The sequence below is a fragment of the Apus apus genome, chromosome 10 (assembly GCF_020740795.1).
Source record: "Apus apus isolate bApuApu2 chromosome 10, bApuApu2.pri.cur, whole genome shotgun sequence".
Taxonomy (NCBI): Eukaryota; Metazoa; Chordata; class Aves; order Apodiformes; family Apodidae; genus Apus; species Apus apus.
In genome coordinates, this window is record NC_067291.1 from 20,844,804 (window position 1) to 20,915,095 (window position 70,292).

Here is a 70,292-nt window from a genome sequence, read left to right on the forward strand (position 1 = left end):
CCTGCGGCCGTCGAGAGCGGGTTTGGTATCAGTCCGTGTCGGAGCGCATCTGTCCGCTCCTCATCCCACGTGTTGCTGCCCTTTCCCCGGCCCCGCAAACCTCTTCCGGGTTTAACTTCCAACCTTTACATCTCTCTTCTATCTTCCCCTTTTATCTTACCTTCCCTGGGGAGGGTGGAGGGGGAGTTAACAGAGGGCAGTTCTGCCCTCTGCTCTGTGGCTGGCCCTGGCCACTAGACCCAGCCCCAGCCCTGGTGGGTCCCGTGCTTGTCCTTCAGCAGCCACAGGTGAGTGCTGGTGTCTCTGGCATCGCCCCTGGATGCCTCTTCAGCTGCTGCTTGTTGCTAAAGCAGAGAGCAGAGGGCCCGGGAGAGCTGCAAGCTTTTATTAAGGCAGCAGATAATTACATTTAATAAGGGCACTAGCTTTTCCCACACCAGGTAGCTGCACCATCCATCTTCCCTTTAATAATCAAACCCTCTCCAGCTCATTTACATTCATTCTTCCTCTTGCAACACAGCACAACACTGCACAGGGTTGGTTTATCGCCCCTCTGGATCTCACAGGTAGCAGGCAAAGCAGGGCTGGTGTCCCCAGCTGAGCGTGTCCCTGTGCCCCAAGGGGCTTGTGGCTGTTTGCTCAGGTAGCCACACACCCCCCAGCAGACACAGCTTGCAAAACATCACAAGAAACCAGTGGCTTCGTGGGCTCCAGAGCAATTACCTGGTGTGAACCCACTCCGCGAGGATCGCATCTGCACCTGTGGGTCGTTCCAGGGGTGCAGAGGAACACTCTGAGCATGTACTTGTAAGGCAGAATGCAGATGATTTTTTTAGGAGTGGAAGTAAACGCGTGCTGTGTGCGCGTGTTGGGAAGCACAGTGTCTCTCAGGAGACAGGAAAAATAATGTATAAATGAGTAAGAGTGCAGCAAACATTCATCTTCAAAGCTGAAATTGGAGAGTGAAGCCAAGGGTATTATAAATCCTGTTTTGCTGCTGCTTCGCTCTGATTTGGTTTTGCCAGCTCATACCAGGACACATCTTTCTGGGTGGTTTTTCCTTCCCCAACACTTCTCACTGCACCTGGTGGTGGGACACAGTGATGGCCGAGGGCACTGCTCTCCCTGGCCTTTAAATGTCTTCTGGCCTGCAGGGCTGGAAAAATCCCCATCTTCTGGGCATGGGCACACTGGGTGGATGTGGGGCAGGGGAGGCCGCTTCATCCCATCCTATGGAATGATGGAGAGGGGTTTGCATCCCACCAAGACCTTCAGGGCTTGCTGCAAGGCTTGGGGGAGGCTCCAGGTGGTCACTGCTGCCCCTGTGCAGGTCAAGTGCAGGAGGATGCAGCAGGATGCTCATTTGTAACAGAAAAGGGGAATATAAGAGACTTGTAAGTTGCACCTTCCCCCCCACCCTGTGATCCCATCTGGCCATCCCTGCATGGCCAGACTGTCCTCTCTGTCCCTGGGCCAGCAGCCATGGCCAAGTGGCTTGTGCCAAAGCATGGGAATGACATCATTCCCAAGGGAATGGCAGCAGCAGGCAGAGCCCAGGGGGCACAGAGAGGAGCCTGGGACACTTTGTGATGCTGCTGGGGACCCTCTGTGCTGGCCAGGCAGACCCCCTGGCCGTGCCCATCACCCCTGTGCCCTGGCACGTGCTGATGTGATGGACAGGATGGTCGGGATCCCGGCACCATCTCTGCTGGGAAAAGGGCCCCTCAGCCCCCTGCTGTGTTTAGTCTGGGCCCAGGGCTTGTTATCAGCTCGGCCCCATCCCTGGCAGCTTGGCACCCCACGCTGCTGCTCCTCTAATCTCCTGTAATTTGGCAGCCTGGGCTGCAGCAACCAGCCATCCCTCAGGGAGAGGGGGGCCCCAGGGTCAGTGAGGAGCAGCTCCTGCTGGTGGCACAGGAGCAGCATCCCGGTGCTATTAGCTGCTGAGCATTGGGATTTCAAACACCCCCTGTGCTGCAGGGATAGTGCCTGGCTCTGCTGGAGGGAAGAAATCATCCCCCACTGAAACAGCTCAGCTGCCTTTCAGCCCAGGCCACCCAGCCCTCACTCCCCCCGCCCACCCGGCAGCTCTCCCGCATCCCACGCCTCTCTCAGTGGGATCCATCCCAGCTGGGGCAGGACAGCCAAGGAGGGGGCTGCAGACCCCAAACTTGCCCCCGTGGCCGAGGTGCCAGAGCTCAAACAGGGCTGGTGTCCCTGGGCACATCAGGTGCCAGCTCGGCTGGCCCAGAGCCCCTTGGGCACGGCAGGCGCCAAGCAAAGCCTTTAGCACATTTATGTCTTCTTTCCAAAACACTTCTTCCCTAATTTAAACCATCATCTTTCATCTCAGAGTTGTGGGGGGTTTTTTTTGTTTGTTTTCCTTCTTTTTTTTTTTTTTTTCTTTTAGCAACGCCTGAGAAGTGTCTGGATTGAGAGAGTAATTCTTGGCACATCTGGAGAAAAAAGCAGGATCCCCCCAGTCCCATGCTGCAGCTCCTGCTCTGCCAGACAGGAAAAAAAAATGCCAGCAGCTCCGAGCACTGCTCAGAAACTAGCAGGACCCACTGTGAGCCAAAAAATAGAGCAAACCAAGACAACAAGATGCATTTCCAGCCAGTGCAGAGATTGCCACAGACTTGGCAGCCTGCAAGAGAGGGTCAGAGCTGGCACCTGGAGCCCCCTCCCAAGGTCCCTGCCTGGAACCACGCACCCACGGAGCTGCTTCTGCTGGCTGTGCTGCCACCTGCCCACCTCTATGCCAAACGCTTCCAGTTTGCAAACCACAGCCATGGATCTCTCCTGTTTTGTAGCAGCAGAGATGCCGCTTTCCTGCCCAGCAGGATCCTGAGGAGGACCAGCACCACAGTGACCTGTCACCAGAGCTCCCAAACCACTTGATGTGGCCACTCCTGAGCTGGCTTTAGCATGGAACACCAGCCCTGGGCACTGGATGAGTTGTAAGGCAGCTCAAGCTGCAAAGGAGGGGCCGTGGGGGTGACCATGTCACCAGAGGTGGTGAGGAGGCAGCTCCCAGCACGCCTGGCCAGGCTGCTGACAGGCAGTGCTGGCTGTTCCCACTGTCCCCACACAGCTCGTGTCACCACGGGCATGGCACATCCAGCAGGGAAGCTGCAGCAGGCAGCACCAGCCCTTCCTGGCCATGTTTCCCTATAGCCAGCCATGGCTCTTTTTTTTTTTTTTTTTTCCTCCCACTGAAGACACTTCCAAAGCCAGTGATTTGCACCATATGTTTCCAAGTCTCCTATGGAATACCTTTAGTGACAAGAAGGGCAAAGCGAGAGGAGCCCTCTGCCCGCTAGCCTGCAGGACAGGAAAAAAGCAGAAATCATCCAACAACGGCTGTAAAAAACCCCTCAGAGATCCCTCTGCAGGGGGGGTTATTTATTTATTTTTATCTGCCGTGAGGGATGATAAAATGGGACTTGGCAGGAGTCACCTCTGACATGTGTTATCTCTATAATGTCGGGATCCGATAATCCCCACCTAAGCTTTGTGCTTTACACCACAGGCTGTCACCTCCCCAGCCCCTTCCACTTCCACCCGCAGCACGTGGGCCTCAGGACTTCTCCTCTCTCCCGTAGCCCTTGCCCACCAGCCCATAAATACTTGTGTGAGAGCCTCCCCCCCAGCCCCGCTGGCCTTGCACTTTCCTCAGGGTAGCAGGCGACTTTCTTCAAACTTTTAAATTCCGTTCATTAATCATTTAGAGAAATGTGCAATTACTCGAGTCCAATTACAGAAAATGTGCAACTACTTGAGTCCCATTATGAGCCGGTACGAAATGCCAAGATCTTGATTAGAGCAAAACCACCGCCAGCCCCATGTACTTTAAAAGAAAATATGGTGTGTTGCCCTAGCGGGTGAAAAGAAATCACTATTTATTTACACACAAATGTGTCTAACCCTTGCTGACAACAGGGGAAATCTTTCCTATCAGCCGGAACGTGATTTCAGTGTTCCCCGAAGGAAGAGATGTCTCTCCCTTAATTAAAACAATGCCTGAACTCACTGTAACCCCCTGATTTCACAGCAGGGATCTGCTCTGGGTTTTCCAGAGGGTTTATAATTGCCCCACAAGCCGATGTCTGGCCTGGCGTGGGGCGGTTTGTTCTCCATCACCGCTTGGATCCCTCTCCAGGAGCAAGGACAACTCCTCCTTTCCGCTTCCCAGGCCAGGATCTACTGCTCCGCAGATGCAACCAGGTCTCCCAAATGCCGTGTGGGTTCTCGGATGGAGGAGGTGGCCTCTCTCATCTTTGCAGCCCGTTGGCTTTATTGGGTAATCCCTAATTACTCCAACTGTCTCCTATGCAAATCATTAGCGTCTGGAGCAAGCAGGGCGAGCGAGCCGCGGGGCTGCTGCCACATGTGGCCTCCAAACTCCTGTTATTCAGGTCAGCATCTTCTGGGGCGGTGGTGGGTGTTGCTGCTTAGCAGGGATTAAAGCAGGATTTATGGGGCTATCTCAGCTGTGGGGACGGGGACCTTCGTACCAGCCCCACTACCAGAGCCTGAGATTTTCAAGGAGAATCTTGAGCTAAGGGGCTTAGATGGGTGAATTAATTTACTGGGACTCCGCAGCTCATCCAGCATAAAAATCTCTCGTGAAAGTATAATTTTCTTCTTGTTATTCATGATTACAAAATAATAAGATTGTTTAAAAATCCAATAGCAGGGATGTCAATATTGGCAGGAGATTCGATCGCGAAGCACGAGCCAGCCCTCCGTGGCTCTGCTTCGTTTTAATTAGGAAAAAATGCACTAATCTGACAGGGTTTGCCCAGGTTGGTTTGCCAAGAGGCCATCAATTGATCCGGATGATATTGGCTTCCTTTTAAGAGCCCCTTGCTAACTGCTCTGGAAAGCCCAGGCTTTTTCTCCTTCCTCAGATCATCTCTGCAGTTTTTTGGCATGTCAAAAGGCCAGATGTTTTTTATTTGAGAGCAAATTGACACGTTAAATTACATTGTGCAAACAGCGAAGCCAGCCATGAGTAAACAGGCGACGAGGATTCATTGAATTTTATGGGTCGCAATAATGTTTATGTAATTTAACAAATTTATGCTTCATGTCAGCTTTACCACAAGAGTTATTCATTCCAAAAGGAAAAACAACTTACGTTACAGCCCCCATATTATCCTGCCTCGGAGCCAATCAAAAGCCAAACAAGCTTTAACATGACAATTGCACAGGGGCGTGTGCACGCCCGCACACCCTGACATGTATCTCACGAGCTGAACACAGGCTGTGGGTACTGCTGGCTTTCTGCTGCTTTCTTTTTTTTGCCTTTTTTTTTTTTTTTTTATAATTCTAATTTGATTGCTTTTCTATCATCCAGCCAGAATGCAAACAATGGGGGAGGCTTCTGCCGCGCCAAGGGCTGCTCCAGCCTGCGCAGTCCCCATCCAGGCTCCGTGTGCTGCTTTCAGAAGGTCATGTTGATTTTTACCATAATGCATTTTCCAGGTCCCTGGGAACCTCCAGCAGATTTAGCAGGAATCCTCTATGAATCAGCCTGTCTTCACTCTCCAGCAAAGTGTAGACCTAGCCCGGATTTCACTGGCAATGAACCGTGCATTAATATTACAAACTTTTCTGGCTATTTAAATGCAAAACCACCTCAGGCTGCAGGGCAGAGCAGGCTGGGTGCTGGCAGGGCTGATCACATCACTCTCATTAATGCACTTTAACACCTTGGGTGCTCCAGGACACGAGGAGCAAAAGGTCACACTGTGGCATTGCTCCCGTGGGAGGGCTGGTGTCAGAGCAGTGAGGCGTGCGGAGGCCCCTGTGCCGGCACCAGGAGCAAACAACTTCCCACCAACACAGCAATTATCAATGGCAGCCACTGCTGGAGGGGCTGGATCCAGAGGGGGGAGCACGTGGTGATACTCACTGACAGCTCCAAGACAAACCCTGGAGAGCAAAGGCAAAGCATCCTCCCATGCCTGGTGGGTCCAGCCGTGGCCTCGCTGGAGCCCTCCCAGTGGTGATGGCCACCAAGGATGGCACAGTGAGCCAGGGCTCAGCTTCAGTGGAGCTCCCCCAGGAGCAGGGAGCACTCAGGGGAGCTGGGACCAGCCAGGAGGTCCATGTCCATAAGCCAGGTCCCAGAGGCACTGACAGCAGCCCTGAGGCTGGAGAACTGGGTGCCACCAGTGTACCCCAGCACACCATGGAGCTCAGTGGAGCTGGCTGGGAGGAAACCAGGGTGATACTTGATGGTCACAGCATACTCATCCTTCACCCCCTGCCCTGCCAGACCTCCTGGGTCAGTCCTACCTGGGCAAAAGATGTAGGTCCTGGGGCTGCAGGGTGTTCACCTCCCAGCCCCAGGACCTCCAGCTGCTCCTCCACACTTTGCTTTCCCCCACAGCAAGGTGATGCCTTCTACTTGCCTCAAACCCCAGGAGGGGATGCTGGGGGAAGCTCATCTTTTTGTTGGTTTGAGAAAAAGAGTGATCAGTCTCCAAATCAGTGTTGTTCATGTTGCAGATTTTTGGGGATGGCACCAGGGGTGATCCCAGCAGCCGGTGGGACGGGCCCTTGTTGGCAGGAATGGGGCTGCAAGGAATTTCTCTGTCTAAGTGGCATTTAATAGTCTTGAAGGAGATCTGCACACAGGGTATGAAGAGGGAACAAAGGGTTATTGCTGTCAATATCATTAATTTCAAGCTAATTTGAACATCTGATTAAGTTTAGCATAACCATAAAACCTAAACTGCTATTTAAAACCAGAGAAGGGTTTATTAAATAAGTGCTGGAATGCAACAGAAAGCAAAATGAAGGTAATAAAGTCACTTGAAGTAATAAAATTAAGTGAATGCTAGAAGTATCCTGTGATGGATCTTTCCTTTACCCTTCCCAGGATAGAGATCTTCCTTCCTCAGCTGCATTTTCTGACCTCCAAATTTCTTATGGATCTAAATCTTCATAGAAACAAAATACATGGGAGAAAATGATCAATACAATATTTTTTCCTTGGAAAAGGAGGAGAAAATGCCAGGGAGCAGAGATCCTCCTGAGCTGAACACGTCACCCTGCTGGAGCTGTGCAGATGCACAAGGTCACAGGCAGCTCTGAGCATGTTTGGGAAAGGGAGAGCAGGATCCCCCCGGGGCACTGGTTGGGGGGTCCGTCCTTCGTCGCCTTTCTGCGTGTAATAAAACATGAGTCCAGTTAGACAACTGGTGGTGAAAACCCTACAGGGTTTCTCCTGCTGTGGCAGAGCCGGCCAAGACAACTTACCCTTCTCCTCTGGGTTCATGTGTCATCTGGAGGAAACACTTATTTACTCTGAAGGCCACAGAAGCCTTGAAATACAAAGCCCAAGATAACACTGATAGGATCACACAGACATCCAGATTAATTCATGCTGCTGTCCTAAGCAGAAGTGACTCACAGAGAGCAGGGGAGCCCTGTCCCCAGGGGAGCCCTGTCCCCCGGGTACACCGGGACCTCGGCCGGGGCGCTGGGTCACGCGCGGCACCAGCTGGTGCTCGCTGTCCCCACTCTGCCCCCTGCTCCCACAGCCCTGGGCAGTGCCTCGGGATAGGGGTGGTGAAGGGAAATGCAGGAGGGGCGTGCTGGGCCCTGCCCTGCCCGTGCTGGGCTCTGGATGAATCAAGGATGGAGATGCAGGTAGTCGTGGTCCTTGGTGCTGAGCCCCTTGTCCACACGCTCCCCTCGTTCAGCCAGCCCCCTGGTGTCTGCTACTTCTGGGTCACAACAGAGATGTGTGGGCACGAAGAGGGTTTGTTAGAACTCCACAGACTTCTCCAAGAGGAAGGTGGTCAGCTGAAATTTCCATTCCTCCTTTGCTTCTGGCAAAGGCAGACTCAAGGGCATAGGGGAGAAGTTGGGATTTTAGTGCATGTTCTTAGTCAGAGCTCAAGGAAGAGGGTACAAACAGCCCTAGAAATGCAGGAAAGAGCAACCTGGGTGGCCTTGCACCTCTCCAGAGCATGGCCTGCTGCCCGGAGAGCAGGGCAAGAGGACCCAGGGTTTCCTTCTTCACCTGGAGAGGCACCTGACCCTGTGACATTGCCCTGCATTGCAAATGGCATCTCAGCAGAGATGGCTGATGAACATCCTCCTTCAATCACATCAAGAACATCCTCCCTCAACCACAAGAACATAAGCACACAGGACAAAGAGTGAAATGGCGTGGATGAGGGGGGCTGTGAGCACCCAGGAGCAGCCCCATATGCAACACACCCCCTGTCTGCCACCAGACAGCTCATGTGAGACTCCATGCAGTGCCCACCAAGCCCACGAGGGCTCTTCCCATTGCCCCCTGCCCCTTGGGAGATGCCCACGCTCGAGCTGGTGACCAAACGTAGAGATGTGCACCAATACTCATCAGAGTTTTATGTAGTTTCAGAAATACTGAATTCCTGGGCCCCAACTTCCCTGCCTCAGATTTCCATTCGGCACCAGGGTTTGCTGGTAACTTCTGTTGCAAGGCTGAGCACAAGTTACATTATAAAATCTAACCGCGGGCTGTTTCCTTAATTGATTTCTTTTGTTTCATTCTATTCCTCAAAGATTTGTCAACATTAATTTTTATATGCTTAACACTTTGCAAATACTGGCCAACTTTTTAAAATTAATGACTTGAGATGGAGATTGAATACCTTCCCTCCCCTGCAACTGCAGCGGGGAACTAACACAGGGTGATAGTAAAACATGTTATCAGCATTTAATTTGTGAAAGAGGAGTTATTAAAAAGTGAATCTGCCAGCAGCCATTGGCAGCTGGATGGAGCTGCTGAACGTTACTCTTGCTGTTATTTCTATTTGCATTTCCCAAACAAAAAGTCCCACGTTTCCCACAGTAAGGGTTTCAGCCAAAGGTAGAAGATCTGTGGGTTTCCTGGGGTTCAGGTCAACCAATCAGCAACAACACTCGTAGTAAATTCCTGGGAAAAGTAATGTTTTGATATAGGGTGAGTTCCTGAGGGCTGTGCCCTCTAATGAGGCAGAGCGTGTCAGCCTGCGATAAAATCAGACAATCCCAGATTGGTTTGGGTGGGAAGGGTACTTAAATCTCATGCAGTCCCATACCGTGCCATGGGCAGGGACACCTCCCAACGGCCCAGGTTGTTCCAAGCCCCATCCAACCTGCCCTTCAACACTGCCAAGGATGGGGCAGCCACAGCTTCTCTGGGCAACCTGGGCCAGGGTCTCACCACCCTGACAGCAAATAATTTTTCCCTCAGATCTCATCTCCATCTCCCTTCTTGCAGCTTGAAACCCTTCCCCTCATCCCATCCCTCCCTGCCCTTGTCCCAAGCCCCTCCCCAGCTTTCCTGGAGCCCCTTCAGGCACTGGAAGGTGCTCTCAGCTCTCCCTGGAGCCTTCTCTTCTCCAGGCTGAACACCCCAACTCTCCCAGCATGTCTCCAGAGCAGAGCTGCCCCAGCCCTCCCATCATCTCCGTGGCCTCCTCTGGACTCGCTCCAACAGCTCTGTGTCCTTCTTGTCTTGGGGACCCAGCCCTGCAGGGGGGTCTCACCAGAGCAGAGCAGAGGGGGACAATCCCCCTGCCGGTCACACTGCTGGGGATGCAGTGATAAAGCATCAGCAACACGAGCCAACAGAACAGGTGCCAGGTCCTCCTCAGAGCCTTCTCACCCAGAGCGCAGGGGTGTGATGTAAGGAGCACAGAACGTGGCTGTCAGAACCACTCCAAAAAGAGTTTTTTGAGATAGCTGATATTAAAGTGCAATTACAGGTTAAATAACAAATTGGCTTCCTGCCTAACACAGAGGAACACACTGTGACAATCAGATAATGCTGGAATTAAACAAGATGGCAACAGCTACTGCGGAAGGAGTCGGAGCAAGGAGCCTGTGCTGTGAGTGATGCCTTTGTCCTGGGCAGGTGGATGGGGCTGGTGGGCCTCTGCCATCCCCCAGCCACTCCAACTCAAAACCACGAGGACCTTTGAAGCCCTACGCCAAATAGCACGGCACAACATCCAGAAAAAAAGGCTCCTCTCTGCCCATCAAGCCCAAGCTCTCGCGCAGCAGAGATCCCGGCTGTCACCAAGGAAACCAGAGATTGCTGGAGCCATCTCGAGCCTCTGCCTGCCAGCCCCTGTGCTGCAGCAGTCAGTGGGAACTCCATCAGCCTCTGATGGCTGCTCCTTGAGACAGGGCCACCATTCCATCCCCAGCACGTGCCACACAACACCTGACAGAGCAACCTCCTCTGCAGCAGCAGTTCTCCACTGTCTCACATGTGCCCGCAGTGACTCAGCCCAACACTTCACCCTCTGGGTCTGCACACCCCGTGATGGGTTTGAATGAGTTGTTACTGCTCAGGAAGGAGCTCCCAGGGCCATCATGGTGACTTCTGCCCAGCCATGCACATGTGATGCTGGAGAGGGGCAGATGAACATCTCGGTGCCATGGACTTGTGGTTACTCACCTTGAGCTCTGTGTCTGCTCCAGTTCCTCTGGCACTGAAGGGACTTGGAAAAGGTGCAGGGAAAGATGGCAGCTGTAAGTGGCAGATTCTCTGCCCAGCTTGCAGTGGGGTGCAAGCAGGGGTGGCAAGTCCATGGGGTGGGTGAGAGAGCCGATGGGATGGGACAGGACTTCCCAGCCTGGAAAAGAGACAAGGAATGGTTAGGAAGGAGGTCTCCAAAGCTCTGAATGTATGGAGATGGCAGAGATGAGCAATTAACCCATGATGGCAAACAGGGACATCTCTCCACTTCATCCTGAAAGGTTTAACTCTAGTTCTTCACCCTCAAGGTGGAAACTCCTAACGGCTGGTGCAGCACAGCCACCATTCTCCTCCACTGTCCTTCACCTCACCTGGAGAAATATCAGCAAGACCACCCGCCCCAAAGCACAGACTCTTGCAGGTCCTGCAGTGGCTTTAGCATTGCTGAAGAGCAGCAGGATCACCTATTGTCTAGAAATCTCACTGCAAGTGTCGGTTTGAGAAGCTGCCGAGGTGAGAGGCTGGTGGAGCCTCCTCAGGCCTGGCTCAGGAGATGGTTGAGGTGGTTTAGTCCCCACCTCCACCGAGCCCTTGGCCAGAGCACCCCTCAGAAGGTGGGCAGGGCTGGGGTGAGGAGCTCTTGCTGGGCTCCACACCAGCAATCTGGTGAAAAACGAGCTGCTCTCGCCCGCACCGTCACTGGGTTCATCGGCTCCCGTTTTGGGAGCACCAGGGAGGCAGCAGAAGCAGAATCCTTGGGCACAGCTAGTTCTCAGTGATATAATTCTCTTTAATCTTTTAAGCATTTGACAGTATTTGCTTGAAAGAAGGAGCAACAAGTACATAATTATTGCACTAATTAAGCTGCCAAAACACAAGCATGCTGCAAGAGCACCTTTGAAACAGTGAGCTCTCGATTCATTAGCATCTGCTGTAAGCTTATTAATCACCTAACAGGCAATTAGCAAGCTGTTACTGTTTGAGACTAGTATGTAAATAAATTCTTGGGTTAATTTCTTCCTCTGATAATAAAGAAAACATTATGAAAATTAGCTAAGCGACAATGTAAATGATCTCGACTGTTAATTATACGATGGCGTTACGCACGCGGCCGCCGCGCACCAGAGAAGGGACGTGCCGCTGCCTCCGCTGCTGCTCGGAAAACAACCTGTCGGCACAGGTACCGGGGGGGTCCCGCCGAGGGGGGCCGTGGGGCTGTCTCTGCGGCCGAGGCGGCACCATTGGCCGGTCGGTGCTTCCCCCGGCCCCTGCCGGCAGCTCCAGCCCTGCCCCTTCCCGCAGGGCACCCATCCCCCAGAGCCACCGATCCCCCAAAGCTACTGATGCCCCAGAGCCACTGATCCCCCAAAGCTACTGATGCCCCAGAGCCACCGATCCCCCAGAGCCATTGATCCCCCAAAGCCCTCAATCCATGGGGACTGCATCCACCAGATGTGCAGAGATGTGGGCAGAGGTGTGGGCAGGCAGAGGTGCTGCTGGAGGCATGAACAGGCAAAGGTGCAGGCAGAGGTGCAGGCAGAGGTGCAGGCAGAGGCATAGAGAGGCAAAGGTGCAGCCAGATGTGCAGGCAGAGGTGCAGGCAGGCACACCAGAGACACTCACAGTTAGGCTGGCCCTGGGGCTGCACATCCATGGAGATGAAAATTAATAAAATTAACTAAACCAGCACTGACCGTGTTGGGGGGAGTGGAAAGGACATTTCCATGTCACCTTCCATTGACAAAGCTCTGCTCTGAGCTTGGCTCTACAGCCTCCTGTGCCCAAAAACCCTCCCAGCTCCTCTCAACATGCTCCAGCGAAGCAGAAAACCAATTACAGTGCAGTGCAAGCCTGGTGGAGTGAGGAATTACCAGCAGCAGAGGTTACTTAATAATCTTATTAATTTAAACTATTTTATCACCATCTTTTGCCCCATAATGATGCGTACAAAATGCACAGAGAATATTTCACAATTAAACAAAAGATGAAGATTAAGGACAAGACGAAGTACTTCCATGCGGCTCTGGGAAGGAGTGCTGCAGCCCGGGGCAGCCCTGGAGCTCCTGGGAGCTCCAGGCACCAACACTGACAGAGGCTCCCTGCTCTGCAGAGAGGCTGCTGTGCTGGGCTGGGCAACATGAGTGTCCTGGCAGGGTCACCAAGCCTTGGTGGTGCCACCCAGAGGGATCTGGACAGGCTGGAGAGGTGGGTCCGAGGTCAAGTGCAAGGTCCTGCCCACGGGTGGAGGCAATGCCCAGCACAGACACAGGCTGGGCAGAGAGGGTTTGGAGCAGCCCTGAGGAGAGGGACTTGGGGTGTTGGGTGCTGAGAAGCTCACCATGAGCCAGCAACGTGCTGGAGCCCAGAAACTGACTCTGTCCTGGGCTGCATCCAGCAGCATGACCAGCAGGGCAAAAGAGGGGATTGTCCCCCTCTGCTCTACTCTGGCCACCCCTGCTGGCCTTTCTTCCACTGTTAGATCCTGGAGGAGAGAAGGGAAAGAAAAAAAAAAAAGCCCCCACCCCGAAAAAAAAAGCCCAATGCCTTGATTTCTGAGCTTGCTGGAACTTGAAATCAAAACCTGTAAGCACTGTTGTTCCAAAATATCATTTTCCATTTCCAGAAGCAAGTGCTGGAGCTTTAGAACAACTGCACAAAACCAAGAAGACAAGGAGGGAATGGCTTGTAAATGGCTTTTTAGTACAAACTGTCTTTCAGTTTTATGGGCGATGGCTGGAGATCCCTTTGGAGCGATGTGCTAAGAGGTTATTTTGGATCCAGCTTAGAGACTGCAGCAGTTTGGCCCATTAAAAAGTAAATTTTTCATGTCAAGAAACAATCTCTGGCAGATGGAGTGCTCATCTGTGAAAAAGGGAAAAAAAAAACCATAAGTAGGTCAGGAAAGCAGCGTGTGGCTCAGAGCACTGGGGGGCAGAGCTCCTCAGGAGGCTGCTCATCTTGCACCACAGAATCATGGAATCCCAGGCTGGTTTGGGTGGGACGGGACTTTCAAGACCACCCAGTCCCTAACCCCTGCCATGGGCAGGGACACCTCCCACCAGACCAAGCTGCTCCAAGCCCCATCCAACCTGCCCTTCAACACTGCCAGGGATGGGGCAGCCACAGCTTCCCTGGGCAACCTGGGCCAGGCTCTCACCACCCTCACAGCCCAGAATTTCTCCCTCACATCTCAGCTCCAGCTCCCTCTTCCATCTGGAAACCCTTCCCCCTGCTCCCATCCCTCCCTGCCCTTGTCCCAAGTCCCTCCCCAGCTTTCCTGGAGCCCCTTCAGGCACTGGAAGGTGCTCTAAGGTCTCCCTGGAGCCTTCTCTTCTCCAGGCTGAATGCCCTCTCTTCTCCAGGCTGAATGTCCCAAACTCTCCCAGCCCATGGGGTCCCTTCTCCAGGTCCCCACACTGAGGGCAGCCGGTCAGAGCCGCCTTTCCCGTGTTTCCGAGCAGCCGCCTCCACCCGACAGGGACTCGTGGCAGCTGCCAGACCCTGCTGGCAGCCACAGATCCCAGCCCACCACAAGACCAAAGCGTTTGTGGTTGCTCAGCCTGAATCCCATCAAGGTCTCAGCCTCCAACTAGCAATTTCGCTGGCTGCTGCTGCTGCCTGCTGCACCAGATGTTTCTGGAAGGGCCCAGGGACAGATGTGCCTTCAGTCTCAACTGAAAACAAGAAAAAGTTGCTGTTCCCCTCCATAAATCCCAGCTTTCCTTGGCTCAGTTTGATCCCAGACAGCTCCTCTCCAGCCGTTAGTTGGTTTTGCCTGTTTTTTCCCTCTGTTCAAACACAGATAACAGCACCAGGAGCTCTGGGTGGGGTTGAGCAGGATGCCGCCGGCATCCCCGCACATCACCTGCCTTACAGAGACACAGCTCGTGGCAGAGGGTGCTCTTTGCTTTGCATTCACCTCCACTGAAATAACACATTTAAATAAAAAAGCCCTGGTAAAGCTGGGGTTGTTTTTCACAGCTGTTGCTACAGAAATTCTAATTCTGGGCAACCCCAGGGAAGAGCCACGGCAGTTGCAATCAGAAGCAGTTGACAGTTGTAACCAAAAGCAAAACTCAAAACCTGCAACTGTTCACTTAAAGGGTGCTAAGTAGATATTTTTTTTAATGAAAATTCTAGATTTTTAAATTATTTTTTTTCCTTTTGGAAAACTCTCCCACGCAGCACTGGTATTTCAGGAGCCTCAGGGCTCAGCAATGACAAACCCTGCACTGAGGTGCAGCGCCGTGGCAGCCCCAGCCTGCTGACCCAGCCCCTCAGCATTTTACACAGGAGTGTTTTTGCTGCTCACTGTGGCCTTCAATTTCCATCAAGTTTCTGCAGGGTGGCCCCACCCTAGCCTGTCAGAGGCCTCACACAACCCCTCTGCTCCCCACGGGCTTGAGTGCCAGCAAGGATACCTTGGCCGTGGGTGCTGGGTGAGGGGACAGCCTGCATGAGGGTGGGCTCAGGGAGCTCAAGCTCCTGCACCCCTCCTGTTCCTTTGTGGCCTCCCCACCCCCAAAGGTGAAATAACACTGTGTAGATCTCTCCTATTTGCACAAACCCTTCCAGAAACAAACAAATTTTCCAACAGAGATATCATAAAAAGCTGAGGTTTAACCTTCCCAGGTGCTCTCATTACCTGTTGCTATGATTATCTCTTACAGCTGTAACTAAATGTGAAAACAAATTTGCAGTGAAATGTTTTCTTTGGCACAAATTGAATTTGAGGGCATTTTCCTTGGCAGGAAAGGGAAAGTTTTTGGTTCCTGACACCTTGAAGAGGGGTGGTCCCTTTGCCTTCCACCCTGCCCTGCCAAAGCTGGCTGATCGATGCACAGCTCCTTCAAGGGGTTTCCTACACCCAGTTTTGCCTTGGAAATCTCCTTTAAAAAATGTGATTTTATACCCTCCGAAGTCTCTAAACATGCTGTCAGCAAGCAGGGTGTCAGAGTGAGAAGGCTCAGCCCACACGAGGTGCCTGCTGGCCCTGCTCACACACACAGCCTGGGTGGCAGCGCTGCCAGGGGTTCAGCCCCGGGGATATCGATCCCTGCAGTGTTTTGGGAGGGCAGCCAAGGAAAACTGTTTGTCCCGGCTGAGCAAGGGACCCGTTTGGAACAGATCAAGCGACGAGGAAAAATTCCTGCGCTGGCAGCGGTAAAACTTCCATCCCCTCCGCCTGTCCCGAACGTCACTGCGGCTGGTGACACCGTCTGCGGGCAGGAGGGCGCTGGGCAGAGGCTGCAAAGGGAGCCGGGCCGGGAGCATCGATCGGGGAAGATGTTCCTGGTGGTGTCACTGCTGACCTTGTCCCCAGGCTCTTCCAGAGAGACAAAGGTCCGACCAAAGCAAAGAGCTCCCTAACGACTGGAGGTGCTCGCAGCCCAACCCGGGCAGGACGCAAATATCCCGACAGAACAAATAAACCCCGGTGGCACAGGGGGGTGGGTGGATCCTTCCGAGGCTTCCAGCACTTGGGTCCAGCCCTGCAGCTGGTGGGGATGGAGGCAGGGAGCAGGTTTCACAGAATCACAGCATGGTTGGGGCTGGAAGGGGATCTCTGGAGACCATCTCGTCCAACACAAGAAGGACACGGAGCTGCTGGAGTGAGTCCATCCAGAGGAGGCCACGGAGATGACGGCGGGAGGGGACACGGGGTGCGCTGTCCCCCGTGTGTCCCGTGTCCCCTGTGTCCCCCGCGGGCCGGGCCCGGGTGCGTGCCCGGTCGCAACCACACGGTGGTAGGAGCGAACCTCGGTGGGACCGGCCCAGCCCCTGCTCAGACAGCCCCCCCTGTCACTCCCTGCCCTTGTCCCAGGTCCCTCCCCAGCTTTCCTGGAGCCCCTTCAGGCACTGGAAGGTGCTCTCAGGTCTCCCTGGAGCCTTCTCTTCTCCAGGCTCAACACCCCATCTCTCCCAGCCTGTCTCCAGAGCAGAGCTGCTCCAGCCCTGGGATTATCCTCATGGAATTTCAGGTTAGCCAAAGGTTAGGTGCCATTAGACATCCATAAGCTGATGTTATTGGCTTCAGGAACCCATCAGTCTTTGGTGAGATAATGAGGACCAGTCTCTGACATCTCTTGCAAGACCTACTGGATACACTCCGAGCTGCTCTAAGCTCCAGTTTTGATTTTTCAGGGCAGGCAGCTGACAACTTGAAAGGCACCACTCCTCGTCAGTTAGAAAATAGTCCTGACTGCCCAAAAGCACCTGGCCTGGAGCAGGGATGCTGCCCACCCTCCTGGGCTCTGCAGGTTCCTCCAGTCACAGCTGAGCATCACTCAAGCAGAGGCACGGGGCAGGTCTGGGGATTCCACAGGGCTGCTTGTGGGATGAGAGGTCAAGTCCAGGTTCCCACCACCTTCCTGGGGCTGTTAAACTTCCAAGTCTCTTTGACAGTGATGGAGAAGGGTTTGCTCTCCTTTCCCCATCCCTGTGGATTTGTGCACAGGAGAGGCAGGCACAAACGTTTCAGGGATGAAACTCTCTCAGGCTGCTGAAGAAAGAAAGATTTTTCCTCAAAACCAAGTGTTTCCACTGGACAGCTGGAGCTATTCTGGAGCCCCCCTGGGCCAGGAGGCAGAGCACAAGGCCCCTCATGGTCGGGGCTCTCCGGGCAGAGCCAGCAGCAGCTTTCTCTGCTCCTGATCTCCATGTACACCTTAAATCCAGGCAGAGAAAGAAAAAATACTCTGTCACAGTGTCTCCTTAGGGACCCTAGCTCAGAAGCCCCAGACACTGCCCGGCATGGAGATGGAGTGCAGGAACACAGATGATGGTGCATAACCCGAGAGGGACTGAATGTTTTCAGCAAATTACCTCTGTTATGAGCCTGGCCATAAAAATCACCTCACCAGTGAATTCAGCTTTTCTCCTCTCCATGCCCAATCAATTAGCACATGAGTAATACCAGGCCCATTAGGGCAAACTGATGCCGGGGGAGTTATGTCATCTGCCATAGAAATGATTGCTTAATATACCAGTTGGCTCCAAGGAACTCTTACCCGTTGCACAACCCCCTGAAATCGATAGCAACAGTCAAACTATATTGTTTCAAACAAGAATACTGCTGGGGAGCTAAGTAAGCTCAATAGCAGCATTTGTGATCTCAGACACTTACTGGGCTATAAATAATACAGAGGAACAACAACAACCGGGGGTGTTTCTAACCAGGAGAGACAGCTGGTTCAACTCATTACAGAAGGACAAACGTGTCCGTGCAAGGAGTAGGCAGAGCAACTTCTGCAGGACCCCATCATCCTGGGGAGCCCCTGGAAGGTAACCTCTGGTGCACCAAGACCCTGCCTGATTTCACTGGGCTGTTGCATTTATGCTGGAAGAGAAAGACACCGTTCCCATTGCTTTAAAAATTACTTACCAAAGCAGAAAGCAGTTGCCAGGCCCTGGCCCAGGCTGCCCAGGGCAGGGGTGGAGTCCCCATCCCTGGAGGGGTTTCAAAGCCCTGTAGATGTGGTGCTGAGGGACATGGGTTAGTGGTGGCCTTGGCAGGGCTGGGTGAACAGTTGGACTCAATGACCTTCAAGGTCTTTTCCAACCCCAAAAATGTGATGATTCTATTATTCTAAATAGCAATGAATAAGTTTGAACTTGAGGACTCAACACAGTGTCACTCTTGGTACTCTATAGGCAGCTCTAGCAAACGCCCCCCCAACTCCTGTTCCCATTACCTCTTCCCATTTCCAGGAGAGATGTCCACCCACCTTCAGGAGGAAGGCAGAAAAGTCCAGAGGAAAGGTTGGGAGCTGGATGGGGTTGGACCTGAAGCCAGTGCCCCCCCAAGGCATCACCACCGGCCATCCAATAGGAGCAGGAGACACAGACCACACCGGAGAGATGTTTCACTGTGTGTAAAGAAATACCGAAAAGCAGCAGCAGCAGAAGCTTCTCTGCCTTGCCCTGGGGATGGGGCTTCACATTCTCAGTGCGGGACAAAGAACTCTTGATATTAGCTTGGCCAGAGGATTTGAGTAGGATTGGCCTTGGCTAACAAACTGTGATCAAAGCTAATCTCTGATTAGCTATACTGAGGAGATTTAATTTAGTTTAAAGCCTTACCTGAAATGCAGAGCTGGGTATTATTGCGTGTCTGACTGAGGCTGCTGTTGTACAGCTGAAGTATTTATAGTGGAATTAAAACCTCTCTGAAAGCAATCACCCAAGGAAGCAGGAAAATTGATTGCAGTGTTACTGATTCCAAACATGCAAAAATCATGAGTCAGTCCCCAAAATGTCACAAGATTTTAAAATGTAATCTATTTTGTCTTCTTTTTTTCTTTTTTCTTTTTTCGTTTGAGAGACTAGCCCTCATATTTTCAAGCCATGAAATCTGACTCTCTTTTAGGGAAGCTGCAGTTTTCACCTCACGCAGTTCCAGGAGTTGGAGGTTTAACAAAAGCCACTAATTATTTTGCTGCTCCCATGAGAGGGGCCGAGAGCAGCGGCCACAGCCCTGAGCCCCACAGGCAAACCCAGGCAGAGGCTGATGCCCTCGGTGCCACCCAGCCCTGTGCACAGCTCTGGGGCTGATCCCTTTCCAGGTGGTTCCAGGGACATTTCCAGAGAACCACAGCTCAGGAGAACATTTTCCCACCACTCAGAAAGCCTGCCCCAGTGCCGAGGGCTGGTGCAGAGCTCAGGGCACTCCCTCTGGAGCAGGCACGGATCCTGCCCTGCCAGCAGCATCCCAGCCCAGGGAGCCCTTCCCAAGGACTTGGCCCAGCCCTGAGCTCCCCCATCACTCCCATCCCTTGCCCCGTTCCAGGGCAGAGATGCTGGAGGGCTGCTCATGGCAGGATGACAAGTGGGTCTGGCCAGGGCCAGGGAAGGGGTGGAATGCTGCCCCCAGCCCTCTCCTGCTCCTCCACCTCCCCACAAACACTTGACTCCTCCTGCCTCTGCCTGCTCAGGCTCCTCTACTCCTGACAGTGACAAACCTCTCCCATTTCTCCCTCTCTTTTCCAGGCTGTGACATGTTTGTCTGCAGGGCATGAAGAAATGATGCTGAGGGTGGCAAAGGATCCCAGACAGGAGTGTGACCCCCAAGCTGGCACCAGAGCCCTAGGCCTGACCTTGGCAGGGAGCTGCAGCTGGCTGCCTGTGCCAGTGTCGCCCTGGGACGTGGCTTCCTGAAGATGACAAGGGTGGACAACCAGGGGAACCACTATATCCACTCCCAGACTCCTTTTGCTGTGTACATCAGAAACCACCCGTCTCCTGGGCTGCATCCCCAGCAGCGTGACCAGCAAGGACAGGGAGGGGATTGTCCCCTTCTGCTCTGGTGACACTCCCCTGCAGAGCTGGGTCCAGTTCTGGGGTCTCCAACACAAGAAGGACATGGAGCTGTTGGAGCAAGTCACCAAGAGGATTTCTGGGTCAGCTTGGCCAGGCTGCCAGGGGGTCCCAGCATGCTGGAAAGTGGGGAGGGGTGAGCACTAGCAAAGCAGACCTCTGCATACTTCATTTCCTTGGGAAATCAGAGTAAAGGGAAAAAAAATAACCGTAAGCTAACTAATTCCTGTTAGAAATGAGCTTCTCCTGCTCTCCTCATCTCCTGTGAGCGTTCGTGATTAGCTAATAAATGATTAATCGCGCCAAGAAAAGCCAGCTCCTTCATCTCCTGCTTTCATCCACCAGCCGCCTCCGGGGGATTTCAAATGTCAGGGGCAGATGAAACGGCCTCACCAGGACCCCAGGAGCCCCTCACCACCCGAATGCCCTGGGAGGAGAGGCCCATCCCTCCCCTGCACCTCCATCCTCCGCCTTCTCTCCTGCCAGCACATCCTCTGCCTCCCTTCCATGCTCCGTGAGTCACCAAGAGGGAGCCACAGGCTCTGATGCCACAGAAACCAGCAGGCACGTCCCTGGAATCTGTCGCTCCTGACAAGTCCTCTATTTTAATGCTCTCAACAGCAATTTTTATTCTAACAGTATGTGAAGGCACTTAGATTTCTATGCAGTTTTTACTTTTTAATCTCATATACTTCTTGCTGGTGTCAAAGTGTCACCATTTAATAGTCTTACCGGAAAAAAAGAGTGTTTCAGATCTCATTCTATAGTCCACATTGTGAATACATTACAGAACCACTGAATGATTTAAGAGGAATCTTTATCCCTCTGAACACGGAGGGAAGGCTAACGTGGGAGCACAGGAGGGGCCCAGCTTCATCTCTAGCTGCTAAAAAGTTGGGCAGTATTTTCTGCTCCAGGCTCCCCCAAGGCAGTGGGGTTTGGGGAGGGGAAAAGTGCTGCTGGCAACTCCTCCTCCTCCAGAAAGGCCTGGAGATGCCCACACATGGGCCACTCCAATCTAACCCTCCCAAGGAATTTTTCCCCTGATGAGGATTTCATTTCACATGCACTTAATGCCAGGAAAGCTGGTACCTGGAGCAGGAGGTTATGGTGTAGGAGGATGGGATGCTCTGCCAGCGGAGCACAGCCAGGCACTGCCAGCAACCCTCTGGGCAATGAGGCAGAGCAATTCCCCATGGATAACAGGACATCCCTGGCAGCGGTGGGCAGTCTCACCTCTTTCTGGTTGCACCACTGTGGCCCAGGGTCCAACGATGCTGGTTTTGATCTCTGCACCATTTCACCTGGCAGCCTTCCTGCCCCACCACGCCAGGTCCCAGGGTCGGACATCTCGGGGGGGCTTTAAAAGATGCTCCCAAGACACCTCTGATAATGAGAACAGGAGACAGCAACATGGTTTCTGAGAGATCAAAGCACTCCCTCCCCAGCTGCACATGCCCTCAGCGCTGTAACCAGCCTGACAGCCCCATCAATATGTATTCCAGCTCCACCAATTCCACCCAATTAGTTCACTAATCTCTCCCCGCCCAGGCTCTGTGCGCTGGCTGGGCGAGAGCTCAGCCTGCACCGCTGCTGCGGCCCCCGCACCAGGACCCCCTCCCAGGGAGGCCAGGCATCATCACCATCATCATCATTGTCATCACCACCAGCATCATTCATTACTTATTTTTACTATTACTATTATTGTTACTATTATTATATTAGTAAAGACCATCTGCAGCCTGTTTCTTCACCTGGGCAGGATTCTGTGCGAAACCCACTGAGTCGATGGGACTCTGACTTTGGGGATTTCCATACTCCTGCAGGTCTTACCCAGGGTTTTGCATCCTCTCCTTCCTGACCATTGCTGAGATTTCCCCACCATCACAGGTCGGAGCCAGGCAGCACCAACAGCTGCTCTGGACCAGTGCAGCATCCAGCCCGGAGAGTAATTCCTCATTTTCCATGGTCTCCACGTTGGATATGGGGTCTGAACTGCAAATTCAGGGCAGAACCTGGGGTGGGGAGGGTTCCCCTGAGCCCCCCATACCTGCCTGATGGTTGAGCAGGACTGCCCAAGCACCACCCAGCACTTCCTGGCCACCAAGGGCTGTGCTGGGGGGACATAAAGCCCAGACCCCACATCTCCTCACTGTTGTCACCCTGGGGTCTGGAGCACTAGTTGTGAAAAGAAAGGAGAGGCAGAATAAAGCCCATTACTTCAGCCGAGGGGTTTACAAGGCATCGTTTGCTACAGGTTGGCTTTGGCTGCCATAATGATCCTGCTCCTGAGATTACCTGTCAAGCCACTGTGAATTTTAAATAAAAGGTAAAAGGGTTTAACTCGAACACGACACCTCTGTGCATACAGAAATAGCTCAGCTCCTGCTTCCCTACTAAGGCAGGTTTGCTCCAGACCCTGGATCGACACTGAGCAAAGCTGCAAATCACGGGCCAGACATGATTGCAAACATATTCTTCGCTCTTCCCTTTCTTCTGCTACAAAGGAGATGGGAGGCACACATGGGCTTTGCTTACATCTCATTTCAAACAAAATACACAGGCATAAATAAGGCAGGCTGACAGCTCGCAGCCTTGCTGAGCACGCTGCGGGGGAACACGCCTGGTGAGCAGCACTTGGGCAACCACAGCCCTGCCGTGCTGCCTGGGGGGCCAAGGCCCACCACTGCTCCCCAGGACCCACACACAGACACAGGCTGGGCAAAGAGCAGCCCTGAGGAGAAGGACTTGAGCTGTTGGTGGTGAGAAGCTCACCATGAGCCAGCACCATGCGCTGGAGCCCAGAAACCAGCCATGTCCGGGGCTGCATCCCCAGCAGTGTGACCAGCAGGGACAGGGAGGGGATTGTCCCCCTCTGCTGAGATCCCCCTGCAGGGCTGGGGCCAGTTCTGGAGCCCCCAACACAAGAAGGACATTTTTAGAATTCATCTCTTCTTATCTAGAAGGACTTTGTTTTTTAGCAGCAGCCCTTAGAGCTCAGTGACGTCCTGCCCTTCGAAAGGGACACAGGGACAATGCCCCAGGGCTGCAGAGGCAGGAATGTGGGAATATGGGAATCCCCTACAACCAGAGTTGCTGCCCTGTAAGGAGGGTTTTCCACAGGGAAATTACTCCTCCCCCAGCCAGATGAGGCCACTTCTCAGCAAAGCCAGCACAGCACATCCTCCACTGGGGACAGCTTTAGGGTCTGGAGTGGCTCTGGAACAGCCACCAACCACTGCTGGTGGCATGCAGAGGCAAAGCCAAGGCTTTTTCTGCTCTAGACACTCTCCAGGAACTGGACATATTATTTCAGCTGGAATTCTCCTGAAAACTTAAATAATTTCAGCCCAAGGCAAATGCTTTCCTGCACCGTACGGGTTCGGCAGAGCAAAAATAAATAAACCAGAAGCCAGGTCTGACAGGGAATTGTGCCATTGGCCCCACACGACTCACAGTGACCAGGAGCCTCGGGGGTCCTGGGGGTACCAGGGGAGGGATTTGCCTCAAGAACAAGGTAGCAGTGATGCCCAGTTCTGCGTCGTGATCTCCAGCCAAGCAGATCATGGAGCCTGATGGGGGCTGCTGGAAGGAGCTGCCAGCCCCCAGCTCCCTTCCACAGCCATGCTCACCCCAGGGTGGAGAAGCACATTTGCATTTCTCAGGATTAACGCAGGCATCCGACTGGGAGACGGGGATGTCTTTTTAATGCACCTGCGTCTGAAGCCTGAATGCATCATCTCTCCGTGACAGGTAGAGCTTAACACAGAGTCGTGCAGCGATGGATGCAGCCGTGCGGGCCGTGCAGAGCCCGGGGATCCCGCGGCACAGCGGGGCCACGCGTTGGCTTTTCCACAGCTCTGGATGTGCGGGGCAGCGCCTGGTGCGGGGGCAGCGCGGAGCTCCCGCAACCCGGCCCCGCTCCCGCAACCCGGCCCCGCTCCCGCAACCCGGCCCCGCTCCCCGCAGCCACCGGGCCTTTAATTATTAACTCCGAACGGGAGATTTGCCGCTCTCCCCGCGCCAGACGCTGAAAAGAGTTTCCGACATGAAAGAGCATTAAGTGAAAGCCGGGGTAAAGCCGATCGCTCGGCAAAAGCCGCGTCCCGCTTTTAGGACCTACTGCTCGGCAGGAAAATTTACAATCCCTTAATTCCATTTACAAGGCGGCAACACAAAAGGGAGCTGGAGATGGAGGCTGGAAGCCGAGAGACCGAAGGGGAAGAATCAAATAAACAGGAGTCCAAGGGAGCCAGCATCAGCCCTCCCCCCCCCCCCCGAAATTCAGCTGCTCATTAAATTCCAGCCGGGATTAGAGGCAGGAAAGCGCCGGGTAAAGATTTCACTGCTGTACAATGGGAGCTATATTAAGTTATATAGGTTCCATCTTGTCCCTATTCATGACTAACTCTGTTGTATATATCCGAGCAGCTAAGCGTAATTTGCTTATAAATAATTGACTTCTTGGCGATTAAAATCTCTTGAGGGTCTCTCGGCTGATTCACAACAAGCTGCCTCGGCCTGCCGTGCAAATTAGGCCTTTCAAACCTGTCTCATCTCCAACAGAAATGTTATGAAGAGTGATTTTTTTATCCCCTATAATAACCTTCAACTAACCTTTAAACTGAAGTGAATAATTTAAATCTTATTTTCATATCAATGGGGGAGTCAAGCCAAGCAATTATCTTTTATCTGTATACTCTGTCGTCAGAGCAAGGCATAATAAAGTTTTCCCAAGTGGGCAGAGCGGAGCAGCGAGAGGAGGAGAGAGCAGGAGCGCGATGGGATCAGGAGGCATTAATGCACCGATGAATTATTCAGTAATGAGTACAAGACCTGCCATGAAAGCCCCGCCAGCGCCCGGTGCATGCCACAAATTGCCATATCGTCCGGGCAATTAGTGCCGGGGCGGGCTCAGCCCTGCCCGGTGGGTGGCCAGCACCTCCTGCCCGGGGGTGGGCTGGGGGGCTGGGCCACTCCCCCCACCGGGATGCTGGAGTAAAAAAGAAAGAGAGGAAAAGGACCAAAAAAATCATCCCCCGCCCCAAGCGAAGCCGTCGGGGCCGAAATTCCCCCTCGCGCCCATTAAAATTCTGCCGCGCTTTTCTCCCCCACGTCCCGCTGGGCCGGGGCTGATCCATGATCTTGTGGCGGTTTTATATTATTATTAATTCACACAATATCCCGCCCCTGGGTGCAGCGCGGACAAGCACGGGGGCTGGTGACACATCAGGCTTTTCCTGCCCAGCCCCTGCGGGTGAGACCCCGGCCCTGGCCTGAAACAGCAGCTCCTCGGGCAGGGCCAGAGGAGCGGGCCGGTGGGTGGGGGCTGCTCGAGGGTGGGGAGAGCCAAGGACAAAAGAAGATCCTTCTTAAACTCCTGCCTAGAGTGTCCATGAGGAATTGCCTGAAGACACGTTCCTCTTTTCAGGTTTAAAGGTGGCTTTAAGCTGCAAGTGCTGCTGCAGCCGCTGTCACCCCTTCCTGCCCACAAAGCTTCAGGTCTCCGACTTGCCCTGACAGTGTCTGTAAAGAGAGGCTGGTGCCCACTTCCAGCTGCACCTCAGCTTCCCATGGGAATTGACTTCCCATCGCAAAACCCGGCGGCAGCAACACAGCCGGTCCAGGATGGGGCCCCTCATACCAGCACAGCATTCCCGGCAGCCAGTTCCAGCGGGGAGCCAGGCTCCCAGGGTTTGCTGCTGTGGTTTTGCCATCCACCAGGGGTGGAAATGATGGACAAGTCGGGAAAATCCCAGTGGATGCGAGCCCGGGAGCTTGCTGCACAAAACAAGGACCCATGGCAATAAAAAGCAATATGAGAGAGCTGGATTAGATGTCAGGGCAGCTCTGGCACGAAGCATTAAATATCTTCATGTAATCTTTCCACTTAAACCAATGATTAAACAGATTTAGCAGATGATTACACAAATAAAGATTAATGAAACAAGCAAAGTAATCAAATCTTTATGGGGGAATAAATGCATGATTCAAAACAATATTAGGACAAATTGTCTAAAACTAATAGTGAATGTGTCGCTTTTGTCTAAACAGCATTTGTTATGTTCTCACTTTGCTGCAATCAAAATATTTGCTCAAACCAGGATGGATCTGAAAATCTAAAACACTACCGAGGAATAAAAAATAATAATTTAATGTTTCAGGATCCCCTGTTCTCCTGGGCCATCTCCTGCCCACCCTGTGGGTGCCCGAGGGGCTGGGGGGCTGGACCCCAGGGAGAGCCAGATCATGTTTGCTCTAAATACTTTTGTTTCTAAAGCTTCTTATATTCTTTAAATTAAAATAACAGGGGATGTGGGGGGGGGGGAGGGTGGGGGTGTTAGACTTTTTGAGACAAACTGCCAGAAGGCTGCAGCCACCAAACCCAACCAGAGCTCCACCAGTAGAGCACTTCATTAAGAGGGGAAGGAAGGGAGGTTCCTACCGTGGGGATAATTCCTCAGCAGCAGCACGTGGATGCACCAGGCACACACTGCAGCACCAGTGGGATCTTCCCAGCACTGGTCCCCACTGGGACGTGGCCAGAATGCCACGTCTGTGGGCACAGGGCATCCATGCCAGGACATCTGCATGCCCCAGTGTTTGCCTGGTCATTCATAGGTGATGCTCTTAGACAAACCAACACAACTCACAGAACTGGGTGGTTTAACTTGTGCTCCTAAACCTGCTGCCCGGTCCACAGCTCCTGGGGGCTCTGGCTGCCTGAGCAGCACCCAAACGAGCCTGTGGGTGTGAGCTGAGCTCCACACTGCCAGAGCCATGTGCCTGCCCCTGCCTCCCACCAGTGCTGCCTTCCTTCCTCCCTCCAAAAGCACAGCAAGCATCACCACCGCACCACAGAACAGCCACAGAAGGGTCCAGGTAGCTCTTCTCTCCTCTTTTCAGCTGAAAAACAAGCCAAGAGGAGCCAAACAGAGCAGAGAGCTCTTGTTTCACAGCCTGAATCTCTCACCACCGTGCTGTACCCACCGGGAGCTTTCTGTGGCTGTGCCACCAGCTCCTTCGGTGCCGAGGGAGATGCCAGAAAAGCCCCGAGGGCGGCTGGTGGCCGCGATGTTCCACAGCTACAGGCGGAGCAGAAGCCCTTGTCACTCAGCCGCAAATCTGCACTTGAACTCCAACCCCCCGCAGGGCCCTCTAGCCGGAGACACCAGTGCAGGTGGCTGGACTTGGAGGTGGGGGCTGCCAAGCTGTGCCTGGGATGCTGACAGCAGCCTGGACCTTGCCAGCTGGGAGTGAAGAGCTGGAGCAAAAGGAATGAAGAGCTGGAGCCAAAGGGAATGAAGAGCTGGAGCAAAGGGAATGAAGAGCTGGAGCCAAAGGACCAGCGGGGAGGAGGTGGCAGCAGGGCAGGTTGCTCCAGCATCATCCGCTGCCTGGTGTGTTCCCAGCCCATGGCAGGAGCCCAGTGCCCACCTCTTTCCCGTCCCCATGTCCTGCTGTCCCTCTGTCCCCCCCAGCCATGATGGAGGAACCCCAGGGCAACCTGCTGTGGGGCACAAGCAGCAGCTCCCATGGGCCACACCGGCACCAAGTCCTCACCATCCTCTGAAGCAGGACGAGGGCAGGACCGGGGCTGGACAGCATCAATATGGGGGGAGAAATAATGAGTCTGGCTTTGGAACTTCTCCCCTGGCCCAGGCCCCATCCCTGAGGAGTCTCCTCAACCCCTGGAGACCCCAGCTACAGCTCAAACCCCATGGTGACCCTCAAATCTCTTGGTGACCCTCAAGCCCTCTGGTGATCCCTCCCTCGGCCAATGCCACCACTCTGCTTTGGCAGCACCAGATTTCCCTTTGGCAGCTGCAAAGGAGAATCCAGTGAGTCCATGACATGGATTCCAAGTCTCCCTACCCCAAGGAAAGGCTGGAGCCAGCTCAGCATCCCTCCTCTCTCCCCCTCCTCTTTTTTTTTGGAGACTCATTACTATATTGTGGATATTCTCCACTAAAGGGCATCTCTTTGAATGCATTTGCTTTTTTATTAATGTGTGCTAAGACAAGTCAAGCCTGATTATCATGAAGACAATTGCTGAATTCCCTCCTGGAGAAATCTCATCTAGACTGTGTAGGCGTTTTAATTTCAGGGACCCATTAATTGGCACAATTGCTTAAGCAGCTGCTTTCTGTGTCATTTTAGGACCACTTTATGAAAAACAGAGCTAAAAAAAAAAGAAGATAAAAAGTATACGACAGGCCAGAGCTTTCTACATGGTGACATAATGAATGCCAGGAGCTTCCTGTGAGCAGGAAAGCACTAAAAAGCCAACCTGCTCCCAAAATATGTGTGCCTGCATCCCTGCTGAGCTCCCATTGGGAGTGGGGCTGGGCAAGGTGCTGGTACCCCCAGAGCACTGTGTTATCCTGGTGCTTTTAGGGACACAATAAAATAAATAAAAAGGGGAAGGAGAAAGTATCTGGTGGGAGCCAGCCCAAGTCATCTCCTGCTGTGGGCAGCAAACTGAGGGCTCTGAGCAGTCTCTTGTCCACACTGAGGACACTGGGGAAGTGGAGAGCACTCAGGGTCCCTCCCTGGGCTGGCAGCTTCACCCGTGCCTCGGGGGGTGATAGGGAGGGGTTGGGCAGTGGGGAGAGACCCTCAGCACACACAGGGGAAGGAGGCTTGGCTCAGGGCCGACTCCATGAGCAAACTGGGATGCTTGGAATATGCTCAGCATCAACCTACAACAGCAAATCCATCTGCCCTCAGCCCCAGGGTCTCTCCCAGCGGTGTCCCGAGGGGCCAGGGTGGTTGGGTGCTGGGTCATGGGGGGGTGTCTCAAGGTGGGGGAAGAGCATGGGCACAGCACCCCAGAGCATTGTCCCTTGAGGGCCCTGGGTGCCACCCTGCAGGCACCCCAGGCGCGGCCGCAGCAGCGCACGCACGCTTCCCACGGCAGAGCCCAGAATTAGGTTAATTATTGAATTAATAAAGGACAAATCCTTCACACCAGGAGAAGCGGACAGAGTTCTGTGCTAGTCTTTGCTACAGGCAAAAATATACATTCCCATTTATTAATAAATAAAGCCATATCAATGCCCTAAATTATCAGCGGAATATATTTGCTAACCCAAAGCAATAGACGGAACAATTACTTATTAATAAAGCAATAGCTAAATCTAATTACATCCCCATCAGATCCTGCAAGTAATAAAACCACAGTTGCCTTCCAGAGCCGAGGGACCTCCTGACCTCAAATCAAAGTTTAAACCATCCATCAGCTTCCAATACATTCAGAGCAGATCCAGCAATTACCATCACCTCCGCTCCGCTCCCCGGCAGGGGCAGGGGTCACCCCATGCCCTGCCTGCCCGTAAGCTAGAACAGAGCCTTAGAAATCTCATTATCCTGTTAACCATACATTTATCTGACAAGATAAAAGAGACTAGGTGACCAAGCTATCATTAAAGATTAATAGAAAGTATAAAAAATTCAGCTGCAACCAGCATTACTGTTTAGTGCCTGTGATAGGCCTGACAGGATTATTAATCAGGCAGCCAAAAAGATTTAGGTCTTTGCTCTTGGTTTTTCATTTTCAGTCTTCAGTTCCTCCCCCCTCCCGCCACAGCAAGCCCAGGTCAGGGAGGACGGTGGCTAATTGGTTCTGCGGGGTTGGGACGGTAACGACTCGGACCAATTAGCAAATCCCGGAGCGTGGAGGTGCCGGGAAGCCCGGGATCCCGCGGCAGCCGCGGGGCCGCAGCCAGGGCCGGGGCTGTTTATGGCCGCGGCTCCTCTCCCCCTGCCCGGCTGTTAATAAATTGTACAGATCAATGCCTGGATTAATTTTAATAGAGGGCTACAAGGATCACACGAGTCCCAGGGTGATTTTCCCCTCATTCTTAATTCCATTTAAGTTTAACATGAAAGATTCCCAGGTAACACCTACACAGGAAGAAACGAGATTTCCCTGTTTTTAAGCCTTAAGTATTCTTTTTATTCTGCTTTGCTTTTTTCCCTTTTGATCATAAATCAATGTCCTTCTGCTGCTTTGCCAGGATGCAGGGCTCGCAGGGGCTGGGCTGTCCTGCTCCCCGTGCCCCAAAACCAATAAATGAGGGAAGGTGCACCCTGAAGGGGGCAGCCCAGCCAGCTCTGGGGGTCCCAGCACCCAGCAGCCCCACTCCCCTTCCCTCTCCTGCTTGGCTTTTCCACCAAACGCACATTTTAAAATAAGAAATATTACTGAAAACGCAATCAGCCTTTGCTGCTGCACCTCCAGAAACACAATTTTAAAACCAACTTGTATTTTCTCACACGAAAATAGTGCAGCCTGAGCTCAGGGCAGCTCAGACCAGCACAACCATGTCCATCCTTTTCCACAAACACTGAATAAGCCAGAGAAATATACTGCCAACACCAGCCTCCCATGAGGATCTTTTGCCTTAAAAACAACCAAAATAATCAATTTTTCCTTGGAAAAAAGTGCAAAGCAACTGGCAGAGGCCCTGGCTGGGTCCCTTCCTTGAATGGCTCCTCATCTCTGTTTCCCTGCACAAAGCCCCAGCCCTGCCCGGGCTCCCTCTGGGGCTCCCACCCCAGGAGAGGATCCCAGGAGGAGACAAACGCAGCAGGTAAACACGGAGGTGCCTGAGACACAGCCCAGAACCCATCAGGGAAAGCAAGTGGCACAAGCAGGGGGTTTACATCTCCACTGCCACATGAAATCCCCTACAAGGAACGTTATCTGCTGCAAAATCACATTTAAAAGCCTTTCCCCCCTCAGCATTACCCCACTTTTCATCGATTCAGGCTATGGCTTGAGATGCTGCAGACAGCAATTCATCAGCAAACATAACTGAGTAAGATTAAACTGGTTCCCTGGAGATGCTCAGGGAGGTTTGCTGACAGGGGACAGGGGTGACAGTGACTCCTGGGATGTACCAGAGGGACTTTCCACCCACAAGGCACAAGAGGACCCCCATCCTGAGCACCCACTGCAGCACCAGAGCAAGAGCCCACTTTTCCAGTGATGCAGACACCCTGCAGATCTTCTCCAAAGCCTTTAAAACACTGAGAAGGGAGGGAGGCTTCAGCTCCTGGTGACTGTAAAGCTGCTGGTGATGCTCTGCAGCGAAAGGTGCTTTAGCAAAAAAAAAAAACAACACCAAAAAGAAACCAACCCTTTTGGTCTCTCATCCTCTAGAAATAAAATTAAGGAGATCTAGGGCTGGTGGGACTCATCAGAGAACCTTCATGTCCTACCAGTGACTCCCCTGAGCCTGGCTGCCTCCACCAGCACCGGAGCACAGCTCCTTTGAGCAGCCTTGGTCACACTCCTGCACCAGAATGCACCCGGGAAGGGAGATTTTGGGGAGTTTTCCGACAGAAAGGCTCCTGTGAACGTCACATGCAAGCACAGGCTGCGCAGGGGAACAGGGAAAGGGCTTGGATTTGCATAAGCTTTTGCAATCAAAAGCCAAAGACATTGCCCTTTGAGCCAGGATGCTAAAGAGCCTCGGAGCAGCCTGGTTTTGCATCCATCCAGGAACTGCTGGGTAGCTGCTGCTGAAACCAAAATAAATCAGTTCCAGTTCTGCAGGAGGAGTCCGGGAAGCAGGAGCTGGTTAATCCCCATCTGCAGGAAGGTGGAACTTGGCTTCACGGTGCCTTTGAAGCTCGCAAGAGCGAGATAAAAGAGAAATGTTAAAGATCCACGAAAGCGAGCAGGAGGGGGTGGAGGGAGGGCGGCCCCGCCGAGCCGGCGCTGTGCTGGTGTGGAGCTCCCAGCTCCTGTGACAAGCCTGGGATGAGAGGGAATCCTCCAGCCCTGCACATGCCCCCCGTGCTGCAGCCAGCAAAGACCCAGCGTCCCTCCTGACAACGCGTGAGAACACGCGTTGATGCGATCAGGTTTGCCCCACACTTTGGGGCAAAAATAAATAAGTAAATAAGAAGGGTGACTCCTTAAAATATAGTTTCAGGTGTGTAACCTGGTGTGCAGCCAGGCTGGGGTCACGCGAGGCTGGAGGGCCTTGGGTGGGCCTTGGTCTCCCAGAGGAGAAGAAAAGCCAATCCAGCTAGATAGAAAGTTCAGCCCATCCCAGAGGGGTCCAGTCCACAACCAAACGGACCTAAATGTCAAACATTCCCAGGGTTTTGTGGTATCCCTACCCTGAGGGCTGGGCAGACCCACTGCACAGATGAAAACCAGGTGCCAAAAGCTGCCATGAGGTGGGCTGGGGCTTGTGGGTTTTCAGATGGAGGGTTTCATTTTGGAGACATCTAATTCTAAGTAGAGACACGTGACTCTTGCTTAAAATATTCCACCACATCCCAAGGAGCTGGCTTCACTGTTTATCCCCATCTGGATAGGAATCCCATGTTGTGGCTGCCATTAACCCATCCACATTCACCCCAGGATCTTCCCCAGCCTCGCCGTGGGGTTTTGTGGATTCCACCACACTCCTCGGAGGCTCGTGGCATCTGGCAGGAGCCAGAAAGGTTTGGAAGGAAAATCCATCCCATTTCTGGGGAGGAAATGTCCAAAGTCGATAGAAGTTAAAGTTACATTAATTATTTACCTCCATTAGTTCATGGAAATCTTCCCTGGGAGCCCCCAGAGACCAGTGGGCTCCCATCTTTTATCTTTTTAGCAGGCTAAGATGGGAGAAGAGGATGGGAGGGTTGGGGGGGAAGAGCTTAATGACAGTGTTTGTTGATCATCAAGGCGAGGAAAATGAATTGCTTCCCTGAACCTGAAAAATATCAAACTGCATAAATAAATATATTTAAATTATTAATAAATAAATTTACATTTGGAGCCTGAGCATGAGAATTAATTTCATTTCTTATGCAAAACTGGCCAGTCGACTGGCTGATGACTCAAGAATTAAAAGGTGCAGAAGTGAAGGGAAAAGGAAGGTAGGGTGGGTTTGTGAGGAAAAAGCTGCAAAGTGGACATTCTTGGCCCTAAACAAAGCCAGCTCCCAGCAGCTGCAAAGTAAAAGCAACGGGAACAAACAGCCTTTGAGTTGGAAGGTGTTTCAGGACTGATGGTCCCTCTCCATCTGGGATGTGGGCACATCTGCCAGTGTCTCTGATGGTGGCAGCTCCTCAGAGGCCGGGATGCTCAGGGGCAGCTACTGCATGCAGGGGGGGTCAAAAAACAAATCTAAACAAACCCCAGATTGAAACATCCTTCCCAAAACATGCTGGGTGTCCTTCTACCCACTGCCCCCTGGCTACAGCCCCCACGCTTGCCCGCCCAAGGCCCTGGTGTATAACACCAGCACATCAGCTCCCTGCTCCCAGGGAAGCTCATTAGAAAGCTCTAATTTGAGGTAAAATATTGAACTATGGTGCAGGCTGAGACACCCCCACCCCCACCCCCGGTTTTTGCCCTCTGGAGTACTTGGAGCAGAAGTGATGTCCCAGAGTAGGCACTGCCTCGGTGCCTGCCACCCATGGGAAACTTTGGGCAGAAACCCCAGTGCTCAGGGACTTGGGTGGTGGTGGCTTTGCAGTGCCAAGGCCCCAACATGTGGCCGTGGCAGTTCCTGGCTTCCCAGGGCATGGGAACAGCATCAGCCCCTCCCTCCACACCTATCCACAGGGACACACCACAGGGATGTGTCTTGCCCTCCTGTTTTCCAGACTGAACACCCTCATTTCTGTCCCTCTGCTCTCCTTGGTCACCTTCCCTCATCCCTTTCCCTCCTGGACCAGCTCTGAGCCCTTCACATCCCCCCTGGAAGGGGGACCTGGCTCTGGAGCAATCCCCAAGTGGTCCCTGTCCCCTCAGACCTTCTGCCACACTCTGTTCCCATGCTGGACAGGCACATGGGGACACGGGGACACTGGCAGTGTGCCCGTGGCTCTGGGCCCTGCTCCCTTGCAGCAGCAGCACAACCACAAACATACATCCCCAGCAGCACAGCCCTATTTTTTTGTTGTTTGTCCTGTTCTGCTGGGAAGTGGCATTTGTGATAGATTCCATATAAAAAATCTCCTTATAAACTCTTTTTTCCTCAGCTGCCCTTGCACCGGAGCCTGCCTGCAGTCTCCTTGCTGGGATGCATTGTTATTTCATGTGACGAGACATTCCAAAAAATGAAATAAAATTAAAATAGACATTTGGAGGGGCTTTTGTTTTGCTTTTTCACAGCTCCCTCCCCCCTGGTTTGACTCCTGTGAACACACTTGTCGAGTTGATTTGCTCACGCTGCCTCCTTAGCATGTCCTTGCACCCGAGATGCTGCTCTTTTCAATTCAGCTGCTCAGAATTAGAAGAAAAACTTGGCAAAGCAACAATGGAGGGGGGGTTGGGGGGGGGGCGCTGGAAATAAATACGAATAATCTCAGAACAGAAGTTGCATTATGTGATGTGGTTGCCATGTGGTGAAGTCTGAGAGAGGATCATGCAAGCGCATTGTGGGGAAAATGGTAACAGGAGAAACAATCCCAGGAAGGGCCGAGGGCTTGGGAAGAGGAGGGTGGAATGCAAAGCTGGTGGTACCATGCCCTGGGCTGCTGGGTGAGTGGGGATGGGGACAGAGGGCCTTGTCATTGTCCCCTGCCCTGGGCTGCCTGAATTCAGGTACTTCTGGCCTCGGGGCTTCCTGATGTGGGGCTTTAAAATCCTGGAATGATTTGGGATGGAAGGGACCTTTAAAGGTCAGCTGGTGGTGGCACATTGGCTTGGGGTACCAGTCCCAAACCTCACGAGGGGAAACCATCACAAAAACTCATGGCTTCAAGTACGAGACAGACTCATAGCAAAAGCTTGTGCTGTCAGAGGTTGCTCCAGCACCTCCGAGGCAGCAGCAAAACCTGCCAACACCATCCCTGGCCCCAGCCCCTCCCTGGGGTTTGCTCCTTAGAGCAGATTCACCACCGTGACAAAACCCTTGGCCACCATGGGTTCATGACCCAGGTGCCTCCAAAGCTGCAGAGAAAAGCCACATGTCAGGTAAATTTGGATTCAGATGGTTTGGGGGAAGCACTTATGAACTATAAAACCCTGAGTTTTGTTCCCCACGCTGGAGAAGCTGCACTGGGGAACCATTGTGGGGGCAGAACCGACCCGTCCTCCTGTCACTGGTGTTGTCTTGGCATGGAGGTGTGAGTGGGAGGAAAGGCAGCTCAGTCAGCTGAGCTCCAGGAAGCACAGGAAGCGTGGGGGGAAATGCACGCGCTGGAAACAAGGGGGGAAAGAAAGGTAAATTGTGTGACATGGTATCAGCAACGTGAATTCTGGTCTTTCAGTGCAAGGGAACCCAGCAGCTGGCTCTGAGCCCGCTGGCACAAGGGTGGGGGCAGCACCGAGCAGGACGAGCCTTGCAGGGGGACAAGTCACCGGCGCCGGGATTCACCGGGTCATGGTCCTGCCCACGGGGAGATGTGGGTGAGAAGCAGAGCGCGGGGCAAGAGGGCAGGCTGACAGTGCTGTGCCTTCCTGGCTCCTTCCTCCCCAGGGCAGGGAGGTTTTGGGGCTCCCTAGCCCAGCTAACCCCAGCAGCTCCAGCCCTGGGAGCTGGGGTGCAGCTCTGGGGTGCTGGGGGCACAGACCCACAGAACTGCTCTGCTTGGGTAAGACCTTGAAGATCATCAAGCCCAACCATCCACCCAACTGTACCGAGTCCAGCGCTAAACCATGTTCCTAAAGACCACATCTCCCCATACAGACTCAGAGGATGGCTCAGAAGCATCCTGCCACCCCCCACTCCACCGTGCCAGCCTGGGGGTGAGCAGCACCCCCCGAAACCTGGGCAGCGGGGGCTCGGCGGGAAATTAAACACGCCGGGGAGAACTGGCAGAGCAGCCCGTGCGCTGGCGCCTCGCTTTGTCTCAGAGTAATTTAGCAGGTTTAATGAGGACTCGCTCACATGATGCTGTGAATAGCTGCTTTTGTGGGAGACAAGAGGTGATGGACCAGTTGGAGTGGAGGCGGCTGGCACCGATGCCACCGTGTGTCCCTGCGCCCCGGGGCTGCTGCAGGAGCACCCCAGGGGGATTGGTGATGAGCAGAGAGGGGGGCAGAGAGGAGAAGGGCTTCTGTGGGGCCAAACCCAACCCCTCAACCCCCTCAGGTTAGGAGAAAAGGTAGCGGAGTTGTTGGGGTGGGGGTAGAGGTGCAGCCACAGAACCGGTGACCCTGGCCCTGCCACGGTGCTCTGGGGTGTGGGGTGGGCAGGATCCCCCTGAACTGCCCCCGGACTCCCTGTCTCAGGGAACAAGCTTGGAGGAGCAAGAAGGATGGAGCATTGCTGCCACCTGAAATGGGGGATACTGGTGGCACCATGCCTGGTGCTCCCTGCTGGGGGTACAGAGCCCCAGGACATCTTTGCTTCAAGAGTGACTGAATCCTGACAATTAGAGCCTGAGGCGGTGGGATTCAAAACCCTAATTTGGCCTGATTAAAGCTTAATGATTCCAGCTTAATGATTAAAGAAATGCCCCAATTTCCTCGTTCCAAGCAGCCCTCGGTGCCAAGCCTCAGGTGGAGAGGACACGCACGGGGCTGCAGCTCCTGCAGACAACACAGGAAAAAACCCAGGATTTCAATGGCTTGGGCACAGAGAGGGGGATTCATGCAAACAGATGAGCCAGTTAGCTAACGACAGGGAGAAATTAAAGTGTTTTAATGAGGATTTCAGGATGAATAACAACCTGGCAGACTCTCAAGCAGAGGGGAATTGCTGTGCAGAATAATTTGCAGGGCAGCAGAGCCCGAGCTGAGGCAGAGGGTCTGCAGCCCCTGCCCCCCCATCACCCGCAGGGCTGGGGGCAGGAGGGGAAGGGGTCACCCCACGCCAGGAAACCCTCCAACTCTTCCCAAAAAGCACTTCAGCAGGGCACCAGGCACCTTCCCTGGAGAAGCAGGGGCAGAAAATGAAACTGCCCATGTGTGCTGGAGCTCTGGACCCCATTAAATCAGCGACAGGGGCGGCCTCCCTTCACACAAGGTGCTCTCTTCATGAAAGCATCTTTTGATTATGTTATTGCAGCTATCAAAATATTGCAGAGTTCAGAGCAGTCCCTGGGGATTGCCAAGCTCTTCAAAGAGCAGAGGACAACAGCTGGGGAAAAAGAAGCCTTTAATTATGTCAGCTTCCACACTAGTTTCTGCAGTGGAGTTCCTTAAAAAATAGTGGTTCTAATGAGAAGAAGCACATACGGCTTCATTGTTCAAACACGCAAAAATGAAGCTGATTTTTTCCCCCCCCTTTTTTTTAATACATGTGCAAGTTTCTTTTATGCCCTCTGGTATCACCCAGGACCATGTACTGAGGGCCTCTGAAGCACAGAAATTTGTGCTGTGTAAATCAAAGCCCAGCTGTGGAGCTGCCCTCCCATCTCCATCCTGGGCGGAAGCTTTTCCTCTACAGCCCAGCCCGATGCTCTTGCCATTCCCTGTTGCTTTCACACACTTCAGCAGCATTTTCCTCCTTCCCAGCTGCTCCAGACTATGCAAAACCACAGGGCAGGCTGAGATTTCAGTGGGGTAACCTGCCACAAAGCCAGTCATTTGGGTCAGATGTTCATCTGAATTTAAATGTAAAGGCCCATTTTTACTCCCCAACGTAAATAGCCAACAGCAGAGCCCTGTATTACACAACATGGGCCAAGCCCACATTTTAAATAACAAATTGAGTATATTCTTCTAATAAATTATCCTATCTAGCAAATCTAATTACCAGGCCAGCGTGCGGTGCAGCCTGCTGCATAAAGTCTCTCTATCAGCTCTGCAACACTTTGGGAAGCTCTGAGTACTAATAAAGAGTGTTTTGTTCAACAACTCACAAGGAACAATTACAAATAATTGCCAAGAAGGGTGTGTGCCTCATTTAAGCCACTACATATTAAAAAATGATGAAGCAGAGTGAAAATAAAAAATAAAACCCTGCTGATGAGCCCCAGCGACCGGCTCTGACGCAGCCACCTCTGCCCTCCCCGTGCCCCGTGTTCCACAGGATGGATTCTCATGGGGATGAGACTCTCTGAGGACGAGTAAGTTGGTGTAACTGCCCAGAGCTGAGCAATAAACCAGAGCCAGAGCCTGGGATTTATGCTGGGACATCCTGATGTTTGTCAAACCCTTGCCTGGTGTCCAACAGGAACAGAGCAGCAGGTCGTGCATTAAGGGAATAACTTGGATTGAAGGTGCATCCTTCTGGCTTGTGCCCTGCAGGCTGGGGCTGCAGGAGCTGCACCCCATTTCCTGTCTGTCTGGGGGGCTTCCTAGGCTGGGCTACAGCCATGGGGGCTGATCCTCTGCTCCCTCCATGAGGCACTGCCCAACAGATCCCTCATGGATCCCGCTGGGATCTTCTTTTCCAACCCATAAGACAGCAACAAGCAGAAAAGTTACTCATGATAGAACAAACAAAGCCCCAAACCAAGAAATCTCCATGAAAATTCACTCACAGGAAGTAGAAAGTTTTCTGGGAATGTCTCATTCCTCCCTCGAAGAGATGACATAGAGTGGGATATTTTTTCACCCTTTTCCAGCCAATCAGTGTCTCCTGCAGGGGCTGAGCTTCATAGGGGATCACGTTCACTGCCCAAATGCTTCAACCCTGCAAACATTCACACTGTAAAACAAAACAAACCAAAACAAAAAACCCACAGTGTCTCAGCAGGAAAATCTACAAGAACCCCCTGAGTGTGAGACTTTCCCTATTTCACTTCTCATGGTAGAAGGACTTACAAAGAGCAACTTTTGCGAAGGTTATAGCTGCAGCACTGGTGTTTAAGCTGCCAATTTCTTTACATTCCTTATTTAATAAGATAATGGGGAGGGGGAAAATCTTAGAAATCTTACCCGTAGAGCAGCTCCCTTCCCCAGGCTGCAGGACACTGCAGGACACTGGCACTGGAATGTCCAAATTAAAGCTCGGGCAACAACAAGCAGCAAAGATCAGAGATGTAGCCACCTATGCAAAATTAAAAAAAAAAAAAAAGAGAGACATTTAAAAACAATATAAATATGCCTTTTTGGTGTGTTTTCACATGCAAATAACAAGCCAGGAGAGCAGCATTCCTGGGACAGGGAGCAAAGCAGGGTTCAAAACGGGCTGAGCCACATTCCAGTGGGCATCCCCCCCTCCGGAGCAGGTCAGAGCCACCACCTCCAATGGTTCAGAGGCTGGTGAATCCAAAATATTAGGACAATTACAAACCCAGATCACCTTCCAGGCAGGCCAGACCACAGGCTGCAGAGAGGTTTCATGCAGCCCCAAGGCTCCATGAAGGCAGCACTGAGCTCACAGCCCCAGCACCCTCCCAGCTGGGGCCGAAGATGTGCTTCCATGGCAGCCTGCAGGGATCCAGGAGCAGCCTGCAGGGCTGTGGGAGCAGCCTGAAAGGATGAAGGAGCAGCCCTCACGGATGGAGGAGCAACATGCAAGGATGCAGGAGCAGCCTCCGTGGCTTTGGGAACAGTCTGCATGTCTAGAGAAGCATCCCGCATGGATGCTGGAGCATCCTGTACACGCTCACCACAGGGCCCTTGCTTTTTATGAAAGAGCTGCTTAAAAACATGCCAGAGCTCTGGATTACAAACTGCAAAGCACTTAACAACACCTGCACAAGAAGAAAACTCAAAATAATGTTATGGCAAGAGCCAACCTGGCACCAGGGCCCTCCTGGCCCAGGAGACGTTCCCAGCAGGAGCTGCAGAAGGATGTGGCAGCAGGTCTTGTGTGGCTGGGAGGAGGATTTACACTAAAAAAGGAGGATTTACACCAAGAGCAGCCCCAGGAAGAGGCCCGTTGAGCCAGGGCCCATCACTGCCCCCACAACGCCCGGGCAGAGTTTCAGCTACAAACACCTCGGGTTGATTTCTTTGGGCAGGAACGTTGTGAACTTGGGTTGAAAGAACAATTTATTCCTTGTGATTTCTTCTCCTGGTAGAAGCTCCTTAGCTTTCCCAGACTTGGTTTTTTCCAAAAGAAAACAAGAAGTTAACCATTGCAATGAAGGAACTCGCTGCTGCCTTTGTTTCCCTCTCGCGGCGTTGCAGAACTCAGATTAAAAATGGAAAGGGGCACCTTTAAAACTTTAATACCATTTAAATGTTCCAGTCTCACTGCTGCACCAGATCGTTCAGTAAAGTAGCTAATTAAAAAATGGCTGCTGTGATGACAGACTAGATTAATAGTTTTTGAAGAGCAGCCAGTGCACCAACTGCTCCTGTAGCCATGATGAAAGCTAATAATGTAGAAAATTCTGCCAATTCTTTTAATTCATGAATATTTAAGCCTGTGAAAAATCTGTCAGATTATAGCACTTTTCTGGTGATTTTCTGCTTAAGTACATTTATGGGCAAATGCCAGTTGCTCAAGAAACTTCAGTGGAATGTGGAGACTTTTTATTGTCTGCCTCTCCAGAGCCCTTTTCTCTCTCCTCCAGCTACTTAAGTCCTGCCAAGGCTGTGGGTGCCGGGGGGAGCTGGCTGCTCCAGAGGGGCATCCAGCTGGGCATGGCTGTGCCCCTCTCCCCTGCTGTCCCCAGAGTGAGGGAACAGGATGAATCTTTCAGGTTATGCCCCAGGACGGGAAGAAACCTGAAGATGATTCTTGTTTAGGAATGTCTTTGCTGCAAGAAGAATAAAAAAACTCTGTCTTTCTAGGAGCATAAGTTGCCTGGTGTCTCCTGGCCAGGCTCTCCCTGAAGGACTAAGGGAGCTGAGGGCTTTCATGCCCTCCTCATTAACGCCATGCAATTAGACAAGGCAGGGGCTGGTGATGAGTATGGTGGATCCCAACAAAGGGGTCTTTTTCATCATTTCCTCCATTTTTCCCACCAAACCTGCCCAGTTCTCAGTGCTGAACTGCAGAGTTTGTTCTGCCAGCTGGAAGCAGGGTGGAAAAGGAGTCAAGCAGGCAGCGACAGCAATGGGTCCTTCTCCTCTCCTCCGTGTCCATCAGGAAGGTTCACCTGGGATGCAATGTGACATGAGCACTGCAGCACGTCGGCAGGATTGGTCCTCCTGGGTGGTGCCATGGCTGGGTGGCAGGGCATGGGCAGCTCTCCCTGCAGGAAAGATGTGGAACAACCACAAAGGAGAGATGCTGAATTGTGCTTCTGCACCAGGTGATGCTGTTTCGGACTGTGAAACCCGCAGTGACTTTGAAACAAAAATGAGGAAATGCCACCAAAATCCAGAACAGATTCCCTAAAGCTGCAAACACAGTGAATGATCCCAACCTGGTTGGTGAAGGGGGAGCTGCTGTGGGGGCTCATGCTTCCAAACCTCCACACCATGGCTCCTCCGTGCTGCCAGCTACATCAGCCCTTCCCAACCTTCCTTGAACTTTGCAGTGTAATTAAGTGCTCACAGGATTTGCAGGCTCTGGGTGTCCCAGCAGGGAATGATTCCTTTGAAGCTCCCCCAGTTGAGCCGGTCATCCCGACCCCAGGTCCTTTCCTCCAGGAATAACCCAGCTGTGCTGGGCACCACCTGCTCCAGGAGACAAAGCTGCTCCCTGCTCCCCATAGCTGGTAATGCTGCTGTTTTATGGAGGGGTGCTCTGCCCGGGTGACAATGAGCACCATGGGGTGCTCTGCCCAGGTGACAGCGAGCATCAGGGGCTTGGGGAAAACTCTGGACTTTCCTCAAGGGCTGGGGGTTTGGCCTGGCTGCCGTGGGGATGCAAACAGCCACAGCAGGATGGAGGTGAGCCTGGAGTGCAGCAGAAAAGCTGAGAACCCCCTTCCGTTCTCATCACAGACCTTCAGCCACTTACAATGTCACTTCAGCTGAGCAATAAGCAATTATGATTTAATTACTCCAATGCTCCTCAGCAGAATTTTCTGAATAGTAATAGTCACTTTTATGGCACCTCATTTATCCTTCCTCTTCTTCATCTGGATTTATCCCCCCCTGCCACAGGCCTTGGCACGGCCAGACCCACCAGAGGGGGTCACCTTGCCCTCTGCTCCCCCCTCACCTTGCTCCCCCCAACACCACGTGCCACGACAGCACCCCAGCTTTGCAGCCCCACGTGCCCAGCCTGGAAACACGCGGCTCGGGGAGAACACGACAAGTGCTGCTAATTCATAAATATTTAACACCCAAATCTGCTGCCTCCTGATATCTTTCTCCAGAGTTTCTATTCTAGTACATATTCCACACACACACACCCTCCCCCCCCCCCACTGTCCCTCCTCGGGTGGTTTGTTTTTTTTTTTCCCCTTCCTCTTGGCCAGGCACTAATCCAAGTGCTGAGATGACTGTTTCACTTCCCTGCTGTCATCAGTTGTTTTTATCTTATCTGGACCCTGGATGCCAGTCAGCAACCCGCTGCGGTCCTTCCAGTTGAGGCCTGACCTCTGCAATCAGCCTCAAGATGTCCTGTAACAAGCAGATATGGTTACTCAACTTGTCCATCAGCACTTCTGGAAGGGGGGATGGGGGTAGGGGGGGGGAAAGATAAAATCCCCGGGGAAGACAGAGCTGAGAGCTCAGGTGGGGGGAGCTGCTGGGAGCACAGGGGCTCAGTGCTGAGCAGGACGCTTGGGGAGGCTGGGCTGGGAATTGTTCAGCCTGGAGAAGAGAAGGCTCCAGGGAGACCTTAGAGCACCTTCCAGTGCCTGAAGGGGCTCCAGGAAAGCTGGGGAGGGGACTTGGGACAAGGGCAGGGAGGGATGGGATGAGGGGGAATGGATTTGAGCCGCAAGAGGGGAGACTGAGATGAGATCTGAGAAGGAAATTCTTTGCTATGAGGGCGGTGAGACCCTGGCCCAGGTTGCCCAGGGAAGCTGTGGCTGCCCCATCCCTGGCAGTGTTGAAGGGCAGGTTGGATGGGGCTTGGAGCAGCCTGGGCTGCTGGGAGGTGTCCCTGCTCATGCAGGGGGTGGGACTGGGTGGTCTTTAAGGTCCCTCCAACCCAAATCAGTCTGAGATTCTGCAACTCTAAGATGAGCCCCTCGGAGCCAGCCAACCCTTTCCCTGATCCCCCCAGCACTTGGGGGAACAGCAGCACTGAGCTCAGCACTCTGGCCCAGAAAAGAGCTCCCTCAGGAGCATGTCCCCAGTGGCTCTGGGACACATTCTCCTTCAAGGTGGGACAACTGCAGACACCTGGAGGACCAGCTGTGCCAAAAGGACACCCCCAGCACAGCAACACTGGCTACCCAGACGCTACAGAGAGGGTCTGGTGTCCCCTGGCTGCCCCAGCAGCAGAGAGAGCAGGAGGAGCCACGGGGACACTGGACAATGCTCTCTTACTCCAGAGCCAGCAGCTGCCTCCAGCCCATTGTCCTTCCTGCCTGCTTTGTCCCCTTCCCAACTCATCTCCAGCATCTCCCAGCACGGGTTTCCACAGTTAATTTATCAGTTTAATACCAGCACCATCAAGCAGGGAGCAGTGAGGCCAGCACTGAGCCAGCACCACTCACACATCACCCCGAGCAAAACCCTCCTCTACGATTTCCTCAACATGAGCTTTATCATAATGCTCAAGTGCTGAAGTAACAGGGCTGTTAGTTCCAGCAGATTGAAGGGGGTGGCATGTGGGGAAGGAGGAGAGAAACGGATGGGTTTCAGCTCTGCCAAAAGCTCTTGTTGCTTTTGCAGCAACATCTTTATTTTCTAAGAGAGGATTTAAGACCTTGTTGTGTATAAACAACCGGGACTAGAGTAACTCGAACGGTGAGGAGCTGTAAAAGGTTATACATAGAAATGCTGTTAGGCTGCATGAAATAAGATTCTTCCTGGAAACATGACACTGAACATTCAAGGGAGGGGGAGGATTAGCTGTAAAATGGCTCTAGAAAAGGGGTTACAAATTAAATACAATAAAAAGAATCCTTTTGAATGAGATCTTAATTTAACCTCAACATCATGACCATATATTTCAGGAAATTAATCCCTCGGCCTCCAATAAATCCAAAGTATAACACAACCACTTATGGTTCAGCAATGAGCCATTAGTATGGGCTACAGATCCTGCAAAACCACCCGAGCCATTATTCAGGAATGTGCTGAACTACCCAGGTGTAACACTGGCCAGCAGGGCTGCCAGGAGCATGAGCCACTCCAAGACCTGCACCCCTCTCCCAGGGGTCTGATGGCTTTTTCCTCTGCCCCATCCCACCCCTCCTGAGCAAACACCAGGGCTCCTGGGCTGCAGGAATAAGCTGGGAGGGGCCTCGGGGAGGGGATGAGCCTCAGTGGGTGCTGGGTCCCAGAGGAAAGCCCAGCATTCATCCAGGGCTGTCTCTGGGCTGCTTTCAAAACAAAACTGAGGACAGAAGTGCAACTGCAAAGTTCCCCAAAGCCTTTTCGAGCCCTCTCCTCTCCCACCGCCCGCGCTGCCAGCTTGGCACCAGGATCTTCTGCATATGCCCCAGAATGAGGAGAGTAACTTCTAACGAGTCAAGAGTGGAACCTTGCTCTGAGAGCAAACATATGCCACCACAGCTCCCTTGGCAAAGGCACTTGGAGCCCGTGGCTGGCGCTGCAGTGAGAGCTCTTCCCATCCAGGCACTCTGGGGCTCTTGATAAGGAGCACGTAGACCAGGTGAAGAGCACTGGAGCTTTGCAAGCTTCAAAGGAGCTGCTGGCAGAGCCTGCTGCATCCCTGCTTTATGTCAGAAGCAGCCAGATTCCTCCCAGGGAAACATCCCTGCAAACTGTTTGGGATATTGTGGAGCAAGTGGCGATTTGGGTGGTAAAAGACGTCATTACAAACACCAGCCACCCCGTGCATCTAGACAGGGTGAGATAACCAACAGAGCTGCAAAGCCCCAGCACGGTGCTGAAGCCTGAGGGCCCACACGCTGCCCCAGCTTTCCTTTCCAGACAGGAGAAGGCAGCAGAAGCAGGAAAGTGTCCATAGAATCACGGATCATCAAATGGTTTGGGTTGGAAGGGACCTTTAGAGGCCATCTAGTCCAACCCCCTGCAGTGAGCAGGGACATCTTCACCTGAACCAGGTTGCTCAGAGCCCTGTCCAACCTGACCTTGACCACACATCAAGGCCATCCTGGTGGGCAGCCCTGTGCAGAGCCAGCCCAGAGATGTCTGGGCTGGAAAAAGCCTCTTTGATGGGGAAAAAAAGAAGTTCCCCAATCAGAAATCTTTTTTGTCAGCACTGTAGGTTTAGGGCACAAACTCAACAATAAGTCCAAGAGCATCCCAGGAAGCTCTGTCACCATAAAAAGGGCAAAAGTGCCATTTCTGGTGAGGAATCACAAGCAGATGGGCAGGATCTTCCACCGCCACCTCTCTGCAGCCCAGCAAACCCCTTTCCCATGGTGCAACCCCTCTCCAGGCTGGGTGACCCACCACGGGGCAGACAGGAGCCACCACCCCCACCACCTTCAAGCAGAAAGTCGCCTCCTTTCCTGTGGGGATCTCCTCCTGGTGGCCACACCAGGGGTTTCCCACCTGCAGAAGCTGCCCGCAGCTGGGGCAGGCGCGAGGTGGGAACCACGGGTGCTCTGCTTTCTCATCAACCACCAAAGTTCTCACTTGTCACCCAGCCCCGTTCCCAAACCGCTGGCCTGGGTCTCGCTGAGGCGGATGCTGTGGGTTTTCATGTCTGAAATAAATTGCACAACAAACTCAGCCCAGCCATGAGAAGCGTGAGCTGAAGCAAAGCAGCTCTAATAGTGCTTGTCCTGTGGGTCCCGCTGGGAGACTTTTCAATTGATGGAGTTACAAGAGATGAAATATTCAGTAGGATTAAGAATTTGGAGGAGGTGGAAATCAAAGTGAAAAAGAAAACAAGTAAAAACAGCTTAATCCAGCCTTCTAGCACTAATTGTCATTGGGATTCGGGCTAAAACAAACACAACAAAACGAGCTGCCAATTTGAAAGGGGAAGGAAGAGGGTGAACGTGATTCCCATCGCATCGAAAGCAGCCCCTGTTTGTCTGCACATCGCTGCAGATGGCAGCAGGGAGGGACCAGGAGGCAGCAGGAAAGGACCAGGAGGCAGCAGGAAGGGACCAGGACCAGGAGGCACCAGGAAAGGACCAGGAGGCAGCAGTGAGGGACCAGGAAGCAGCAGGAAAGGACCAGGAGGCAGGAGGAAGGGACCAGGAGGCAGGAGGAAGGGACCAGGAGGCACCAGGAAAGGACCAGGACCAGAAGGCAGCAGGAAGGGACCAGGAGGCAGCAGGCAGGGACCACCCTGTCCCTCCTGCCCTCACCACTGCCCGTGCATGCAGCCTGCTCTGTCTTCAATGGCTTTATCAAAGGTACCCCCATAGATGTGTGTGAGTCCCAGCAGGGCAGGGCCTCCAGCAGCCCCCAGGCTCTGCAGATCCCTCCATCCTAGGCAGGAGGAGCAGAGCCCAGGGTCCTGCCCTGGCTGAGCCACGGGGCTGATCCCGCTGAGTTATCCAGTCCTGCAATTTAAGTTGACAATTACATGGTAACTGCCTCGTGCACAAAGAGAAGCTCTGGAAGTATTCCCAGAATACAGAAGTCTGACAGTATCCACCCAATTTGTTGCAACAACAAAGCATACTGGAATATGTCCTTTTATTTGGCAGAGGAGGGCTTTATTTTTTTAGCCTAGGTGGAGAAATGTAGCCTGCTATTTAGGGAGCATGTTGTGCCTTGAGAGTGACAAGCCAAGAGTCTCACTAGAAAGCCAAATTCAAACACAAATTGCATCCTGCCACCCAAGAAACTAAATTGCACCAAGGAAAGAAATTAGTGGGGCTGCATCTGTCGTTAGGGCTTGTGTTTGGAGTTCAGGAACAGAGAACTGGGGGCCTTTCAGGGCTCCCTTATACATTCCCCTTCTCAGCACCAGCTCCAGGGCACACACCCCCTCAACAAGCTGCTGCCTTTGTTCAGCCAAGCTCTCTGCACAGCCAAGCTGGATCACCTGCAGGTGCCTGCCTTGCTGCTGGGGCTTCACCCTCCCCAGGTGCTCAGCACCTCCCCAGAGTCCCCAGCAGACACATCTCCACATTCCAGCTCAGGAAGCAGGACAGCCAAGACTTGTCTGTTTGCTCCTCGAGTGTCAAGAAGCCCCAATGTCCAGCTCGTGCAGGGAGAGGGAGAGGAGGGTGACATCCCAGCAGCCACTGCTGGCATGCAGGAGAAAAGGCTCATTGACTTGCTCAGGTTTCCCTTGTGCTTTTAGATCCAGATCTTCTATCAAAAAGAAAGAAAGAGAGGAAAGAGAGAAGAGAGAAAGAAAAGGAAAAGGGGAAAGGGAAAAGAAGAGGAAGAGAAAAGGAAAAAGAAAAAAAAAAAGAAAAAAATTTTTTTTTAAAAAAAGGAAACCCCAAAATTCTAAGGGAGATTTTGTATGCTAGAAGATCATGTTGGCAGTCTATAAAACCAAGCATTTCAGGAAACCAACCCTGGAGCACCCTGTTTATCTGTAAGACAAACAAGGAGGAATAAAGCCTGCACACCCCAGCAGGGACCCCCCTCTGTGCTCCCCAGCCCCAGAGCTGGCTGTGTGAGGCAAAGTAGGGATGTCCCAGGGACTCCCATGTCACTGGGCCCCTCAGCCCTTCCCAAGGTCCCTGTCACAAGGTTAATGGCACAGGAATTTCTTGGGATGGATTTTTTTTCTCTTGAAGCGTTGCTCTGGTGGAAATAGTCAGCTTTCCAGAGCAGAAACCTCAAGCCATAGCCACATTTCTGAAGCAGCTCATCACTGCCACCGTTCCCCAAACCCAAACCACTTCCTTCCAGCTGGTCATGGTGTGTGATGAAAGGGCAGAGCCTGCTGGGTGCTCAGCAGCAGTGCCAGCACAGAGCTGGGCATCCCCAGCACAGGCTGAGGTAAAGGGATTACAAAGGTAAAGGGGTTACAAGATGTGGGCACAGGGGGGAGGGTGGAGGAAGCAGGAGGGGTGCAAGGTTCTGACTGCTCAGGGTACTGTGGGCAGACACCAAGAAGCCCCAACCCAAACCCACCAGAGTTTGGTGACCTCAGCCCCAATCCAATGCCAGCATAATGGCAGATCCTACAGCTGCTCCATCAGCAGCCCAGGCAGGATGGGCTCACTCCTGCCTGTGCAGCCAGCACAGCCCCCCCACCAGGAGGTGCCTTTCTTGGGAGAAATGGGCTTGTATGGCCCTGCAGATCAGCCCAGGCAGGTTTGGAGGAGCCTGGAGACAGCTGATCCACCACACGTATCCAAGGGCAGCCCTGCACCTTTCCTCCATCTCATGGTAGGGGAGATGCTGACCCTCAGGACAGGGAGGGGTGGTGGCCCTGGGGCAGGCAGAGCCCAGCAGCCAGCTGTGGGGCAGAGCTGCTGACACCAACCAGCACTGCCATGCTCTCCTCACCTCTCCCTGCAGAAAGAAACCAGGAATTTGGGTGCGGGAGGTGAGGGATGGCACAGCACCAGCAGAGCCACCACAGGCTGGGGCTGCCCCTGACCCAGCCAGCTGGGCACTTGAACTCAAAATTAATGTTTCACAAGAATTTGCTGTGGACGGGAAAGTGCAGCACCTCGCTGTGTCTGTCAGCTGGTGGTTTAGCAATCTGCTGCTCTGCTGCTCTCTGCTCTTCCCCTTCCTCTTCCTCCCCACCCTGTGCCTGCCCCACTGTCTGCAAAACCTTCAGACCCAGCAGAGGGCAAGCACAAATCCCAACCATTTGGCCACAGGCACTTTGCAAAAGTTGGGCTTGGAAAAATGCAGAGCAGGGAAAGGAAAAAGGGAAAGAACGTGAGGGATGCTGGGAGGGGAACAGAGAGCACAGGGGCAGAAATCCATCAGGTCTGTCCAACTCACTGCTGCAGAAGTGGCACCAGACTGAGGATGTGAAGTGCCCGTGATGAGTATGTCCTCAAGGCCAAGGTGGAAGTCACGGCGGCGACTCTTGTGATGCTGACAAAACCCTCCTGGGAGTTTCACAGGTGCTGGAGGAGGTAGACGTGGGCCTGGCTCTCCTGGGCTGATGCAACAGTGCAGCAAAACCCTGCGCAGAAGGATGGGAGCGAGATGAGGAAATTCCACCCTGTAAAACCTTCCCTCTCCATCCCCACATGGCCCCGGGCCCCAGCAGAGCCTGCACCCACCAGCCCCCCCAGAGCGGCATCGCCAGAGGCTCCTGTCCGGGATCCAGTGCTGGCTGTGACACGGGAGGGCCAAGGGCAGGATTTATCCATGTCATCTACAAGAGGCAGGACAGAGGACAGGGAGGTACACGGGGCTGTTTCAGCACCCAGACAAGTTTCTCGAATTAACTCGACAGAAACCAGCTTTGCCCTGGCGAGCCCTCCAGCGGCTGCAGAGCAGCTGCCCGTCCTCACCACAGCCCTGGGGGAGCTGGGCACCCTGTCCCTGTGTCCCACAGCACCCCGGGGCTGGCAGCAGAGGAGAGGGACCCATTGCTCCCACAGGAATGGCATCCCTGGGCCACCTGCACCCATCCACAGCCAGGGCGTGGGCAGCAGCAAGAGCATGGCTGGGATGCAGGGGGGTGAGAGCAGCCAGCTGCCCACAACAGTGATTTGTTTTCTATAGAGGGGATCTCAGCTTGAAGGGGGGGAAATATTTAAAAATTACACCCCCAAAAAAACAAAACAAAACAAAAAAACAGAAAAGAAAAAGAAACCACAGCCACATCCTGCCTTAAACTGTTGCTGATGATGTGCTACTTGCCGAGGAGGAGGCACAAGGAGCAGTGCTGGGCTGCTCCTCCACTTGCCAACTAACACTTCAGCTGTGACTCAATCGACTGAAGCCACAAATCCATTTGCGTATGAGCACGAAACCACAGCAACCTGTGCTGCTCCTCAGGACCACGTGTGCCACCACCTGCCTGCCACGAGCTGCTCCTGCCCGGCGGGACACGCTGCAGTCACCCTGTGATCTGCCAGGCTGTGAGGGTGGGGAGACCCTGGCCCAGGCTGCCCAGGGAAGCTGTGGCTGCCCCATCCCTGGCAGTGTTGAAGGGCAGGTTGGATGGGGCTTGGAGCAGCCTGGGCTGGTGGGAGGTGTCCCTGCCCATGCAGGGGGTTGGCACTAGATAGCCTTTAAGGTCTCTCCAATCCAAACCAGTCTGGGGTTCTGTGGTGCCAGAGCAGAGCAATGGCCATGCCCAGCCCTGGCAGCTGCTCAGGGGTCCCACCTGCACCCTGAAGCAGGGCCAACCCATGCCCCCCGACACTGCTGCCACCCTCACAGGGCAGAGTTGGGCCCTTCAGCCCTCGGTGTGGGGCTGTGTGGGCTGGAGGCAGGGACAGGGTAAGCCTGGTGTGCAGCTTGAGAGCCCAGTGCTTCTCCCTTGTGGGTTCACACACACACAATGTGGGTGGGTTGTGACTCACCAAATCCAGTTCAGGGCTACAGGTGCTGTGAGTGTGGAGCCAGCAATTAAGCACTAGAAGAAGGAAAGAAAATCCCAAGCAATTAGCTGCTACAACCATGAGCCAACCAGGACCCTGCTGGAAGTGCTGAGCACGCTGGGAAGGGCACAGGGGGTCCCCTTGGGTCCCCTCTCTCTTCCTCCATGACACACCTTTGCAATGGCAAATAGCTGAGGGACCATGTGCCCACCCTGGGCCACCTCCCATCACCCCCTGGATGATGCTGCAGGGCACAAGCAGTGCGGGAGGCTGCTGGGGTGCTGCCAAATGACACCCCGGGGCTGTGCACAGGGGAAGGCACCATGGCCAGCCCAGGCTGCAGCTTTGCCCTTAGCTTTCACTCCTGAGAGATCTTCCAGACAGAGCTGGGCAGCCCTGGAGGTGGTCTGGGTGGCTTTAGGCATCACAGACATCCCAGATCCAACTACTGGCACGGCAAAGCATCCCCCAGGGAACACACGGGAGCTGTGGGAAAGGCTCAGAGCCCACATATGCACCACACACCCTCCCTCCAGGCCGCACAAGAAGGGACAACAACCCCCGGGTGCTGCTCAGGGACAGGGAGCCAGGTGTCCACACACCCCCCCAGGGACATGCTGGGTCCCCACTGCCAGCCAGGACGGGGCAGCGTCTCCCAAACCCAGCCCGGGGTTCACCCGCCGCAGCATCCCTGCAGTGCAACGAGGGGGAGGAGAAAGAAAGAATTACGTGGTCGAAAAAACATGCAAGAGAAAAAGCAAAGCGTGTTTCGGGGCGGGGCGGGGCGGGGGGGAAGATGTTATCTGCGAAGAAAACGTGTAGTCTCAGGAGCTTTGACAGGTTGTGAATGTTTTACCCTGGCGGTGAAACCGCACCCTGCACCAGAGCCAGCACCTCTCCCCCTCCTGCTGTGACACCCGGCACCCCCAGCCCCTGCTCACCCCCCGCCCCAGCTCCTGGGCACACACAGCCCTGCTGGCTGCTCAGATCCAGCTTTTCCACCCAAAACTTCCAGGCAGCAGCAGCAGCCGGGATCTCTGCACAGACTGACAGCAGACGAGCCCATTTCAAAGAGGCCACCAGCCCCTCCGGGGCACCAATACTCACCCCCTTGGGTTTTTTTCCTTTTTTTTTTTTTTTTCCTTTTTTTCTCCTGCTATTAAAGCAGCACCGCACGGAGTTTCTGGGAACAGCCACGTGCACGTTATCCCTACTAAGGATTTGGCTGCAGGTAACAACAACCTGTGCCCCGAGTTGGCTCAGCAGGAGCAGCACCCGCTTCAAACCGGAGCCCGTCCTGGCATCCAGCAGCAGCAGCGCCCCGAGCAGGAACCCGGCCTCTCCCCTCCCTTGCTCTGCGTTAACCTTTTTGGCTCCTTTATTAAAGCAACTGAGCAGTTTAGACTTTTTTTTTTCCCCCCCCTTCTCCTCGGTGGTTCTGGCTGTAATCTGCCTTGAATATTTCATGTGGAATCCCTGGCGAGGACAAGAAGTGGTTTTATGGGCGCTGGAGGAAAACTCTCGCACAGGAGAAGTGGTAATGAGTACCCCTGAGTACCCTCTCGGTTTCACAACTGCCTGTGTTTAAAAATGAGCAGAAATTGGGCAAGTGGTTCTCATCTGGGAGCAGAGCAGCCTCTCGCTCCCAGCAATGCTTTGCCTTCCAGTAGCTCAGTACAGCCCAGCAACACTTGTTTATTCCAATTGAAGCTGACACCCGCAGCACTCCAGACCAACCAGATGAGCTCATGTGTCTCCTGTTTTATTTCCAACTCAGATTAACAGCATCTCTTTAATTTCTAATGGCCCAGTCTGGGATTTGCAGGCAGTGTTCAAACACCACTACAGGCTGTGTCTCTGCATGCCCCTCTGTGACCAACAGCACAATTTGCACAACGCCAGAGCTCTCATCCCAGTTACACGGGATGGACTCACAGGAAGCTTTTCATCACATGCACACACTTTTTCTTTTTTTTTTTCCCCCACATCCAGGTTTCTGAATTTAACAGGGCAGCCACGATCCCTCTCCTTTTCAAAGGCAAAATATTCCCTTTCATTTCCAGACCCAGTACATCATAACCCAAAGCAAACTCAGTGCAGAGCTGCACAGCAATGCTGTGGTTGGGTGTCAGAATAAAAACCTTTGAGAAGTCCTGAAGATATCTCTGCTGGTCCTGAAAGGAGTTTGCCCTCAAAGCAGACACCTGTGGGGTGGCCAGGGCAAGGGCTGCAGGTGCTTGTGCATCCCTGTGCCCACAGCACCCCGTGCACCCTGGCAGGACCCGCTCAGTGGAAGCAGGATCCAACAGGAACCAGGCTCTCAGGTCATACACTCACAGAATCCCAGACTGATTTGGGTTGGAGGGACCTTAGAGATCACATAGTACCAACCCTTGCCATGAGCAGGGACACCTCCCAGCAGCCCAGGCTGCTCCAAGCCCCATCCAACCTGCCCTTCAACACTGCCAGGGATGGGGCAGCCACAGCTTCTCTGGGCAACCTGGGCCAGGGTCTCATCAGCCCCACAGCCCAGAATTTCTCCCTCAGATCTCATCTCCAGCTCCCCTCTTGCAGCTCAAATCCATTCCGCCTGCTCCCATCCCTCCCTGCCCTTGTCCCAAGTCCCTCCCCAGCTTTCCTGGAGCCCCTTCAGGCACTGGAAGCTGCTCTAAGGTTTCCCTGGAGCCTTCTCTTCTCCAGGCTGAACACCCCAACTCTCCCAGCCTGTCTCCAGAGCAGAGCTGCTCCAGCCCTCCCATCATCTCTGTGGCCTCCCCTGGAGGGTCCCTGAAGGGCAGCAGGGTCCCCCCTTTGCTGAAGCCTGGTGCAAGCAGCTGAGCAGCTGATGCTTTTCAAGGGCCATGGCTCATTCACAGAGACAATTGCAACCCAGGCACAAAAAGCAGGAGAGGTAAATCCGTGGGACAAATGAGGCCCCGCTGGTGTCTTGCCAAAGCCCTTTCCCTGCCTGCAGGAAGAGCTGGAGCCAGGGCTTGGTGCTCTGGGGACACAGCTTTGCAGGCAGCGCTCGGCTGCCCGGCCAAGCTCTGCAGGGGCTGGGGGGGAAGTTTTGGAGACAGAGGGTTTGATTATTTCAGGGAGGCTTAACAAGTTGATTAGTGCAGCTTGGGCAGGGCCAGGGGGTCCCCTGCAGCTGCTTGGGCTTTGTGTCTGCAAACCCAGGACCTGTCTCCTTCCTGCTCCTTGGGGGGGGGGACATGCACAACCCCTCACCCATGCAAGACCCACAGCCCCAACCCCAGGGCAGGATTATCAGCCTGTTCCTGCCCAACCCACGGCTGCTGCTGTGCCAAGGCCTGCTGCAGGTGACTGGCTGCCCAGAGGAAGCCTCCACCAAGCTCTGGGGGCTCAGGCAGGGTCCCTGCAGCATCCCAGCCCCTCCGTGAGGGCTGCCCCAGCACCCAGCTCCTGCCCAGACACCTCAGCGTCAGGATTTAGAATCACCGAATCATTTTGGTTGGAAAAGACCTTGAAGTTCATCAAGCCCAAGTGTTAACTCAGCACTGCCAAAGACGCCAATCAACCGTGTCCCTCAGCACCACATCTGCATGGCTTTTAGATACCTCCAGGGTCAGTGACTCCACCACTGCCCTGGGCAGCCTGTGCTTGCTCCATGAACAGGCCCCCACTGGGCTGCTGAAGGAGCAACACTGAGGGTTCTCCAGGCTCTCAGCTGAACCAGCACCTTGTAGCAACACGGGGAATGGATTTGGTTTCCCCCTGAGCTTGGTCCCATCCCCACCCCGCTGTGCTGCAGCAGGATCAGAGAACACTATTAAAATGGTGTCATGTTACCTATCAATAATAAATGACCAGAATAAATTCACTGCTCTCTGCTTAATAACCTTACCGGATTTCCATTTAAATATCTGCAAAGAAATGGGTCCTGGTTCCATGAGCCTTTCAGATGAACACAAGTGCTGCATTTGCAGAGAGACAGCCCGGGAGAGCCTGGCCCAGCTTTTAATGGGCAAGTGCTTTTCTCCTGCGGCTGCTTCTTTTGTTCCAGCGCTCACATAAAGGGAATTGAAAAGGGAGAACAAAAGGCAGAGGGGATTTGGGGCTACAAGAAGCTCATCTAAGGAGCTGAGGGAACTGGGCTTTGAACCTCAGCATCACCCACACAACCCCCGGTGCATGTCTGAACCAGTGGCTCCGAGGTGCCAGGGGTGGGGACAGGAGGGTGCCAGGAGGCTCAGTGCCAGCCCCACGGCTGCAGGGCTTGGAGAGAGGCTTCCAGCACCCGGGCAGCCGAGCACAGCAGGCTGGGATGAACCCCAAACAACCCAGCGGTGGGGTTATTCACAGCACTTGCTTCTACCTGATGGAAACACAGATTTGGGAGGAACTTTCACCCCTTGCTACACACCCAAGCAACACCAGAGTATTTATACCTTCCCCCAGGAGCCTTGTGAAGTCAACCAAGGCAGCAAAGTCCCAGCTGCGATGGGACCAAGCCCCATGGGCTGGAGAACCAAGCTCCCCCCAGCCCACCAATGCTCACAACAGCTTGGGGCCTGGCCCCTCCTCACTGCACCCTTCGTGCAGACCAGCATATCCACAGTGCTGCTGCCTGTGTTTTATTTTGCTTTTTAAACATGTCAAAGCAGACTGTTCCCTCCCACTGCCCTCAGATGTGGTCGAATTGTTTTCGCCAAAACTTCCCAAATACAAAGTTTCCACCTCAAGCAGACATTGCCCACAAAAAGCTTTCCCCCCGAGCTAACTGCAGAGTTATAAGCAAATAAAACTGGATTTAATAATGGGAAATATTCATCATTCTTGTGCACAGACCTCTGAAGTAAAACCACCCTGGTAGAAGACATCCTTTTCCTGTAAAGCAGAGTTTGTTGCTGCTTTATTGACCAAGGCATATGGAAGACCACATTTTTTTTCTTCCCTTCACATGGGCACAATCTCATGGCAACGTTGAAATTTCCTTTCTTCATACTCTTAAAAATTACTAAGAAGCTGCTTCATTGCAGCCTTTTTTCCCCAAGCCAGCCACCCCAAAAGCTTCCCAGCACAGCAAGGCCCTCGCATCCACCAGCACTTAAATCCCACCTGTGGGGGCTCCTGGGCATGGAAGTATCTTCAAATCTAGAAACTAATTAAACCTGACCAAGGAAAAGGTTTCAGATTCTGTGTCTTTCTTTTTTTTTTTTTTTTAAATTGGAAATGATGAGACAAATAGCAAAGAGCAGAAAAGCAAGATGCAACCTCACTGGCAATGCAAGCTCTGCCAGACGAGCTTCTCACGACACGGAGTCCTCAGACCTTTCCTTAATGCTCATCATGAGGTTGCTGTGAATGACACGGCCTCCTCCTTCCAGTGAGGCTCCCGGGAGAGCAGGGCACAGCACCGGGGCCCTGCAGGCAGGATCAGGCAGTGACGTGTTTGGAACCAGAGACTCCCGGCTCAGGGTTTGGGATCTGCAGTCAGTTGTTATGGACATTGCACAAGCTCCGTCAGGAGTGTTTTGTTGTGGGTTGTTTTCATTTCCACAGGGGACATAAAGCAACCCCCGTGGTTGGTGCTGTGGGAAGGGCAGCCTGAGGTGGGGATACATCCCCGTGTCACTCTACACCACCCAGGCAGAGCCTGGTGTTCATCTGGGGCTTGAGGGGATGGAGATTTTTCACCAGCACATGAGCCTTACCAAGGGGTTTGGAAATAGGAAAAAGAAGCAGGAAGATCTAAGTCCACTTCAGTCAAGCGTGGTGTACTCACAGATCTCTCCCAGGACATAAGAAAGGAGGAAAACCAAGAATGCTCCAGGTTACTCATCCCTTCCAGGGATCTGGAGGAACAGAGAGGACCACAGCAAGCCAAAGCAGCATGGCACACACCAGGTTCACCCCACATTTGGAACTGAAAAGGCACTTTCCCTTGTCCACACACAACTTCTGCTTCCACCCTTGGGCCATAGAGCAATAAGACTGAGGTGAGGGACTGTGCAATCTGCTGGAGGTGACACTGGGTGCAGGTCCTCACCCCACACACAGACCCAGTCATAGAGGGGACATGGTGAGGTGCAAGGTTCAGCTGTGACAGCATGTCCATGCTGGCTGTCCCAAACAGCCAGGACTCCTCCGGGTCCTTTTAGCCCTAAAACAACACAGGAAGTGAGAAGACCTCAGCCTGATATGGAGACAATGAGTTCTATCCAGGAGAGCAAGCACATGTGCCCAGGAGAAGGTGCACATGTGCATGTCCAGGAGAGCAGCCACACCACACACGTGAAAACCCTGGAAGTTCTGGCTCTCAGACACTTGTCTCACAATGGCACCCACCACGCTCACCCTCTGCCACTTCAGGAACAGGTGCTTGGGAGAGGGTCATGCTCTGTAACCTGACATCAAGGTACCTCCCAAGCCAGGGCATTCGTTATTCTCACTGACAAGCCACGATCCCTTAAAGACACTTCCCTGCATTCTCCCACACCACACAGCTCTTCTCCACCAGCCTGGGAGGTGCTTTTAGATGCTGCCTCTAGTTTAAATGGAGATCACAGAGCGGGTGGAAACACGGCTATTTGGAAGTGACAAATCTCCTGTTTCCCCAGGAGCATCTGCACAGCACAAGCCTCCAAGCAAAACTTCTCTTCCCAGAAAAAGGAAGAGAAGGAAAAGAGCAATGCTGCAAAAATCAGAGCTTCCTTTATGGGGATTAAAAAGGAAGATGCAAAACATGCCATGAATTCCCAGCTCTGCCAGGCAGAACGCGCAGTCGTCTGGCAAGGGCAGCACAGCTCGGCGGGGTCCTCTGCGACCACCAGGCCTCCCCCTGGAGAGCTGGGATTAGGTCACTTCTATTCTGGAGACAGAGATTGTTCAACTGCTTTAAGAGGGACGATGTCATCCCCCTGCTGTGGAGCTGCAGGAAGGGTGAGCAGCTGCCCTGGGAAAGGCAGCGTCGCCCCGGGTTTGCTGAGGAGGCTCGACATGTCCTCATGCCAGCAGTGGAGGTGCCCAGCCCTGTGGAGGGCTGAGGGGGCCAGCTGCCACCCCTAGTTTGCTTGAAGGAAGGGCTGGGAGGCTGAAGGCAGTTGAAGGGGCTGGAGGGAGGCAGAGAAGCCAGCAGGGAGGACCAGAGCACCTCCAGCATCCAGCTGTGCTCTGGGTCACAGCGCTCCTGCTGTTGCACCTGGGGGGTGGCACACAGCACACTGAGGTCCTGGGGGTGTCAGGGCCTCCAATCCCTCAAGTCAAGGGCAATTGCAGGGGTGGGGAAGGCAGACACAAGTCACCCACCTGGCACTGCTGGAAGACCCTGCTGTGCATCCAGTGCCAGGGCTGGGAGAGGGAGGTTGGCAGGCACCTCTCTGCTCCGTATTCCTTCCGCATGCTGAGCAACCCAGGGCAAAGCAAGACCCCAGCCACCTAACCCAGCAGCCCACGGTAACAGCCTTCCCCACATCAAAGGCATTCATCTGGAGGACTGGCTGAATGCAGACCAAGGAAGAAAATATTCGTAGAAATCAAGAAATCGAGCCTGTGAATAATGCATCAATCAACAGCCTCTTCTTTTGGACTCCACAAGTACTATTCAAAGCGTGCAGAAAAGAAAAAAAAATGTGATTCATCTCTGATGTTATTGTTAAAATCCAGGCCAATTTGTTTTTTAATAGATGCCATGTACTCTGATGAACAGCATCAGGAATAATGTCTTTAAAGAAACCACAATATTTCTTTCTGAAGAGTAAGTTGATTTATTATACTTTGAGCCTTGAGGTCTGAAAGGTTTCTGCACCTCTGCCAAGGGCCCTCCTGGGGCGATGGAGTTAGGGATTCATGGGGATGGAGTGAGGTGCAGGCCCTGGGGACTACACAGGCATCTGTAGGGTGGAGGCAGAGCAGAGGTGGTAGTCACAGTGACCTGAATTAACCATCCACATCTACCCTGAGCATCCATTGCTGGTGTTTCATTTAGCTGCAGAGCAAGAAACCTTCCTGGCCTCTTGACACACACATCCAGTTCTCATCAGAGTCAGCCTCGCCTGCCTGACCACTCTCCATGTGAAAAACAAGAAGGGAAACCAGCCAAACCCAGCGATGGGTACCAGGAACACTGCTCACTGAGAGACACCTCCATGGAGCTCAGCACGACTCCCTGGCAGGTCCAAGCCTGCACCTTGCAGAAGCTCCCCATTTCTGGGTGCTCCTGGATCTAGGAGTGACAGGGAGAAAGGTGCCTGTTTGTGGTGGCCACTCACCCTCTTTGCCAGCTGCCAAGGTCCCTGATGCACCACAGACAGCTTCTCTGCTCAGCCCACAGCACCTGCCCTCAGCAGAATGGGGTTCTCAGGTGGTGAGACCCGCAGTGTGCCACACATCCCTGCATCGTTACCTGGGCATTAGGTGCTGGCTGACAACTGCTCATCAGCATCAGACAGAGTTTGTAATTAACAGGCCAAATGATCTGGGAATAATTGAGGTTCAGGTGATGCTAAGGTGACCTGCAGCAAGGATACCAGCATCTCTATTGTAGGTCTAAACACAGCTAGAAGGAACTCACGCACCCCTGGGGAACAGGGCAGGATGCAACCATGCTCAGCACCAGGAGCAGTTTGCAATGAACAGGATCCGCCACCATCCAGAGCCCAGGAGCAGGATCACACTGCGAGTGAGTCCCTGAAGAAAGGTCCCTAAGCACCAAACCAGGGGCTGCCACCACTTGTTCCCCAACACCACGTGCAGGACTAAAAGGTGAGCTGAGCAACTACTCACTTGTGAGCAAGGCTGAGAGGGCTGAAGGGCTTCCCAGGTCCTCCTCCCTGACACTGCCTGGGAAGAGGTGGCAGGGGAGAATCCAACACATCACACTGCCCATCTCAGGCTGCTGAACGGCACAGGCAGAAATGCCCACACCTGATGGACGTGCCTTGTCCCTCTGGCTGCAGGCAGGAGGCCCCTGCTGGCTCCTCCAAGGTGCAGCCGGCAACAGGCAGGTGGGGTCTGGCTGTGCTGCCCACCCCATCCCCCTGCCCAAACCTCCAATACCCCCCACCGGCAGGAGTGGGGTGGCAGAGAGGAAAAGCATCTCATCGCCCACCCTGCTCCCCATCACCCATCCCGTTCCGCTGCAAAAACCCACGGGAGCTTTCAGGAAGCATGTCCTCGCTGTGCCTGCGGGGCCGGTGGTGACAAACGGCTTTGTGGCCCTGCCCAGCAGCCCCTGCTCAGGTCTGGGGGCTGCCCAGCAGCAAGGGGGCTTCTGCTGCCCACCTGATGTGGAGGGAGCAAGGGGTGGCTGCTGCAAGTGCACCCCGCGGAAGGTGCTGCGTGGTGCTGAGCACGGGCACGGCTCGGCACGGCCCAGAACGCCCCGAGCCTGAGCGCCAGGCCCTGCAGGAAGAGGAGCTGCAGAAAGCCCTTTCTTAGCCTGGGCTGTGAAGTTGGAGGCACCGGCAGCAGAGCAGCTCCTGCGCTCTCGGGCAGCCCCTGATGTGTCTTCCCGGCCCCCCTGCATCGGCAGCACCAAAGCACCAATGCCAAAAGCGTGTAAAACGCACGCTGAATTCTGGGGAATCGGGACATTTCCATTTCAATTCACATACAAATTAAGCTCAAAGTTGTCATCAAAGAAAAGAAGAAGATGAGGATCAAAGTGATGCAACACTCTGGGAAAGGAAAAGATTAAAGAAAGTAAATTGAACAAGATTTTAAAGAGATATTAAAAGGTGTTAATGCAAGTTAATGCAGCTAATGAAGAGAAAGGGAGGCCATTCAATTAACATTTGCGGCAAGGAGAGAAGAGCTTTCTACACCTCCGCTATAACATCAAAGGGTGGATGCTACCTCTTATTAAAAGGGAACACAGAGTATTTAAAAGGCAGAATAGATTAAAATAGAATTAAGATAATTACGTCCATCTCCATGATGGCAACAGTTTATCATTATATTCCAAAAACAAATCTAATAATACATGCCGCATAGTGTGGTCAGAAACATTCTTTGAAGTGTTTCAAAAAAGCAGCAATTAAGCTAAAGTACAGACGGGTCTGTGGTTTCTCTGGGTAATGGGAGACTTGAAATGTCCAGCCGAAGCTGGGAACTTCGCCTTTCGCCCAAGCTCACCCTCCTGGTTTCCCTCCCCTCCCAGGAATGCCGGGCTGTGCCCAGGAGGAGGGAAGGCTGCTCCGGACCCGGAGCCCCGCCGTTAAAAGCCAGGGGACGGGCCAGGCCGGCAGGCAGGGCCGGGGCACTCGCAGGGACCTTCCAAGGAGGTGAGGAGATGTGCACCGTGGCCACAGCACCGACTGCTCAGCTCCCGCCCTGCCCCGACCGGGCTGAGCTCTCGCCCCGCGGCGGCCCCGCCGCATCCCCTGCCCGGCCACACCGAGAGGGGACGGGAAAAACCCCAGCGAACGCCAACAGCCGGACAAAGCAGCCTGACAAAGCAGCCTGACAACCCACAAAGGCAAAACGACAGGGAAAAAGCCTATTTTCGATGGACAGCCCTCCCGGGTTGCGGCCCTGGCGGCGGTGGGGATGCCCGGCACCTCCCAGCCAGCCCCGGCACAGCGGGGTTCTGTGCCCGGAGATGCTGCTTGGTTGGTTTCGAGCAGTAATTAAAGACAATTCTACTGTTTGCAAACACCTCCAAACTACCCAATGAAGGCTGAGCACAACAGCAGCTCCCTGGACGGTGGTAGAATCCCTGCACATTGATTTTTTTAATTTTTATTTATTTTTTTTACCAGCAGGGCTTGCCTGCAGAGCTCTGCCCTGCCACCGGGATTTCCCTGTCACACAACAAGGCCAGGAAAACAAGCGGAAAACCCGAGCCCTGGGAAGGGCAGACGTCTGGCTGTGATGCTCCCACCACGCTGGGAAGCACCCAAGGCCCAGCACAAGCACAGCCAGGGCAAGGGGCCAGAAGATGGGCCCTGAAGGGGCTGAAGTGGTGCCCACGCTGAAGTCCCTTGTCCCTGTGCCATTTCTCAGGGCCAGACCCTTTCCTGCTTTTCAGGCAGCTCTGTGCTCTCCCCCACAGCCCCTGGCTGCACAGACCAGCCCGTCCCTCCAGCCTGCTCCCACAGCAGAGACACTGCCAAGGCAGAAGCAAACACCAAAGCTTCTTGACAGTTATTTTCTTTCTGGTTAAGGGGGAAATAAAAAGAAAAAAAAAAAAATCAGACGCTGCATTAACCCCTGGGCAAGATGTCTGAGAAGGGGAATCACTGTATTTTTAATTCCCTCCCGAGAGGCTCAGCACCATCCCTGGCTCCTGGGAGCCAGCGGGGCTGCCTGCTCACACACCCCTGCGTGCGGAGAAGCCAAAACCACCTGAACCAGCCAGGCTTGGAGAAACTTGGATAAATCTGTCACCTGCTTCTGTGGCTGGTGGAGCCATCACTCAGGGTCACAGCATTTCCCTCAAATGTAGCCAGAAAGAAAAGCAGGCAGCAGGGAAAGCTGCTTTTTTTGGGTTGGGGTGTTTTTTTGTCTTATTTGATACCGATGCGTGTATCAAAACAGAAGCTCTGTGAGCAACCCCCATGCAGAGCTGGGGGGGAAAAGGTGCTCTGGCTGGGGTTTTGCCCTCAGGCCAGATCCCTGGTAGCATTTGTCTGCCAGGGGGTGGGTGGGGGCAGCACCCCCCAGCCCTGCAGCTGCAGGAGTACATCACCTGCACAAGGGCATTCAGCACAAGGCAGGGAGATCCAGCAGTGCAGCCAGGCACCAGCTGGGGCTGGGGGACGTTGGCACAGCTCCCACCTCCTCCTCACCCTTCCCTGCTCTGAGCTGTACCCAGAGCAGCCCAAAGCTGCCAGAAGCACATACAGCTCTCAGTCCCTTCCCCATTTACCCCCTCTCCTATCCTCAAACATTTCCAGTTCATTGATCTTACCGGTGAGATGATCTTCTCTGTCAACATCTCATCTAATCTTCTTGGGTAATGCTCCTGCCCTGCAATTTTAGGAAGAACTTGGGAAGAACTTAGAATTAGGAAGAAATTCTTTAGCGTGAGGGTGGGGAGACCCTGGCCCAGGTTGCCCAGGGAAGCTGTGGCTGCCCCATCCCTGGCAGTGTTGAAGGGCAGGTTGGATGGGGCTTGGAGCAGCCTGGGCTGCTGGGAGGTGTCCCTGCCCGTGCAGGGGGTGGGACTGGATGGGCTTGAGGGTCCTTACCCACCCAAACCCTTCCCATCTCATCCCACCCCCTCACCGCTGGAGCTGCCTCCCCCCTTGTCCTTCCCAGGACAGACCAGACCTTCTCCCACACATCACAGCCACTCAGCCTTGGACACATCCCCAGAGCAAGGAGAAACCGTGTCCTTGTGCCACAGGAGCACCAGAGGATCAGGAAACCTCACCAGGAGCAGACATCAGGCGATACGGGTAAGAAATCCTCCGTGGGGCATTTTCTGTTCCTTCCTCCCTGGAATCCACCCCTGGCCCAGCCAAGCCCTGCAGGAGAGGCTGGCACTGCTGCAGACGTGGCTGCTGCTGTGGACGGGCTCTCCAGCCAAGCAAACCTTTACTTTGCAGTCACCAAGGGTTTCCTTGAGAGTCAGTGAAGCCCCCTGGGGTTGGGGAGGGACGGCTTGGCCTGATGAGTGGAGAAAAAGCAGGAGCTCTGCACCTAAATAGGGGCACAGAAAATACATCCAATTAGCCCCCCTCATTATGCCAAGTGCCAGAGGATCCCGCTGAGACGCAGCAGCTCGGTAGTACAGCGTTAGCTGGGTAACCCACTCACCTGCACCACAGGAGCCTCCAACCCACCCCTCTGCCACCAGGAGCAGCTGGAGCAGGGCTGATCAATGACCAGCCAAGGACAGCCCTGCCCACCCCTCACTCACCAGCATCATCTGCAGAGCCTGTTCCATCACCCAGCGTGGAAATCCTTCTCAGCCCTGTTTGGAGAAAAACCCTGGTTTGGGGATTTCTTCACAGGCAAATGTCAGCTCTGATGAAACGTAAGTTTTCCCATGGGAGATGTCTAAACAAAACATTAACATTTTGACTTAAAATGTCATTTCATTCTGGCTCTTCAATTAAAAACAAAATGACATTTCAAGTCAAAACGTTGGTTTGAAACTGATTTTTTTCTGTTTTGTTTTACTTCAGAAACCAAAATTGTCTTTCAAGTAAGAGAGAGAGGAGACAGGCTTGTTCAGGAGCACTGCTTCCTTCTCCATTCAGGGAGCAAGCTCCCCAGGAAACCCAATTTCTGGGAACAACCAGTTTTAAATAGAAGTTTTTTTAATTTAAAAATTTTCTGCCAGGATGATGCTGGTTCCCACCTAATTCCCATCATCCTGTGAAGGCCAGCGGGCCATCCGAGGGGGCTGGGATTGTCCCTGTGTGCTCTGCATACCCAGGCTGTGCCACAGGGAGCAAGGCCAAGGCACGGTGTGCCATGGGGATGCTTCTCTCCGCAGCCCCCAGGATCACTTCACACTGTCAACACGGTCAGATTTTTCTTCCAGTAGAAACAGTTGAACAGAAATTCCCTGAGCAATTTACCAGAGGAATTCACCATCCTTTCCTTGCCTGTTTTGCACTCTCTATATAAAATATTATTTTATGCACTTACAAAAATACTTTGAAACCAATTTATCAGTAAGCCTTACAAGGCCTTTTTCTTCCAGCTGCAAAAACATCTGGGAGCAGGTTGAACTCTCCTCCCAGGAGGGCTGTGGTGTTGCTGCACAGCACCTCGTGGCAGACCCAGAAAGCAGGAGGAAGATTGCAGAGTGTGTTACAGCATCCCAGGGAGTATCCTTGGCTGGAATTTAAATACTGAATAAGCAGTTACCAGACAAGTAACTATATGTTAGAACCTGGTGAAATGTTCCAAATAAACTTAAAACCATACAGAATTCTCTTGGTTTTGGCCCTCTGTCCAGACTCCAGTCTCAGGTTATATCTGTGGCAGGGCGTGCAGGGGCTGGGTTGGGAGGCAGCTCAGCTGGCTGCTCTTATCAGCGGATGCAGGTGGTGAAAAAATTCACTTTGCACCATTTTCACATGAAATTCACTCGCTGCAACTGAGTTTGTTTGGGGCTTTGGGCTTGCCAGCAAGGGCCAGACCCCCAGCTGCCATTCTGCTCCTGGGCAGCAGCGTGGCCACCTTGCTGCTGGCTGGGCTCCCTCTGCCCAGGAGAATGGGCTGAGGACCAGGGGGAAGGTAAAGATGGAGCATACGTGGCTCCAAGCGAGATCAGAGCTCTGCTGCGGGTACACACAGGCACGCTTCTGCTCCAGGGAGATTACTTGCAAAGCAAGGCTGGCAAAGGAGTAGAAAAAGTGGCCTAGGGTTGTGGTGGAATTTGCTTGAGGCCACCCCAAACCAGTGCCAGGGCAGAGAACAGCATCCAGGGCTCCAGCTCCCACCCCAGGCCCTCGACGACTGAACCACATCCAACGGCTCCCAAAGCCGCAGCCAAACCACAGACCAGGGCAGCACTCGTGTCTCCATTTGTCTGAAGCAAACAAAAAGATGGTGAAAATAAAATCCCTCCTTTCCTTTGAGTCCTTCCCAAACTTTTCTGACCGGGAGCTATGCCAGCAAAGCTGAGCCCAGTGGAAGGGAGCTCGGGCTGGAGCTAGCAGCCCTCTGCTGTGCTCCACTCGCTGCCTCCAACAGCACCTTTGGAAGCTGATGGCACCTGCTGTCCCACTTCCCCACAAGACCTTTTGCACTGATCCAACACAGCTTCTGCCCACGTTCCCACATTCCCAGCACTAGCAGGATAGACTGCCTACTTGCAAGGGTGGCTCTTGGAGCCGGGACTTGGTGTCCCTGCTGCCAAGGCAGCCGAAGGCCAGGCTGACAGCTTCACCCAGCATCTCCTCACCCCGTGTCTCCACCACCACGGGTGCTGGCAGCGAGGAGTGCCGCAGATTTCCTGCCATCACACCGTGTTCCTTCCCCCGCGCAGTGAAGGAGCTGTCACTTTGCTCTAATTAGCCAATTAGGTCCCCAATTAGCCGGTGTAATTACTCCAAGGAAGCGATTTCCTTTAAGAAAAACCTCCCCCCCAGGAGCAGCCCAGCCCCTCGGCAGGACCGGCCGTGGCTGTGGAACAAACACATCATCATCCCCGCAGCCCGAGCAGAGTCACCCACAAGGACAGCTTCCCAGCAACAATTTGTTCTTTAGAAAGAGATCAGATAATCTAATCAGAGCGGCTCCATCTGTCGAAAGGACACAGGAGGTGGGGGGTGGCAGGGAAATACTGCTTATTTACGGTTTTTTCCCCTTTCTTGATGTAACTTCTAGATCTAATCAGCACCAAGCTGTGCTTTAATTGGAGCTCTACAGCAGACCTGCATTTCCCTACAGCTCGTTTGTTTCTTCAGCACAAAAAAAAAAAACAAAACAAACCCATCAACTCAAGTGGACACGGTGGCACTCGGCATCCTCCTACCTGGCCTGGGATAGGTCCTCCCACTCTCAAAGGGAACTGGAACCACTCCAGGGCCAGCTGAGTCCCCACACGGCTCCTTCCTGCATCTCCCAGGAGGCAGAAGCTGGAGGGGAGCTGCTGGGAAGGAATGGGTCAGTTGAGTAACTCCTGGGCTGGCACTGTGCTGCTCAGCAGAGGCTCTGGAGGAGATAACATTGCCGTGACTTTGAAGCCTCATGATCCCCACGCACTGCCTTGGCGTTTGCCCACCCCGTGGCAGGAGAAGGAGCCCGAGAGCGAAGCATCCTCCCCAGAACAAGCCAGGCTGTTTCTGCACCCCGACGGGAATAGCTGCTCTCCGCCGAATGCGACTCGACAAGCACAGTAACTTCCCCAGCCCTCCAGCAGCTTCAGCTGTAGAAGTCTATGCAGATATTGTGACCTTTTAAGAAGGCACAGATCTGGGAGGTTTAAATAGCACGCCACAAAGACTCCCAGGCAGAGCCTCTTCCAGACAACTCAGACACAAAGCACTGGCAGGAACAATTTCCAGGTCAGCAGAGATGAAGGAAGAGGAGTGACCCTCCAACAGAGCGGCACAGGGAGCCGGGGGAGCCAAGAGCCCCCCAGCCTGGGGCAGATGGCCCTGGAGGTGTTGCCGCCTGGAAGCAGCCTGTGGAATTGCGGGAAGCCGGGTTGTCGGTGTCACACAAATGGGCACAGCCCAAGTTGCCGCCGACAGTTCTGAGCTGCAAATTAGCAGCCAAAAGCTGTTAAGTGCTTGAATTCACCCACAGCAATCAGAAGGGGATCGGGGACTGGGAGGAGACGCCCCGCCTGCTCCCCCAGGCTCCGCACGGAGGCAGAGGGGGCTGCAGGTAGGCACAGGTCAGCAGAGGACAGAGCTGGGGGCTCCTCCTTCCCCACAGCCCCGCGAGCGGCTGAGCTGGAAAAACCCCCAGGATGGGCAAACGCTAACACACCGGACCGCGGCTTTTGACACCTAGAGCGTTTTGCCAAAGTCTCGGTGATCTGCAAATAATTAGAAGAGAAAGCAATCAATCCTGGTGCTGGAAGCAGCGCTGAGCCCGGGGGAGCGCGGCCCGGGCGCTCCGGAGGCAGCCGGGGCAGGGGCCGCAGGCTCAGCCGTCGCTGCCGCCCCCAGAGCGCAAGGACCGCGGGGAACTGCGGTGGGAATTTCCTCGCGTCTCCGAGGCGGTGTCATCCCGTGTTTCGTAAGCACTTTGCCAAAGGAACAGGGAAACAGCTTTGCCGCTTGTCGGGCACAGCCCGGCCCGGCTGCCCAGCGCCAGAACCGGGAGCCCAACGCGGCTTTTCCCGGCCCCGATCCCGAGGGAGCTGCAGGAGCCAGAGCCCGGCCCGGCCTCCGGACACGGGGCTGCCACAAGCTCCCACAGAATGCCAGGCTGGCTTGGGTGGGAAGGGACCTTAAAGCCCGCCCAGTCCCACCCCTGCATGGGCAGGGACACCTCCCACCAGCCCAGGCTGCTCCAAGCCCCATCCAACCTGCCCTTCAACACTGCCAGGGATGGGGCAGCCACAGCTTCCCTGGGCAGCCTGGGCCAGGGTCTCATCAGCTTCACAGCCAAGAATTTCTCCCTCAGATCTCATCTCCATCTCCCTCTTCCAGCTGGAAACCCTTCCCCCTCATCCCATCCCTCCCTGCCCTCATCCCAAGCCCCTCCCCAGCTTTCCTGGAGCCCCTTCAGGCACTGGAAGGTGCTCTCAGGTCTCCCTGGAGCCTTCTCTTCTCCAGGCTGAACACCCCAACTCTCCCAGCCTGTCTCCAGAGCAGAGCTGCTCCAGCCTTCTGTCCATGTACATAGTGAGGGACAGATCTGGGAGAGCCCAGGAGGTGTGACTGGTGATGAAGTCCTGTCCCACTTCAGAGGAGTTTGCAGAGATCAAGTGCCTTGTTCACACAGGGGCTGGGACAAACACCCCTCCCAGGGATCCTTCCTGCCAGACCACCCTGCCTCAGGGCTTCCAGGGTATCCAGGGACTGCAGCTTAAAGCTGTGTCCTGCCTTTGTCCCCCACATGTGTCTAAAGTGAAGCCTGCAGAGCAGGACAAGCACAGTCAAGAGCAGAAACCAACCACCAGCACTCCAGCTCTTGGAGGGCCTGGTTAGCCAACCTTCCCCCAACCCCCTCCATCCTTCAGCATGTCACAGCATGGCAGAAAGCCCAGCAGATCCACACAAACACAACTCTACTTCTCTCTGGTTACTCTGGGTGAAGAAGAGAAAGAAAAACCCCTCTGCGAGCAGGAGAGACCAGCATACACACATATGTAGGTCTGCATAGCACTTCCTACCCACCTTCTGTTGTGCATTTGGATGTCAGACTCTGCATCTGTGGCTAAAGCAACCCACAGTGATTTAGAAGTGATTGCACAGCATTTTGTAGGGGCTGAGGTGGAGATTTCTGTTCTGTGTACCATTACGGCAGCAGCAGCGGTTTCTCAGCCTCGGGTCTGGCCTTACCACAAGGCAAAGAGGAAATTGCAATTATTTGTTGATGGTTTTTCAAAGCCCTCGTACACACAAGCTCCCCTGAACCCATCACCAGGCAGCCTAGAGACCTTCCCGAAGCTGCTGACAGGAGCTCCTTGTCTCTGCTTCACCACTGCTCACTGTACCATGTACCTGCTTCTCTCTAGCACAAGGCAACACCCCTGCCAAGCCACCTCCCAGGGTGGCTGTGGGAAGCCTTGGCTTAAAAAAAGGTCATATTCTAAAACCAAACAAACATAAAACCGAAAACCAGGAAGAAAGCAGAATGTTCTCCCCTCAGGTCTGCACCCCCCAGCCCAGAGTCACTGTGATAGTCAAGGAGGAACCAGCTTGGAGAAAGGACTTCCCAGATGAGATAAGGTTTTCTGTCCTCAGAACCAAACTCCATGAAAGCCACAAAGAATTTCCCCCAGCTTTCCTAGGGCAGAGACCAAGTTGCCATCTGTCCTCTGAGAACAGAGCACTTGGTGCTACAGGAATACGTGGGTAATTGCTTAATTACACTGAACTTGGAACCAGGTCTCATGCTTTCATGTCCCTGTGGGGACTTTCCTCACACACTGCAGCAGTTTCTGCTGCCAGAGAGTGTCAGTCAGGGCAGGAAACACAGAGCAGGCAGCTCAGCACAGCCAGGGTGAGCTTGGGCATGATAGAGTCTGCTTCCAGGGAGCACAGAATCATTCTAGTTGGAAAAGACCTTTAAGATCATCAAGTCCAACCATAACCTAACTCTACCATTAACCTAACTCATACTGAGTCCAGTGCTTAAACCACATCCCTCAGCACATCATCATCATGATTCTATGATCTACACATTGTTTTGATCACCTCCAGGGATGGCGATTCAACCACCTCCCTGGACAGCAAAGAAGTTTCTTCTAATATCCAATCTGATATCCAATATCTTCTCCAGCACAACTTGATACTGTTTCCTTTTGCCCTACCACTTGTTCCTTGGGAGAAGAGCCCAATCCCCTCACTCCAACCTCCTCTCAGTGAGCTGTAGGGAGCAAGGTCTTCCCTCAGCATCCTTTTCCCCAGGCTGAACACCCCCACGTCCCTCAGCTGCTCCCCATAAGACTCACTCTGGCCAGACCCAGACACTTGGCAAGTGCCCCCAGCCAGGGCAGGCCCAGCTCTGCTGCTGCCTTGCAGGAAATGCAGGCAGGGATTTGCATCTGTGGCTGAAACCTGTGGGACTGGAGCTGGTATTTCACACAAGGAGACAAGAGGGGCCGGCCAAGCAAGAAGGGCTCAGTTGCAATTAGGAAGACAATTTTCTGTAATGTTTTTATTGGGAAGGTTTCACATGCCAATGGTCTCCAGGGGCAGAATTCATGCCTGTGAGGTTTTGCTTCTCAGCCCATCCCTTTGTGTGATACTTAGCTTAAGCAGTATCTGAAAGAATCAAGCCTCTCTTATTATCAAAGCCACAAGCCATCTGGTTCCACTTTCCTGGGGAAAGGGAATGAGTGGAAATCTGGTTTCACTTGGGTTTTCCTTCCCTGGGTTATGGTTTGCTCTATGTTTAATGTTGTTACTGCAATATGATCTTTGGGCAGTGGGTGGCCTGTTTCCCCCATTTGAAACTAATTTACAGCTTTGTCTGGCAAAATTGTTGCTTCCAATCAATTAGCACTGACACAGAAATTAAACCATCCTGGGGTCTCGACGCATAAGGAAGCAGGTCCTCATTTGTTGGAAGGAATTCTCTATTCAGTGGGGAATCTGGTGGTTCACCCCTCCTCTATGCCAGCCTGGATTTGTATCTTTAAAGATCCAGACTGCAGTTTTAAAAGAGATTTAACAGGCAAGACTGAGATCCATCATGGATGCTATTTTTGTTTTACAGCCATGACCCTGCTAAGGAGATGGACAAACAAGCCAAAAATGGAACATAAATAAAGCCTGAATCCATCAAAACATCCACCACCACCTCGATCATTTCTTCTCCAAAACACACTGGAGAATTCCCCAGCACTTTTCTCTCCACCATTGCCTACCATCCTGCTCCCAGGCCCAGCTCCCTTCCCACCAGACACTGCACACCCAGGCTCATGGAAGTTTCTTTACCTCAGCCTTGCCTTGGTGCTCCCTGGGGATGGCACAATGAGATTGAACACCCACCACTCCGTGACAGCTGCCCTCCTTCCAGAGCACTGGGTATGGACAACAAGCTTCAATCAAAGGCCAGACTCCAAACCTCCATGCAGGGACTCGGCTCCAGAGCACAGAGACTGAGAGCCCAGACCAGCTCTGAGTATCTGCAAGCCTGGCAAGTTCATCCCTGTCTTCTTCACTCCCTGGGCAGGGGAGGTTCTAGGTTACAC

General features: G+C 53.5%; 1 protein-coding gene and 1 long non-coding RNA gene across 2 annotated transcripts; both read right to left on the reverse strand.

Moving 5' to 3' along the window:
* Positions 1-9,307: 9,307 nt before the first annotated feature.
* On the reverse strand, positions 9,308-38,327 carry LOC127388897 (uncharacterized). The gene is made up of 4 exons (XM_051628871.1): positions 38,183-38,327; positions 21,029-21,178; positions 10,457-10,634; positions 9,308-9,650 (listed from the first exon to the last, which is right to left on the reverse strand). The coding sequence occupies exons 1-4, from the start codon at positions 38,212-38,214 to the stop codon at positions 9,366-9,368; spliced, it is 645 nt and encodes a 214-aa protein (XP_051484831.1). The 5' UTR covers positions 38,215-38,327; the 3' UTR covers positions 9,308-9,365.
* Positions 38,328-61,918: 23,591 nt separating this feature from the next.
* On the reverse strand, positions 61,919-65,558 carry LOC127388898 (uncharacterized). The gene is made up of 4 exons (XR_007890470.1): positions 65,448-65,558; positions 62,874-62,927; positions 62,385-62,653; positions 61,919-61,978 (listed from the first exon to the last, which is right to left on the reverse strand). It is a non-coding gene; the product is annotated as an uncharacterized LOC127388898 (long non-coding RNA).
* Positions 65,559-70,292: the final 4,734 nt, after the last annotated feature.

Excerpts from the sequence above, each read along its gene's own strand:
- LOC127388897 (XM_051628871.1), bottom strand. The coding sequence starts at position 38,214 with ATGAGACATTCCCAGAAAACTTTCTACTTCCT. Across the intron at positions 21,179-38,182 it reads CAGAAAACTTTCTACTTCCT|AGGTGTCTTGGGAGCATCTT; the intron begins GTGAGTGAATTT and ends TCTCATTATCAG. Across the intron at positions 10,635-21,028 it reads AGTGGTGCAACCAGAAAGAG|GCTGGGAAGTCCTGTCCCAT; the intron begins GTGAGACTGCCC and ends TCTCTTTTCCAG.